General features: G+C 38.8%; 1 protein-coding gene across 5 annotated transcripts; it reads right to left on the bottom strand.

Annotated features, from left to right (window-relative positions):
* Window positions 1–12,120: 12,120 nt before the first annotated feature.
* LOC131257938 (phospholipid-transporting ATPase 2-like) lies at window positions 12,121–64,076 on the bottom strand. 5 transcript variants are annotated; one of them, XM_058258908.1, is made up of 26 exons: window positions 63,798–64,074; window positions 54,104–54,302; window positions 51,595–51,808; window positions 46,545–46,661; window positions 46,053–46,145; window positions 45,784–45,958; window positions 35,164–35,330; window positions 33,449–33,553; window positions 32,640–32,737; window positions 32,405–32,547; window positions 29,440–29,536; window positions 29,226–29,335; window positions 28,948–29,112; window positions 25,348–25,502; window positions 25,171–25,251; window positions 24,890–25,010; window positions 22,153–22,259; window positions 20,568–20,699; window positions 18,954–19,107; window positions 16,317–16,434; window positions 15,937–16,110; window positions 15,730–15,781; window positions 14,309–14,436; window positions 14,057–14,207; window positions 13,261–13,582; window positions 12,121–12,465 (listed from the first exon to the last, which is right to left on the bottom strand). In XM_058258908.1, exons 2-26 carry the CDS (start codon window positions 54,223–54,225, stop codon window positions 12,383–12,385), a joined length of 3,384 nt encoding a protein of 1,127 aa, XP_058114891.1. In that variant the 5' UTR covers window positions 54,226–54,302; window positions 63,798–64,074; the 3' UTR covers window positions 12,121–12,382. The 5 variants fall into 5 exon arrangements, 4 of the variants coding, with proteins under 4 accessions (XP_058114891.1, XP_058114893.1, XP_058114894.1 ...); XM_058258909.1 differs by lacking the exon at window positions 12,121–12,465 and adding an exon at window positions 12,484–12,612; XM_058258910.1 differs by lacking the exons at window positions 51,595–51,808; window positions 63,798–64,074 and having other exon boundaries at window positions 54,104–54,259.
* Between the last annotated feature and the right edge of the window lie 8,013 nt (window positions 64,077–72,089).

Raw genomic sequence — 72,089 nt, 5'->3', positions numbered from 1 at the left:
CATGGCTGCCAAGTGTACGGTGGATGGGTTGTGGCACCGGGAGCGGATGAGGTGCGGCTCGGCCTCACCGAATACGGTGCTACTCTTACGTACCGGGGGGCCCACCTTGATGTAAATTTTCTATCCACGCCCGTCCATCCGTTTTGGTAGACCATTTTAGGGCATCAGCCCAAAAATGAAAAGATCCAAATCTCAGGCGGGTTGGAAAGAGGGATATGCGTGTGAGATCGGAGCTGCTCATTGAGTGACCCCCACTGCTACTTCTAGATGTCTTGCCTCAAGAATACTCAGATGACCCACTGGACATGTGTAGGGCTATATATATATATATTCCTCCTAACCAGAAAACTTTGATTTCTGGTAAGGAGCCGGTGGAGTTTTAAAAGCTACGTCAGTTGATTACTGGTCGGCATGGTCTATGATCTCAACATTTATTCCTAATTAATGAAAATAGTCTTGGCATGTTGACCAGGGTCGACGGATGTTGTTTTTAGGTATTTTTGCTGGAACTTAATGAAATTGATGGAAGGGCATTATTGGTGTGGAGCTGCGGTTTAATTTGACTCATAGGGAAACCCATCATGCGGGAAATAGTATTATAAGGTAGACTTCATGGGAAGTTTTCATGAGGTCAAGTTGTGTGTGGGCCCCACCATGATGTGTGTCGAACATCAACCCTGTGAGCATTTGATGGGTTCCCTTTTAAGTTATGAGATATAAAAAAAAATCAGCTGTATATAGAACTCAGGTGAGCCATACCATCTAAAATGATGTGAAAACATGCTTAAAACATATAAAAGTACTTGGTGGGGCCTACTTGAGTTTTGTATGTGACTGAAACTTAGTCTGACCCCTCATCTAAGTGGGACAACACAATGGATGTACTGAATGTGTGAACCACATTTCAGTGGCCCAATAAATAATTATGAATGTTTTAATGGGAGGGTAACCCCTCTCAACTATTGTATGTGGTGTGGATATATATATATGGGAAAAGGTACTATGCGGTCGTGCTTGTGGGAACTTTCCATGAGGTCAAGTTGTGTGGGCCCCACCATAATGCTTGTCGACCATCAACATCGTGCATTTGATTTGTCCCCTTTAAATTATGAGATATTCCAAAAAATCAACCATATACAGAACTCAGGTGGGCCATACCATTTAAAAGCATGTGAAGACATGCCTAAAACATATAAAAGCACTTGGTGGGGCCCACTGAAATTTGGATGCGTCTGAAACTTGGTCTTAACCCTCATCCAAGTGGGACACACATAATGGATGGGCTGGATTTGCAAACCACATCTCGGTGGGCCCAACAAATGATTATGATTTTTTTAATGGAGGGTAGCCCCTCTCAACTTCTGTATGTCGTGTGGCCCACACAAGTCACGGATTGACTTGATTTTTGAAACCTAGGCCGACCATGGAATGGTGCATCTGACTGATGGGGTAGATGTTCGACAAGCATCACGGTGGGGCCCACACAACTCGACCTCATGGGAAGTTCCCATGAGCTCGACCGCATAGTACCTTTTCCCTATATATATATAAACTCATGAGAACTTCAGAAGTCATCACACATGATGTGGGCCCAAAATCTGAACCGTTTATGTGATGCAGCAACACCTGGGGCCTGACTTTCACTTTAATCCAAAACTTTGGTGGGCTAGGGAAAAGGGAAATACTTTTCTCCCTTGAATATTATCTCTCTTTTGCCCTGGCCCACCAAAGTTTTGAATAAGGGTAAAAGTTGGGCTCCGAGGTTTCATGGGGTGATGCATCACATGAACAATTAAGATTTTTGGCCCACATCACATGCAATGAGTTCTGAAAAAGTTCTCACCAGTTCTAGTTCTCGTGCGAGGTGAGAATTCCTATATATATAGCTAAATGCTTAGCTGCCAACCAATTCTCAACAATTGTCGTGAGAACTTCTCGAGAAATCATCATACCTTATTTGAGTCCAAAATCTGAATAGTCCACAACTTTTACTTTAATCCAAAACTTTGATGGACCATGGAAAAGGAAAACAGTTTCCTCCCTTGATTTGCATCTCTCTTTGCTATGGTCCACCAGAGTTTTAGATCAGGGTGAAAATTGGTCTCTAGGAGTTTCATGCGATGCTGCATCACATGGATCATTCGGATTAGAGGCCCGTGACACGTGTGAAAAGGTTCACAGGTGAGCATGCCTCTCTCTCTCTCTCTCTCTCTCTCTCTCTCTCTCTCTCTCTCTCTCCATATGTCTCAAAAGGTGCGTAGGTGCAAAGGTGCTCACCTACACACCTTTGCACACGTGTCATGGGCACGAAATTTGAACGGACCACGTGATGTGGGTCCCCTTATACTCTATGGGCCCAATTTCTAACTTGATTCAAAACTCTAGTGGGCCATAGCAAAGAGAAATGAAAATCAAAGGAGGAAACTATTTCCTTTGGCCATGGCCTACCAGAGTTTTGTATTGGGTTAAAAGTTTGTCTTGTAAGGTTTCAAGGAGTGCCGCATCACATGGACTGTTCAGATTCCATACCCATGACACTTGTGCAAAGGTGCTCACAGGTGCTCACACACACACACAGTCATGCTCCCCTGCGCACCTACGCACGTGCGCACCTTTGCACATGTGTCATGGGTGTCTAATTTGAACGGTCCATGTCATGCGGAATCCCATGAAACCCCTTGTGACAAATTTTCACCCTGATCTAAAATTCTGGTGTGCCATAGCAAAGAGAAATGCAAATCAAGGGAGGAAACTGTTTTCATTTTTCATGGCCCATAAAAGTTTTAGATCAAAGTGAAACTTGGTCCTGGGGGGTTTCACGAGGTGCTGCTTCACATGAACGGTTCAGATTTTGGATCCACATCTTATATGATGGGTTCTCAAAAAAGTTCTTATGCAGTACGTATGAACTGGTTTGCAAGTGAGCATTTCCGTGTGTGTGTGTGTGTGCGCGTAGTCAAATAGTCATCTGTGAACCAGTTCGATCGAAACTCGTGAGAAGTTTTTTATTAAACTCATCATACGTGATGTGATTCCAAAATCTAAACAGTCCATGTGAAGCAGCACCTCATGAAACCCCCCAGGCCCAATATTTGATTTGATCCAAAATTTGGTGGGCCATGTAAATGAAACCAGTTTCCTCCCTTGATTTGTATTTCTCTTTTCTATGGCCCATTAGAATTTTGGATCAGGGTGAAAATTTGTCCCATAAGGTATCATGGGATTCCGCATCACATGGACCGTTCGGATTAGACGCCCATGACACGTGTGCAAAGGTGCGCACATGCATAGGTGCGTAGGTGAGCGTGACTCTCTCTCTCTCTCTCTCTATATATATATATATATATATATATATATATATATATATATATATATATATATATATATATATATATATATATATATAGGCATGCTCACCTATGCACCTACGCATGTGCGCAACAGATGTGTCATGGGTGTCGAATCTGAACGGTCCATAAGATGCGAAATCCCATGAAACCTTAGAGGGTGAATTTTCACGCTGATCTAAGATTCTGGTGGACCATAGCAAAGAGAAATTCAAATCAAGGGAAGAAACTGTTTGCATTTTTCATGGCCTACCGAAGTTTTGGTTCATAGTAAAAAATTTGTACCAAGGGGTTTCAAGAGGTTCTGCTTCATGTGGACCGTTCAGATTTTCGAGACTCATTAGATATGATGAGTTCTTAAAAAAGTTCGTATGTAGTCCGTGCGAATTTTTTTGCAGGTGAGCGTTCTGCTATATATATATATATAGAGATAGGAAATGGTACTATGAGGTCAACCTGATAGGAAGTTCCCATGAGGTCGAGCTGTGTGGGCCCCACCATGATGTGTGTCGAACATCTACCCCCACTCGGATGCACCATTCCAAGTGGACCATAGGCTTAAAAATTAAGTCAATCCATAACTTGAGTGGGCCACACCACATACAATAGTTGAGAGGGGTTACCCTCCCATTAAAACATTTATAATCATTTATTGGGCCAGCAAGATGTGGTTCACAATTCCAACCCATCTATTGTGTGTGTCCTAGTTAGAAGAGGGGCCAGACCAAGTTTCAATGGCATCCAAACCTCAAGTGAGCCCTGCCAAATGCTTTGAATTATTTTAGGCATATCTTTACATGATTTTAGATGGTATGGCCCACCTGAGTTCCGTATAGGGCTGATTTTTTGGATATCCCATTAACTAAAGGGGACCCATCAAATACACAATGTTGATGTGGAAGAGGAGGATGAGGGAGGAAGAGAGAGTTTGGGATCAGGTCAGAGTTTTTTATTTTATATATATATATTTATATATATATATATATATATATATATATATATATATATAGAGAGAGAGAGAGAGAGAGAGAGAGAGAGAGAGAGAGAGAGAGAGAGAGGAATGCTCAAGAATTTTTTAAGAACTCATCACTCGTGATATGAGTGCAAAATCTAAACCGTCCATGTAATGCAGCACCCCATGAAATTCTTAGAGCCTAACTTTTACCCTAATTCAAAACTTTAGTGGGCCATTAAAAATGGAGGAAAATCAAGGGAGGAAACTATTTCATTTTTTCATGGCCCACCGAAGTTTTGAATCTAGGTAAAAGTTGGGCCTTGAGGGTTTTATGGATGCTGCATCACATGTACAGTTCAAATTTTGCACTCATATCTTATCATGGGTAATGAGTTCTCAAAAAGTTCTCACCAGTTGTGTTGCTAAGTGTCTGGGTGAGCATTCCTCTCTCTATATATAAAGGCACTATGCGGTCGTCCTCAAGCTGTTTGGGCCCCGCCGTAATGTGTATCAGACATCCACACCGCGTATTTAGCGGGTCCCCTTTAGATTCGGCCATCCCAAAAATCGGCCGAATCCAAAACTCTAGTGGGCTTGCAATCAGAAACAGTATAAAATCATGCCTAAAACATCTAAAAGCACTTTCTAAGGTTCACTCTAGTTTTCGATACAGCTGTAACTTAGCGCGAGCCCTCATCCAAGTGGGACACACACAATGGATGGGCTGAATTTCTAAACCACATCTCAGTGAGCCTTATAAATGATCATGAAAATTTCAATGAGTGGATATCTACTTTCAATTGTTATCTATGGTGTGGTCCAGCCAAGTCATGGATTGGCTTGATTTTTAGTCTTGTGGCCCACTATGAAAGGGTGCATCTGATTTATAGGGTGGATGTCTGATACACATCAAGGTGGGGCCCACGGAGCTCGACCTCATGGGAAGCTTCCCATTAGGTCGACCTCATTGTTAACTTTTTCCCATATATACATTTGAAAGGCAGCAGCTTTCTACCATGGCATCTACTTGCGGAGAATAGCTTTACGAGCACCTCCAATCTCATACACATGATTCTCATTTCCACGTATGTGGCTAGCTAGTGGACTTAGAACTACACTATGTAGCGTCCTCGGCCTGAGTCTGTTCAAGTGGGCCCGTGGTTCTTGAATCCAGGCCGTTCGTCTAACAATAGAGAATTTAATGTCTGATCCCTTCTTCTTAAATGTGGGAGCTCGTATTTTTTCGAGCTATCAGCGATCACTGATTGAAGGGTATGGGTTAGCCACGTCCATTGTAAAATGGGCCCATCAAATCATGTCCGGTCATTGATCTTTGGCCAAACTCTCAAAACCTGATTGAGTAGACATCCTAAAAGAATCTCATGGATTGGACGATACTACTTCGCCAACTTGATAGTGGTTAAGATCATCTTGTCACAAAGATTTCCAAGATGGACGGTCCTTACCTTATCAAGAGGAATTGGACCACGTGTTCAATTTCTGTGGGAGCTTGATTAGGTGGGCTAGATCTATGACCTCAGTATTGACAAATAAACATAATTGAATAGTGGGAACTTTGTAATTTGGGTTTTGATCCACCATACATCCACCATCCGAAAGTTGCAAATCTTCAAATGAAAAACGCATTATCTGGATTAATTGCATTGGAGTACTGCCCATTCAGAGGCATGCTCACGTGCCAAAATGGAACACGTATCAGAGATCTGAGCTTTCTATCTTATTTAAAACAATTTTTAGATCTTCTGCCTGGAAAAATTAGGCAGTTTCACTACTCAGGTGGGTCCGAATCTACAATGCAAAATTAACGGTTGAAACGATTTCTACTAGCTATCTTTTCGTATTATATCCTGTGGTCAACCTGTGTGAAATGGTCTGATTTCTTGGTTTAGAAGATCAAAATAAATAAACAAAAACTCAGATCTTGCACGTGTTCGGTATTGTTAAGTGTGCCTGCAGGTGGACGGGCTAGCGCTCACACGCGTGTGGAGTTGGCAAGCCTCTTATCCTAGAAGGATCCGATTTTGGAAGGGATGGCCCACAAACGTCAACAAGGCTCCTTAAAATGGTTTAAGTGTGGGCCCACCATGGATGAACAACGGCTGTAGTAAGACCCAACAACCCCACCCATAGACCATAATCGGACAAAGAAATTCGGTTAACGGTTCACTTTAAACGGGCAAAGTCAAATAACTGGATGGTCAGGATTGAGACATTTTCAACATGTAGGACATCGGAAGTGAGGCCCACGTCTATTGTTGATGTCTTATGTCTTAAATCTGTCGGCAACGGAGTCCGTGGACCTGGTATCAAGCTGAGTTCGGTACCATCGAACAGGTGCTCGATGTCATTAGAAAAATCTGAAAAATTTATATTTTCCTGCTGGAATGTTTTATTGTTTTCTTGATGCCATCGAAGCAGTTTGATGCCATCAAACTATCATCAAAGGTGTCATCGAGCCCACGCATAAAATTATATAAGTACAGAAGTTTACTTCTAATTTCGATTATGATTCTTATCAAAGCTATATATATATATATATATATATATATATATATATATATATATATATATATATATATATATATATATATATATATATATATATATATATATATATATATAGTGTAATTGAGATTATGGGGTATCTCAGATTTATTCTTACCATTTTCAAGTGTTTTCAAGAGCTTGTAGGGAGAGATTAGATGCTTGTTCAAATCTTCCACAAGAATTTTTACACATTAAATTCAAAGTGTTTGTGATTGGACTTGATTGTGCGATTAGAATATTTTGATTGATTCATCTCTGTATGCTTTCACCGTTCCCCAACAAGTGGTATCAGAGAATAATGTTAGGAAGTAAATTGAATTTGAAAGTATAGTATCAATGGCTTCTAATTCTAAGTTCGATGTTGAGAAATATTTTGAAAAAAAAAAAAAAAATTTAACTATGGAAGGTCAGGATGACCGGTCTCCTAGTTCAACAAGGGTTGAATGATGCACTACTTGAGAAGCGATCAAAATCAATGACAGATGATGAATGAAACAATATGGATAAGACGACGAGAACTTCTATCCAATTGTGCTTAATGGATGAGGTCTTCTGTAATGTCATGAGAGAGAAAACTACCACAAAAATATGGGCAAAATTAGAGGATATCTATGTGAAGAAATCTCTTAAAAAACACTTGTACTTGAAGCTTCAGTTATTCAATCTGAAGATGAAATATGAGGCTAATGTTGAGGTCCATATTAATAACTTTAGTAAGATAATTTATAAATTGCTAGATGTGGAGGAAATGATGAAATACGAAGATCAGGCATGCAACCTGTTGAACTCTCTCCAACTTCGTATGAGTCATTTAAGATCTCATTGTGCACAAATAGATCGATCATTAATGTCAATACTGTTATCTCAGCCCTTTATGGAAAGGTGATGAGAAAGAAACCGGTGACATTGAAGCCTCTACTGATGCATGGTTATGAGGGGATAAAATTCTGAGCGGGACAATGAGTTTTCTCGATCGAGGTCCAAATCCAATGGCAATGGCAAAGGAAAGTTGAAGTGTTGGAATTGTGGAATGTCTGAGCACATAAAGAAAGATTGCCAGAATCCTAAGGCAAGAAAAGATAACACAAAGGCTTCTTTTAGGGAGGCCAACATTGCAAAATCTGATGAAGGTATGAGTAGTTATGATGTGTTGTCAGTATCCACGGTCGAACACCATTACGATGATCGTAAGGATGAATAGATTTTAGATAATTGGGTATCATATCACATGACTCTTCATCGGAGTTGTTTCACTAGTTACAAAGAGTGTGATGGTGGCGAAGTATATATGTGCAATGATAATGCTTATAATGTGGTGAGTGTTGGATCGGTGCGCATGAAAATGTTTGATGGCATGGAGTGTTCCTTAACCGCGGTGAAACACATTCTTGATATGAGGAGGATCTTGATATCTCTTGGAGCACTTGAGGTGCTTGGGTGTAAATTCACCGGTGTTGATCGTGTCCTTAAAATTTCAAAGAGGGCACTCGTGGTCATGAAGGCATAAAGGAACAGGAACCTTTACAAGTTTGATAGGGAGTACTTCATCTAGTGGAGCTGCGGTGTTTGTAGCTGATTCCACGTCTGCACGTATGTGGTATGCACACTCCGGCCACATGAGTGAGCAAGGTATGAAGGTACTTGTTGACCGTTGTTTAATTCCAGCTTTTAAAAATTTTGATTTAAGTATGTCTGAGCATTATATATATGGTAAACATTCAAGATTTTAAATATGAAAAACATGTATGTAAGGGTGTTCTTGATTATGTGCATTCTGATGTATGAGAGCCATCGCCCGTCGTTTCTGGTGGATGGTTGTCATGGTCGTCACATTCCTTGACGACTAATCCAGGAAGGTATGTGTTTATTTTATGAAAAATAAATTCGATGTTTTCACCAACTTCAGGAAGTGTAAGACAATAGTGGAAAAACAATTAGGATGAAAAGTGAGGTACTAAAGACAGATAACAGTGAAAAATTTACTTCGGGAGAATTCAATCAATATTGCAAAGATGAAGGGATCGTAAGGCACAATAAATTGCATCACACACTATAGTAGAATGGTGTGGCTGAGCGGATGAATCAAACTCTCTTGGAGAGGGTCTAATGCAAGATCAGTAGTGTTGGGTTGGGCAAGGACATGTGGACTGAGGCCGCTAACACGGCTTGTTACTTGGAGAATTGGTCCCATTTTACGTCCATTGGATATAAAATTACAGAGGAAGTGTGGAGTGGTCAACATGTAGATTACTCGAGACTACGTTCATTGAATGTAAAATTCCAAATATTTGCACCTATGATGAAACAAGTATTTATCAAATTCGTATTGGTACTGGTTGCCTAATATGATATCGAGTTGAAACAGGTGGATGTGAAGACTGCCTTTCTGCCTAGGGAATTGAAAGAACAAATCCACATGAAGTAACCAGAAGGTTTCAAAATAAAAGGGGCAGAGAACAAGATTTGCAGGTTAAAGAGGTCGTTGTACGGCCTGAAACAGTCGTCTAGGCAGTGTTATAAAAAGTTTGATTCTTTTATGGTAAATTAGAGGTTTACCAGGAGTGAATATGATCATTGTGTCTATTACAAGATACTGAGTAATGGGAAGTTCATTATACTGGTGTTGTATGTTTATGACACGCTGATCACTAGTTATAGCATGTCTAAGATCAATTTACTGAAGACTCAACTATTAAGAACATTCGAGATAAAAGATCCCGGGGGTGCAAAGAGGGTTCTCACGATTGATATACACAGAGATAGAAAAATGAGCAGGCTATAGTTATCTCAGGCTGAATACCTTGAGAAGGTATTGATGAAGTATGGGATAGACAAGGCAAAGCCGATTAGCATTCCCCACTCGGCTCGCTTCAAGCTATCTTAAAAACAGTATCCTAAAATAGATGAAGAAAAGCAGGATATGTCTCGTGTGCCTTATTCGAGAGCAGTTGACAGCTTGATGTATGTCATGGTCTATACTAGACCAGATATTTCACATACAGTGGGTGTTATTAATAGATGCATTTCTAACCCCGGTAAGCAACACTGAGAAGCAGTTAAATCGATACTTTGATACATTTAAGATATGCAGGACTACATCTTATCATATGAGAAATCAAGGGACAAGCTAGTAGAATATGTGGATTCCGATTACATGGGTAATGTGAATATTAGAAGGTTAACTTCTGGTTACTTGTTTGCATTAGCCGGTGGAGCGATCAGTTGGATGTCGAAGCTTCAGTATATGATGACTCGTTTCACAATCGAAGTTGAGTATATGGCGATGACAGGAGTGTTTAAGGAAAGTGTTTGGTTGAGGATGATGATAAATCAACTAGGGCTTCAACAGGAGGCCCTGCAACGAAAGCACGATCAATTTGGCTAAAAATTCTATTTATCACTCACATACTAAACATATTAATGTGCGTCATCATTTTATCAAACAGGTACACGAGGAAGGAGGCGTGACTTTAGAGAAGATTCACACGAGCGTGAATCCAGCTGATATGCTTACTAAGGTGGTTCCTATAAAGGAGTTCAAGTTCTGTACAACTTCTTTGGGCTTGGCGAATGCGCAAATGGAAGATGAAGTGTGCATGAGAAGCGATAGTGGAGATATGATGCAAGGCGAAATTAGAGATAATGGTAAAAAAAAACTATGAAGAATGAAGATTGAAGACATTATTGAGATGGTTGTTGGTGTCTTAAATTTGTGAGCAACAGTCTGTCGATGCCATCGACAGACTGCTTGATGCCATCAAACATGTGCTCCATGCCATTGGAAAAATCCGAAAAATCCATGTTTTCTTGTTGGAATGTTTTAGTGTTTTCTCGATGCCATCGATAGACTGCCGATGCATCATAGGTGTCATCGAGCACGTGCACAGAATTGCACAAGTACAAGATTTTGTTTCTGATTTCGATTGTGATTCTCATAAAGGCTATATATATGAGTATAATCAGGATTTGGGGATATAAAGAGGTGTTCTAGGTTTTCTAAATTCGTTCCTAAGGGTATCAAAGGGCATAAATTGGGGAGATTCGAAGCTTGTTCGAATTAGGTAATCTCTATTTCTTGTAATTTTTTTTACTCTCATAGTGCATTAATATCACTTAGTGCCGTGGTTTTTTCCCGCAAGATTTTTACCATGTTAAATTTGGAGTGTTTATAATTGCACTTAATTATGCTATTGGAATACTTTGCTTGATTCATGTATGCGTGCTTCCGCAGTTCCCCAACGTGGTCTTGATTGGTCTCGATCACTCTCCACAAGACGGGTAGGAATGAGACGGGACTGGAACCCAAATTCGTTTGGTCCCGTAGCCAACGGTCCTAGTTGCAGAGGAATTCCGGAGTCCTGATGCATGAGAATATTAATGTCCTAATCCACTTGTCAGTACAAATGGAACCACGATCTGGTGATCCAGACCGTTAATCTTATGATCTTTACTTTGGATTTGATATTCCTTAAATTTATACTTAGATTAGATGGTCCACACCTTTATATTGTTGTCCTACAGATAAACGGTTAGGAAAGCAATATTGCTACGGTCCATGACATGGTCGACAGCTGATCCATTACGTTTGCATTTTAAACCTATGAATAATGTACTTTTTCCTTTTTTTCGGAGGGGTTTGTTTTAGACGTTTGTGTGGGGCTATCAATAGGCCGGATTGGGCCTCCCAGCCGAGATCAAATTTTTGAATAGGTCCAGCCCAATGGCCCAGCCCGAAACAGTTCAATATCTGGGCCAAGGCCAATCCCACGCCCAGCCCATTGACAGCCCTACATGTATGGATGAAGAAAAAACTGTTTTTTGTAATGGAGTTTTGAAGATGCAGAGAAAAATCAGTTCATGATGGTGGAGGAGGTTTCGAAGATAGTATCCATGCGAGAAAGTGATAGGAGAGTTTCGAAGATATTCTGTTGAGAACCTAACCAATACGCCAAAAACCCAGGACTGATGGAGCATGTAAAGTTAGGCTGTTAAACCCTTAGGATCGTAACATTCCACCATGCTCTACGGCTGACGTCCACTACGGCCCACATTCCACCATGATCTACAGCTGACGTCCACTACAGCCCACTCTTCGGTGGCACTCACTCTGGCCTCTATTCTAGGTAACCCTTTTCAGGGCATGGCAGCTACACTCTGGTTATCCAGGTAGCCCTTTACATGCCGTGGTCACTTTCACTCTGGTCAAGTTGCCTTTTCCACTAGTCGCCCCATCCGTGACTCAAACACATGATAGTGGTGTTGGCTCTGATATCAATTGTTAAGAACCTAAATAATATGCCAAAAACCCCAGCGCTGATGGAACGTGTAAAGTTAAGCTATTAAACCCTTGGGATCGTAACATACAGATAGAATATAGTGCAGGATGGTAGCATGGAGGAAGAGAAAAAGACATGACCAACGCTCTTCATAATTTCGCTGGTGCTCCTCGTCCGCAGCTGCGGAGAGTGCCATGCATCTCTTGATCTAGGCTCTAAAATGTCGACAGTCACAGCTACAGTATTTCATTTTGAGACTGTAGCTTGTCCATCGCAACAGAGACTTCATCTGCCTCCATTGTCTCCATTTTATCTGAACCTGAAGATAATAATGATGAACAATCACTACAAAAGGGCAAAAAGAAAGAAAGAAGAAGAAGATTGCACTTGTAACCACAAACTCAGCTGCAACTTGAGAGGTTTGCCATGTCTGCGCACACATCTACACATAGCCGCACATGCCAACCTAGCACATAGGTAGGAGATCAGAGCAGTAATTCAAGTGGGCTTCAACACATTGATGACTTGGTCTAAAGATCGTGTCAGTCAACTCATCAAGCAAAACATTTAGGAAAACAACTGATACATATCCTTGAAATAGCAATTAGAAAGCAAGTCGCCGACTGTCCATTTTTCAGTGGCCCATCTGGCAAGTGAACAGGCCTGATCTTCTCTCTTCAGGTCATCCTCATGGCAGGACACTTCAGACCTAATGCACCGCACATGCTAGGGTGGCACATGCAGCCGTGTGTAGAGGTGCATGTTTGGACCCAAAACTCAAGGATAGAGAGAAATGCTAACACAACTACTCAAATCCTCAAATGGATAGCATTTTTACAGAATATATTTGTAACAAATGTACTGATTTGAGAATGCTGTCGTGACCTATTACAATTTTGTTAAAAAATAAATAAATCCCAATAGCATGATGATATTCCCCAATCCTACCGTCTGTAAAAATGGTGGATTGACTGGGCACCAGCCCGTAGCAGTATATTTCATGCAGTAATCAAGAGACTACAAAATATGCTGGAGAACCTTGACAACATGGCTAATATTGTACATGGGTTAGTTTACAAAGGCACATGAGCTTACTGGACTCAGTTATCCTTACAATTTCTTGAATAAGTTGAAGAGAGTCTTGACTGAGTGGGAAAGAAATCAAATGGTGTTGCTGGCCCCAAAGATCTTCTGCTTGAAGTTAGAGAATCAGACAGTAATGGTTCGTACACTGGGTTTCTGCTATTTGGCTGTGATATAGACAGCAAAGCAACGTCCTTCTCCATGGACTTTAACTGTGGCTCAACGTTGCCCAGAGACACAATGGGCCCACCCAAACGTTCTGCCTGCTGAAGTTTGTTGATGGCACTTGATCTGTACGTGTAACGGAAGTACTTTACAGCGACGACAGGCCCCATCCCTGCAGCAACTATGAGCTGAAATACGGATACGGGTTCATCAGTTTTGTGCTGCTCAACTAAATTCAAGAGCATAAAACAAGGGAAGTGCCAAGTTGATTTCCATGAGAGAATGAAGAGGTGCTCATGGCATGCTAACATGGCAGACAAGTGCAAGATCCAGGCCATTCCTCAGGTGGAGCCCACCCAGAACATGCCTGGCCTGAAAATCAGACTGGTTCAGTCATCAATGGACAGTTAGGTCATGTTTGTACATGGAAACCATGCGGACTGACAAGACAATTGGGGCTGTTTGGATACCTGGATTCCACACGGAAATTATTACTCCTATCGACAGTCAAGATTCTCCAACACAATAAACAAGGTGATTATTGTCCAATGTTTGAAGATTCCAATTGCTATCCAAACAGGTATCGTGTCTACAATCTCTCATGCAAATCACTGCAGCATTCTCTAACCATAATGAAAGAGAAGTCAAGTTGAATTACTCACAAACATCGTTATCCAATAAGACGGTTGTCTGCAAAGACGGAACATTATAGTGTACATTCCGGCCGATGGCAGGGTGCTAATGATGCAGTTGATGACGTAGAAGGCAGCCAAATTCCCCCATATTGCGAGGTGTTGCAATACCGTGAAGGAACTGCACATGGGATGACAATCAAGTTAGGCAGTAGAACCTATTTCTTTCTGCAAATTTCCTTACATCATATGATATAAACAATCAGAACCATGGATGCTTACTTTGTCTCCACTACCATGACAAAAGCTTGCAACCAAATACATCCAGAGAGGGCAACCATTGAAAGCTCTTCCTTTTCACTTCTCTCATCGTTATACACATTGATGCTGATTAGGAATACAATGAGAGCCTGCAAATGATGTTATTGTCAATAAGACTAACCCAGCACTTGAAAGAGAAGAATGGTTGCATCATCATCGATCCATATTCCATGCATGGTTTAAAATACTGATTTTGGAATATGACTCGTCCAGAAACAGTAACTAGTATGCCTTGCCCCAACACATTCGGACTCAGTATTGTCTCTGTGTGTAACTTACCTGTGAGACTTGTTTCATTCTACACTTACACCGAATCAACTCAGGTAAGTCAACCTGGTATCAGGGATCAACTGCCCATTTGGTGTGGGTGTGGGTGTGTGTAAAAAGAAAAGACAAAAAAAAAAACCAGGTATCAGATGATATTAGAAGCATGCATCCATCTAGATTCTTGTTGCAGAAAAGCTAAAGATAATTTCATAGTCCAGGTGAAGTAAAGTAGAAAATATCACAACCAATTTGACAAGGCATGCTTGACGTTCATTTTCTTTGTTACTGCTCACTTCTACTGATGAGAATCGAGAACTAAAATTTGGATAACCTCTAGTACAGTCCTAAAGCAACTCCAGCAAGGACAGGCTGAAGAGGTGAGTCGCGGCATACTTTGTGCAAGACCTAGGCAGTTCATCAGGTGACAAAATGCCCTATTCCAAACATCCTTATTCCAAACATCAGAGGATCTTCTCATCAGATGGGGTGAAAATTGGTTCTTTGGATCTAGGTTTAAAGCTGGGTTCAGGACAAATAAGAGCCTTTAAATGGCTGGGCCCACCACTTTGACATGCACATTGTGTCTAACCGGGCTCCCTTACATGTACGTGACTAGGAAGCCTCATTTCTATTGCTAGAATAATCAATGTATATTAAATATATATGATTTTAAAACTAACTGAACCTGACCCGATCGAATTCAGCGAGGTCCATCAAATGGACCCGACCTGATCGAATTCAACCAGGTCCATCAAATGGACCCGACTTGAACCCGGCTAGACCCGATTTTTAACCAGGTCTACAAGATGAGACCCAAACCTGACCTGGTTTCTTAATGGGTACAATAAATGGGACCCTGAGTCCTTGACCCATCAAAATCGGGTTGGGTCCATCAGGTGACAGCCTTACACGTGACCCATCTCATGAGTAGAAGGGCAAGATCTTGGGGTCAGGAGATATTTATAATGATTAACCTTCTCAATGAGAATTGCCTGAGCATTTCTCTGAGACATGACTTGCTACCTTAGGCTAGCATGGATTAGTGATAACAAGTACAATGGCAAGCATGAGATGAAATATGTTTTCAGTAAAAAGAAAAAAGAAACTGCACTCACATGGAATAAAGACCGCCCAAACCATCCAGCAAATGTGCTCGGGTTCAAAAGCCTGGTTTCAGGAGTGACTATTGGCTTAGTTCAAAACACAATGGCAGTCCTATGGACCTGATATAGCAAGTTATCTAGTACCATAGTCCAACAACTGCAATACTTCTGATCGAAAGAAAACAATAGAAAAAGATAAGTGTATAAAACTTTCCTGACCTTCCGGTTTGGCAATAAAATAGTATTTGTGGGTGTTGCATAACAGTTCTTTCGCTAAGATCTTTGTCAAGGATGCTCACTAGAACAGGGACACTTGTGTAGAAAACGTTATAAGCCATCAGACTGACGGAGTTGAACAGGCTTGTACCAGAGACACCTGAAATAAAAGAGAAACTAAATACATTCCAATATCAGCACCAGAGCCATAAGTAACCACAAAAGGCCATGGAGAATGAAAAAGAAAAATAAAATCTATGGAACACAATATATTTCAAGAAATTAAGTCATCCTGCAAAAGGAACACTAATATGAGTAACAGAAAGCAGAATACAGGCAAAAGCAGGCAAATTGTGGGGTTGGTTAATGCAATGGGAACTTACAAGATCTGTATAAAGCATATCAATAACGACTTGTAGAAGGAATACTGGGACAGGAATGCTGTACGGTTGTATGAATACCGTCCATGAACGAGTATCAATCTCTTCAGAAATTTAAACTCTGCAGAACCATGTAAAACAGTTTTAGATATTAAAGGAAGCCACAACTATTGTCAAGGTCAATATTGTTAAAATCTTTAGAAAAGTGAGTGAAAATATTTAAAAGACCCCACAATAAACATTTATAGATCCTTAATCAGACAGCAGTGCATTAGTCGAACTTTCACAGTGTCAACTATTGGGAAGACCAGATCTTTAAAAATCTTAGGGTCAATGGTTACAGCAAGTGTCAGAGATCAGAGCCATCCATTAGGTAGTGCTAACTGTAAATATGGCGAGTACCAAAAATCAGGATGGTGCACTCATCAAGTTTGACCAGCCTGTAAACAACCTTTGTTGTTAGATTTTCTTTTCTAGCCACCCATTTTTCTCATACAAGTTTGACCAGCCTGATCAGTGGACCAACATTATTTTTGGTCCAAGGCATGTCCACAGTGTACCCAACCAGATGAATTGCCCAGATCTGTGACACGTGTGTCATACACACAGATTACTAACATGTATTCCACCCCTCGCATTAGGGGCTACTCACTGAGTCATGACCCAAAATCTTACCATATATATATGAAGGATAACGGAAAAATCTTAGCATAGAAAACTGGGTAACAAAATATCCCAGTATGAACATTTAACGATCATCAATGGCACATCAACAGCTGTCCAACTTTCTAGTGATCCTAATCATAAATATCATATTTATACATTACTGACACATGTATGGTGCTATTGTTCACTCATCAGTCATCAGTCAAACCACATTGTTAAACATGCAAAGTTTGCATGGTGAAGAAAATAAGAAATAATTTGCATCAACAAGGTTCATAGAAACAAAAGAAGTACAGCTTCAAGATTAAAAGATTCTGAACATTGGCAAGATATTCATCCCTGAAAGGATTGGTGATGCAGGACCGATGCATGAATTAACATGTAAGATTAAATAGCCGAATTAAGATATTTAACAAAAAAAAAAAAACACAAACATCGCTATGTTCATCACAGATATTATGAAAATAAAAAGAAAGACATGCGCAGTCTTGGCCTAAGCTACCAACATTGTAACATAAAATCATTAAATAAAATGAAGCTAGAATCTAATGGATGTATGGACATCCAATTAGCATAGGGTATAGTCTATTTTAAAATAGGAAACCTACTACAACCTAGGGTGAAAATTAGGGTTTGGGTAATTTGGAGAAAGTTAGGGATTTAAGATTTAGGGTTAAGGGTTTTGGGGATGGAAGAAATGGGTTTTGATATAATGACGGTGAGAAGCTAAAAGGGGCAAGTGAGATTCACAAGTGTGGCCGTATGGTCACACGTGTGGCGTGGGAGGATTGGTTTAGGTCGGTTAGGGTTTGGATTGTGGATGGGTATGGGAAAGTAGGGTTTGGGAGAAGACGGAGATCTGTGATGGGGAGAATGAAGAATCTGAAGAGAATATCTGGATGGGGAAGAAGAGAGAAGATGGTGGGGATAAATGGAGATTTCGCACCAATCTTCCTTCCAAATCGCATGGAAGTATCTTCAAATCGCATGAAGATGGGAGAAGAAAGCAAGAGTTTTAACCACGAAATTCAATGAGAGAGAGGCCACACTCCCTCCTCTTTTTATAGATTCGAGAAGTTTCAAAAATTACAAAAATCCTCGTCTTGTGAACTTTAACGAAAATAGACCTAGTCTAAATAAAATCAACTAAAACACTAATAATGTGTCCAAATATAAAATAATAAAAAACTAAATCCTAAAATATGATAAAGTCTAAAACTGATGTGGATGATCAACGATCAATGGCTCGATTGTCGCGTCCCTCCAATCCAACAGTCTGGATCACTCCATAAAGCAGCCCATGTGCATCTTCCCAGTGTGGGGTCTTCCAGATGCTTGCACATGCGCATGGGGTCTTTAGCACGATCACAGGTACTCGCCTAGCCACTGAGAAAGTGGTGCGGCCCGCCTCCTCTAATACGTACGTAAGAGTGTACATGGCGTGATGTCCTCATCAATTGGCCATGTAGTTTAATTGAGTTGTGAAAATGGACCGACAAAATGTTGGCAATGTCAACTCCCAAAGGAGAAAAGACGAACAGATACTAAAAGTGTATGTCTAACTAACAACAACAAAGGTTGGCAATGTCAACTCCTGAAGAAGCAAGAGAGGATTTGATAGTAGATGTAGGTGTAACTAACAACAATAAAGGCTGGAAGGTTTCTTAGTGTCAATATTTAGATAAGAGAGCTTTTCTTTGTCTTAATTTGTATTGATCCTCCGCATTGAAGGTCAATTAAAATAGCGTGCGCTGTTTCTGAAACAATATCTAAAAAGATTGTTCTACGAAGATTGCATGAAGAGATTTTCAGTTTTTCACTAGTTAACCTTGCTCTTACATAGTATATGCCATAGGTAAAGAGAATTTCAAAAGAGAACCAAGATACTCCACCCACATGCAAAGAACAGCAATACATCTACTAACAAAACTAATGATATAATATAATTCACAAATAGTAATTGGAATAACTTACTCCCTATGCTATAATCAGCTGCCCTTGCCGCCTGCAGTCCTTCTCTCCCACTGATGCCCACCCCTATGTCAGCCTGTTGTATCATCCTCACATCATTTCCACCATCGCCGATTGCCAATGTCCTGTACTCACGTGACTTCAAGAGTTCCACGAGCTACACATGCAGAAAACGAACATGAATTCTGGGTTCATGTTACAGATACTAAAGAAGAGGGAAGGGGAAAAGAGCAGTTTTTTTTTTCCCAGATAGCATCCCTTTGTCATACTTTAGAAGAATAGTTTGCAAAAAGTTTAACAAATACCTAGCCATTCTCTCTCGAAAAAAAATAAAATCCAAAAAACCTGTATCAGCCCCGTAATGGACCGTTACGGGGCCTTTAGGGGGGGGCATAATGAACTGTTACAGGGGTTGTAACAGCTTTTATGGGTCATTTTTTCCCGTAACAGCCATTACACCCCTTACGACTCTATAACATGTAACAGTTGCCACCGTTACCTTTATGTAACAGCCTTTATGGTCCCATAACAGCCTTTATGGCACACCATGCATCCAAGTACACATCCATGGTATACTTGATATCATATATAGTGCTCTTTGCCAAAACCTTAGAACAATCAAGTGTTAAAGTGGTCGTAACTGTAGACGAAAAAACCTAGATACAACAGGTCCTAACTCCTAGGAGCCAGCATATTCCCATTGAAGCACCTTGCCATGGTAAGATCGGTAGTTCGTTCTACATATGCCAAAAACCCAGCACATAATGCTACAAACAAACATATGAATTGATTAACAGTCATCAACATCATCATAATCTAATCCTTATCCCCAACTAATTGGGGTCAGCTACCTGAATCCTTTTCCGCCATTCCAATCCATCCAGGGCCATAACTATAGACGAGGAAAAAAAAAGAGGCCTTGTCCACATCTCATTAATGAACTGGTTGTGGCATTCCAACTGAACAACACTGTGAATGCAACCAGACTATTCTCTAGGCCATGCTCTCAAAAGACAAATATCAAACTCGGTATTCTTCAAAAAAAATTATTTTATCCTTTTATGGTATATTATTTATTGATGTATTGGATAAGGGTATTCTGTCTCCATCTTGTAACATGTGTTTCTCTAGAAGGATGGGTTCTGTTATTGCTCTAGTAATCAAAAGCATACACTACTCGCGTAATCAACATGATTTTCAGAAATTAATACACTAAGGCCAGCCTTACCTTTAATCTTTCAACTTAAAAGACCCAAAACACAAATCACTGTAGAGAGGCTGGTCATCATTTTCATTCACTCAATAGCCAAGGCAGATAAATAACTACCTAGAGTCATCAAGGAACCCGTAATAGCCAATAATAAACTCTATGCCAAATTTCACATAAGTAAATGTAATATTAAATTGTTTGAGCAAAGTATATCATGATTTTGATACTAATATGATTATTATGCAGAAGCAGCCCTATAGGTTTATACTACAAGGGCAACAAACATCACTGTTCTTTGAAAGTTTACGATCTCCTGAGCATTAGGCATAATGTCAAATGCTGATATAAAATATACAAGGATTTCAGTGAGTGGACGAAAATTAAACTAAAGAGATGAAAAAGAGTACTTGAGCTTTTTGGGATGGCGTGACACGGCAACAGATAGCTGTCCTTGACAATGTTGCTAATTCTGTAAATTTTTTCTGATGATGTTTAAGTGCAATTTCAAGTGCCCAACCATCGATGACAAATGCTACATCCTGTTAACAAACAAAAGCAGTGATAAAGTACACTTATCTCCAAGGACTAATACTGCCATGGTAAAATCTGAAATAAGCACCACATAATGTTGAATATGTTTTAAAATAAAAGAGAATAATCAACATAAAGAAACAAATATCACATGAAACCCGAAAAAAAAAAAAAAACATAAGAATGCTGATTTTGTGAAAACAGGAGAAATATCTAACTATACATCTCTAAGATGTTTTTTTTTTTGAAAGATTCTCAAAGAAAATAATAATGTAATGTCATGTGTATACTATACACTAACATACCTGAGCAGCAATTACCATACATCCATTCAAAAGCATCTGGTATTTCCAGGACAGAAATATGTATGGCGGTTAATGCGATTCTATTTACCACATTTATCTGGATATGAAGGAAAATGATGAAAGAGAACTAGCCAACCTTTTCCCCACTCTTTCAACCACTGGATGCTAGAAAGAGGAAGCCCCCAGAGTAAGGCTTCTATAAGAAATCAGTAATATTGCTCTCCTACAACCCATCCACTGCCATCTAATGGGCCTCATAGCCACTAAGAGCTACCTAGCAAATCCACTATAGAGCTTTTAGAATGTTAACTATCAGCCAGGAGACCACCCAAAAATCTGAAGCATGCCTTTCAAAATCTTTATTTGATCAGAGGATGCATGATCTTAGTTTTTCCTTCCCTTTAGATTTCCCCCTTTTGGATTCACCCTATCCAAACAGACAGTATAGGGAATGGTAATAAAGTTACCTGAATCATCAGTAACATGAGTGGTTGCTCCAGTCTCAGTAACACAAGGAATTAGAGGGCCTGAGAATAAGCATTTGGTCATGGTGTGGTCATTGGCTACCTATAAACTTGTCTAAAAAGAACCTACTTCAAGGAGCTTGTGCCAGAGAAAGTCACTAGGCCACACCTTGATTAAACTCATGTATAAATCATGGGAAAGGCCGTGAATGATCCGAACAATGATGTATTCAAAATCGTTTAACAAACTTATAGAAAATCTGTTAAAGGGAGACAATAAAAAAATATCAACCTCGATCTTTTGATGCCAGCGAGAGTTGGTTTAAGTAAAAGAAACACTACTGGTAAAATTATATTTTGTACAATTGATGTGAGTCATTTCAGACATTCCAAACTTCCAAACTTGATATTACCTGCTGTTGAAGGAAGAGAGAGGAAGAATCACAGATTCCACCAAATAAAAATAAAAATTCTTGATTATACCTTCCATTCTAAAGTATTATTTCCCATATTTGCTGTTTAGAGTTCAATGATTTTAGTAATATCAATACTAACAATATCATGTTAACACCAGGTTGGCTACAGCCCAATGGATCACTTCAAATATTCCACAGTGCTGCAGTGGAGAGAGAGGAGAAGATTTCTCTGTCCTTAAATTTACGTGAGTACCAGTGGGTATTTTAGAGGTGTACCTTAGGTTCTGAAGAAGTTATCCTCATTGTGCATAAGACTCTCTCCAAGCTTCTAGAAACTTCATCTTCATTTTTCCCATTGATCAACAGAAGTTGGCCTTTTGGTTCTATCAACAAGGTCAAAAAATGATATTTGGAATAAAACTAATTTAAAAGTGGATCATGACTTATTAAAAGCCAAGAAGGAAGGTTTTTGACAGCCAGAATCCAACATTCACAAGAAACAGAAAAATGATTCCCTTCATGGAGTTTGAAGTATTGGTACTATTACTACACTGCAACTTGATGTTATGAAGAATATATATATATAAACAATTCGATATACCAGCTTGACCTAATTTAAATCAGAACATGCACATGATCAGTTATAGAGAAGCAGGTGTTATAAGCCTAAGGATGAAATTTAAAGCTACTCTTAGCATCTTCAATTCCCATATTTCATAAAGGTGGCAGTAGCCATGTGGAAGGATAACAAATCTCAGAAACTAAACTCAAAGAAACGAGAAGGGGTAGAGAAGAAAAGTGCAAGAGCTTTATTTTTAATCTTCTGTTGAACAACATTTTTTAATTAAAGGCCTAACATGAAAATGTCTTGGAAAGTTTCTTTTTCATTCTTCGTTTTCACAGTTTTTTTTTTCTTTTAGAAAGATAACTAGAATTTTATTAAAAACAGAACCAAAAACAAACTACAAACAAGCCACACCAAGCTGCCGAGATAGTGGCCCAGCTACATCCCAAGAAAAAGAAGATTACAACCCTTAAGTTTATCAATAGTGGAGGCGCACTCGATAATTAACAGCCTCGCCCTTTGGGAAATAGCCTCCGCCAACTAGCTCTCATTACAAAAACATCTACCATTTCTTTCTTCCCACATGGACCACCATACAACGAGTAAGGACATTCTTTTTTGCAGTTAACCTGGCACTATCTGGAAAGATTCTGCCTATTCTGGCTAATTCGATGATTTATCCTCTAACCACGACATTGAATGAGAGAACCTTCAGCTACAGGCTTGACCTAACTATAGGCAGTTGTTGTATTGTTAAATTCATCATCATCATCAGCTCCATGAATCCTATTTCGCCATTCCACGAATTGTTAGCATTGGACTTCATAATTACTTAACACAAATTTTAGGTGGAAATATTCCAAACCTTCAGCATATTCCACCTGCTAGTAGTTAATTCCCATGATGTTTATGCTTTGTCTAGGAACCCTTCTTATCTTTTCTTCTTTTACAAAATAACATGGGACTGACATGTTGCATTATCCCTTTGATGGGGACATCACGCGCACTCACGCCACCCCCCCTACGCACGTACGCCAGAAGGAGGGCCCCACCGTCGATCTGGATCGATGACGACGTCCAAGGAGGGCCTCTTACCTATAAGACGAAGTTTTAATTCAAAAGAGTTGGCCCGTTAGTCAAGAAAAGCCCATCATGGGATCTCATGATCATGACCCACTAGTCAGATTGATTTCATATTTTAGGTTTTGCTTATTAATGTTATTTAGAATATCATGGACGCTTCAGATTTCTTTGATTAGTTTTTATTTTGGTTTACAACATGGCCAAGTAATAGGTTGCGCACATGGCGCGAGTTTTGGGGTATAGGGTTTTCTTATAAATAGGCACCCCTTGTAGCTTTTTTTTAATGGGTTGAAGTTAATAAAAATTTTGCATTTTCCTACTCTCAAGTTGTGAAGCTTAATTGGGTGCGAAGCCCTCCCTTCATCGAAAGGTTAACTACCGTGGTGCGAAGCCACATCTATCCCGATTTGCTCCCAACCATCACCATCTCTACTACCCATATTCTACCATCCCTTCTTCTTATCTCATCCCATCATCTAAACTTCGAATCAATCATCTATTGCAGCAATTCTCCTCCCCACATCAGAATTTCAGAATCTAGCCCTATAGGGGGGCTGAAACTTCGACGGAGCACCACGCACAAACCGTACATCGGATCGAGCTGAGATTTGGGAGTTTTGGAGCCCATCCCTGGTAGACCAGGGCCAAGGTGGCCTTTTTTTTGAATAGTGGGCCCCACACATGTGCGGCCAAGATCACACGCATGTGCGTTTGGGCCATTGTTGTTGTCCATGCATGCAATACTTCTCTGGTTCGTCTCTCTCCTCTCTTTCACTCCGTTTTCACCCAAAATCCCTAAACCTAACCCTAAATTATTTAAATCTCCAATTTTCTGCCCCTTTTCTTACCCTAGGGTTCCTTGATTTGAAATTGGTGAATCCCTTAGATTAGAGACTGATTAATATGCATGTGTGGATGATTATTTCTTATCTTTGAGTATCATTTGGTTCATAATTTTTATTGATCCAACCCTACCATGTGTAGGCCTGGACCCGCATAGATTCTCCTTAATTAAATGTTTGGACTTTCATGTGGGATATGGAATTTGCGTAAATGTTTCTGAACTAACGTGATCTTAAGCCTGAAATCTCGCATATCATATTTAATTTTCATGTCCTGCATCACCCTTTTTTTTCTTTTTTTTTTTTTGCATAAATTAGTTGCATGAATGCTCTTCAAATAAGAGCATGCTAGTAATGGTTTTATAGTTTTTTCGAAGGAAAACAAATGCATGTCATGGGCAGAAATTCATTGTTAGCCTCACCTAATTGTGTCTACCTCTTTGCATTAAAGGAATGTTATCTGGTTCTTTGTAGTGCAATTGCTTTTCAGCAGAAAAAAAAATGATGACTGTCTAAAACCTACCTGGAGAAATGAAGTTGCATGAAAGTGCGATTTGAATGGCTGTATTTTGTTTATCACCAGTCAGCATCCAAAAATTGATCCCTGCCTTTCTAAGTGTCTCAATAGTTTCTGGAACTCCATCCTGAAAGACAAATTACAGTGGAATATCAACAAATGTTTAGTATTAAACACCAGGGTCTGGTGAGAAATTTTCATGTAAAGAGCCTTTTATTGAGATTTCTGTACATATAACATCTAAATTCGGCTGGATAGTATTGATGCCACTGCTGAAAAAAGTTTACCTGCAGACGATCCTCAATTGCAGTGATCCCAAGGATTTCAAGGTCATTCTCCAACCTTTGACAGACCTCAGCTAGCTTCCACTGAAAGGGTGAGTTAATGGCATTTACATGCAACTCGTACTAACTTGTCACACAATAACATAAAACATAAGATTTTCAGGATGCAGTATCATTTACCTCCCTATCAACCAATGTACTGTTTGCCTCTTTAAACAACAAAGACCATTCTCTATATTCATCTTCATTCAATTCACGCCAAGCCAAACAGAGTGTCCGCAATCCCAATTGAGAATACTGTTCCACAGCTTCAACATAAGTCCTAATTTGTTGTCCTGAAAATAGAATTTTACATATTAGCTAATGGTCATGGATTTATAAAAATAAACATGACAATGGAGAAGTCAAACTTTCCTAAGCCACAAAGAGTACTTAAAAGATTTGCAAATAAAGGGCTGAACCAAGATGGTCAATAGGCCAAAGAAGGTACAACAAGTGTTTGAATTGTCGACGAGAAATCGATAATATCGGCGATATTATTGGTGTCGCTGAACCGGCGATACCGAAACCCCAAGTTTTCATTTCTCTTCCAAATATCGACGAAATATCGGCGATATTTTCGATTTTATCGAAAAAATAGCTATCGTTCTCCTTATTATTGAAAAAAAATTGAAATAAATACAAAAAATATATACAAAAAAGATCTCTTACCTTCTTTTTCTCCCGATCTACCCGCGGAAGTGGATTTCGGCTAGATTTAGTGGCAAATCGCTGTTGATAGCTCTGAATTATCCGAGATAAGAAAACCCTTTTAAAAAACCCTTTTCTTTTCTTCAAAGAAAGAGATTTGAAAGCGAACTTGATTTCACCGAGATTTACGGAGATTTCGATTCGGATTTGAAAAAGAAAAAGATAAATTTCTGGAAAGTTTTTTACGAAAGATGAGATTAATTGCGATTTTCCGGAGAAGAGGAGAGAAATTTCGTAACCGGGAGGGGATTAGCTACTGACGGGTTGACTATACTCACAGGTTGAGTCGCGAGACTAGCTACGGAAGTGACGTCGGCAAGTTCCATGGGCCCCAGCATGATGTATGTTTTGCATCCACACCTTCCATCCATTTGGAGAGATCATTTTAGGGCAATATCCAAAGAACGAGTTGAATCCAAAGATCCAGTGGACCCCAGCACAGAAAACAGTGGGTCAGTGACACCTACCGTTAAAAACTTCTAAAGGCCACAAAAGTTTTAGATCAAGTTGATATTTGTGTTTTCCCTTATTTAATGTCTTTTTTAACTTTTAAACAGGTTGGATTTCAAATAAACATTATAATGGGCCTTAGAATAGTTTCAACGGTGGGAATCACTCTCCCCGTTGTTTTCTTTGGTGGGGTCCACAACAGATTTTTATTTGATTCATTCTTTGGTTAATACCCTAAAATGATATCTAAAAATGGATGGACGGTGTGGATATAACATATACATCATAGTGGGGCCACATAACTTGGTGACATCACGTCAGTAGCAACTTGATAGTACCCATCTAATCTGCGTCCTCTCACACCCGCTGTATAGCTGCTGTATACGTAAGCAAGTTCTGTAGGTCTGATCACAGGGTATTTGTTAAATCAAAACCGTCCATCAAGTTGGCGAGCTCTCTTAAGGCTTGAGACGAAAAATAAAACAGATCTAACTATCAAGTGGACCACACTGCAAAAAGCGGTGGGAGATTGAACGTCTACCATTGAAACCCTTTTTGGGGTCACAAAAGTTTTAGATCAATATGAAATTTGTTTTTATTCTTCATTCAGGTCTTTGTGCCCTTATGAACAGATTGGATGGAAAATAAACGTTATGGTGGGCCCTACGTAATTTTAACGGTGAAAATCATTATCTCGCTACTATTTGTGGTGTGGTCCAAATGATCTTTGGACATGTTTCATTGTTTGGATAATGCTCTAAAATGATCTCTAAAAATAGATGAACGATGTAGATATAATAAATACATCACTGTGGGGCCCATGTAACTTTGATCTCCTTTGAACCGTTCGTACAACTTGGAGCTCGAGCAGCGTCAGTGCACGTCTTCGCACTACACGAACCTGCAGCAGCTATATAGCTGGTGTGTGGTACACCAGCCAATCTGCTTCCAATTTTAAGGGAATGGAATGTGCTTCCAATTTAATGGTGGGATTTAATAGCGGTTGTTCCCTTTGATGTGGTCCACTTGAGATTTGGAACTACCTCATTTTTTGGACCATGTACTAAAATGATATGCTGAAATGGATTAATGGAGTTGATTTCTCGCATATATCATGGTGGGCCCACGGAACACTCTCCAGTAGCCACCTCGTTATTCACAGCATCATAAAACACATGGGATACGGTGGGTACCACAAAGTCCTTACACCACCTAGAGGACTTGATTTGGCTAGTGACGTTGCCACTGTCAAGATGGCTAATGGTTGGTGCTATGTGGGCCTAATCATGATGTATTTATTTGATCCATGCTGTCCATCTATTTTTTCAGATCATTTTAGATCTTGATCCAAAACATCAGGCATGTATAACTCTCAAGTGGACCACACCACAGGAAATAGAAGCAATTGAATGTCCACCATTAAAAACCTCCCAGGGTTCAATGTAATGTGTATTTGACATCCAACTTGTTAATTAGGTTATACAAACTACTTTGATACAAAATTTGTGGCCCTTGAGAAGTATTTAATGGTGTGCATTCAATCAACACTATCCTGTGATGTGGTTCACTTAAGATTTGGATCTATCTATTTTTTGGGCTTATACCATAAAATGATCTGGAAAATTGAATGGATGCGTCAATATGTCAAACAAGTGCCATATCCAAGCCATCAATCACCAAGTACACCAATATATAGATTCCATGTCCCAAAAAAGGTGTACTTTTTTAGTTCATTAACTTTTACATGTCCTAATTATTATATGTTAACTGCATTTGTATTATATGAACTCATTTTGATTACAATTGGAGCGATTTCTTATGGCAGCATATGCTTTTTGGGTCCCATTAAATGAAAACTTATTATTTAATGTATTTTTTTGTAATTTTTTTATTCCTAAATATGCAAATATGTGTATTTAGGCATGCCCTGAAGTTTTACTAAAAAATTCCATCATTTTCCCCATTATTCGTCATTTTTTTTTCGCATTTCCGGTTATCGGCGATATTATCGGCGATAACGATAATATATCTTTATCTCTACTTAGCGAAACTTGTAGCGATACCGACAACTCGAACACTGAGGTACAACAACCAACAAGACAGTGGAAAACATAAACTTCAAGCAGTAAAGAACTAAGAAATAAGATACGAGTTAGGGATAGATGAGACATGCCATGACATCATCATTTTTTGCTTAATTCAGAGGCGGACTGTCATCCTGAGGGTGCAGTTATTGCCTCTATTGTCATTTGTAGGAAATAGATTGTGAGTAACCTGCTGCAGTGATTGTTGTATTTCCTTTTTTAATAAATTTTATGAGCTACCCAAAAAAATCATATTTTGCCCGAGGTCAGATTACCATAGGTAATATAAGAGAACTACATCTCTAGCAACTTTATAATGGAAAAAGAGGACATAGGTTCATTACAGAAAAGAATAGGTTATGAGGTACACATTCATATATGCATGCACACATGAATGTCCAAAGATGTTTGTTCTCTTTTCAAAAGAACATTTTGCATATTTACTTTCAATATTGATCATCTAGTGATTCAATCACAACAAAAAAGATATGAATACCAGATGATGCGTTAGGAAGAATTGCTTCATCTGCTCCTTTTGTCAAAAGGATGATGCTTTGATTCTGGCAATCTCTGACAACCACTGACATCCTTTTTCGATCAGAAGTGAACTCTAAAGTATCCAGTATCTCATATTGAAGAACTGAAGCATTGAAATTGACTTCTGCAAAATAAAGAGAGCAGAAATTAGCTCATCCTGTCCACAGTTACAGTTCCACCTCATAGAATTGAAAGAGAGATCCTGAAATGAAATGGTTGCCGAGGAATGGATCATACCAAGAGTATTCCCATTTTTATTGAAGAGAACCATGTGCAAGTGAGCAGCAGCATGAACAAGAGCATCCTCATCCTGGGATTGTGCCTTGTAACAGATTGTTCCATTTTGGCTACATATTATCGAAAGGCAAATGAGATCAAAACATCCATAGAAACTATGACATAAGGACCAACTGCAAATACAGAAAAAGTACAATAAAGGTATTATACTTGCCTTCTAAGAGGTATAACTGTATTGCATACTGCCATAACAGTAAGGAATCTAATAACATCAGGTCTTTTGCTACCGATAGCATTGAGCAGTTCCATATCTGGCTAGAAGAAAGAATTTTTGTCAGATCTGGCAGCGCATGTCATATTGTTTTGAAGTCTAAGGCTTGCATTTGGATGCACAAGTGTATTTGAGTTGCAAACATTTAGTGGAAATGGCTAAAGTTAATAACTTTCCTAGTATTTATAATCAGGATTAGGCCCCAAATTGCAGGGTTTTTTTTTTTTTTTTCCCCCCGATTCCTACTTGAAAGTAATGCATTTGCAATTTGGAGCCCAGACCCTCAATATGAATGCTAAGCAAGGAAAATACAATTTGGTTATTCCTATGCTATTAGACTAATAATTGCGATTCAACTTGATAGTGCATACAAATGTAGCCTGAAATAAAAAGGAGAGCTCGTCAGTTTAATTCATTGGTACTAAGAATAAATTCTCAAGAACATAAAAAGCAGTCATGCAAATGATTAGCCTCAAATCGATACAATAAACATGTGATCGACAATAATAAATAAATAAATAAATAAAATAAACGTTTTGGTGCAAGTTCAAGCAACATACAAATACAGATCCCACATCATATGAAATGACTCTATATGTAGGATGAAAATTCATAGAGTATCACAGTATAGAGCAGTACTAAATTCTTTGATCAAGCATTTGAAGTCACATATTAAAGCCAACAACAAACAACCAATGAACCATACGTCTTTGCACGAAGAAGGGAAATATACTATAAAATATGAATGACAAAGAAATTGTACACATTTTGTAGATGACTACAGCAATGTTGTGAAAATCCTGGGATTTAGGATTAACGATTTGGGTCGAATCTTAAGCAAAACGATTTGAATCCCACCTTGAATCCCTTTTTAGATGAATCCTACGATTCTATGTTTTGAATCCTACGATTTATGATTCAAATCGTACTTGTTCTCTTCCGTTTTAAGCTTTACTTGTCTTTCATTTTATGTTTTAAAATTTGTTGGGGCTTTAAAAATCATTCAGAAGAGGTCAATTATTTTATTATGTTCTTTATAAGAGATTGCATGATGGACATTCTCTTCAATGTTAAATTGTTTTGCATTTTCTTATGATTTCTTACTTCTAAATTAAGTCAAAACACCAAATTGATGTATGACTTATCTAGAATGTTGTTATAGATGGTTGTGATCATGTTAACCTTTATATATTGTGGTAATGATGGTTAAAAATCAAATTATCTTTTTTTCTAATCTACAAAACGATATGTCGCTTTTCCACTGTGATTCTACACTCAAGAAAGGTAAAAAGAACATAAATTATTAAATGATTCTTATACATTTTTAAGGTAAATTTCTTGTATGACAAAAGATAAAGGATCATCTAACACTATCATGATATGGAGGTATAATGGTGCATATTGATGGGAAATGGATGACTGATGACGTTTTTTTTTTTCCTGATTTAATTATATTTTGTGGATTTTCTTCAATTTTTTAAGAAAATCATAAAACATCTTACTATGTACGATATGATTTGCAATTCGATACAATTCAACCATTGTTACAATTTGCGATACAATAACGATTTTGTCAACATTGGACTGCAGATAGTTCCAGCTAGAGTTCACATGATGTATAAGCCTTCATGTAGATACAAAAACTGGCTTCTCATCACTAAGAAATAAACCAGAAGAGACTTGTACTAAATACACGAAATAAACCAGAAGAGACTTGTACTAAATACACACATGCCTGAACAGTGATTTGTTGATTTTTTACATTGATGTTGTGTATCCCTCCACAACACTCCTACGGAATAAAGGCAACGCGGTTCCTAGTAGTCAAATCACTATAAAATGTCCCTTGTATACAGTGTTTGTAGTATCGGTATCATTACATGTATTCCTTACTAGGAATACAAAAACATATATCGGCATCGTCGATACCCAAAAATGTATCGCTGACTGAGGGAAACATTGGGGAAACATGGGGAAAATGGTAGAATTTTTCAATGATACTTTAGGAGATGCTAAAATACACATATTTGCATATTTAGGAATCAAATAATAAAGGGGGTATGGGTTATTTGCATATTTAGGAATCAAATAGTAAGTTTCCCTTTAATGGAGGCCTAAATGCATGTGTCATTGGCAGAGAGAAACATTGGGGAAACATAGGGAAAATGGTGGAGCCATCCATCCATCTATCCATGCATGCATATAGATACACATACAAACACATGCATGATCCATCCATCTATCCAACCATTCATGGATGCATACATACATACACACATGCATGATCCATTCATCCACACACGCACACACATGCGCGCGCGCACACACATGCACACAACCAACCATTCACCCATCCATCCACACGTGCATACATACGTACGTATGTACATCCATGATCCATCCATCCATCCATGCATGCATACATATACACACATACAAACATGTATTTCATTGTACAACCATGGACCCATAAAAAATATTGAAATGAAAACTTTCTTTAATAAATAGATTTTTGGCGATATCGATACAATCGTGATATTATCAAAATATCACCGATATATTGGCCAATACAAGAGACACTAGGAATTTACACAATAAAAAATATTGGCAATATCGATGCACTGGTGATACAAGCGACACCTAGAATTTATGATACTACTAGTGTTATCGGTATTGCCGAGCTAGAGATAACCAATAATATTGGGGATATTATCGATAATATTGGGGATACTCGGAACAATGCTCGTATACAGCATAGTTTCCGCCAGCAGTGCAATTAATTTAAAATTTTACATGCATATGAGGTTTTCAAGAATTCAAGTACAACAATGATAAGAAAATTAGCTAATGAAGTACATTGATAACAGAACCACAGAAAATATGATGAAGCGAGCATAGGAAAACAAACCTTTCAGAGCATCTCCACTTTCATTTCCATAGAAAGTACCATTGATGCAACATCGCCGGAAGATCATTCTATTCTCCGTTAGGGTCCCAGTTTTATCAGTCAAGATGTACTCAACTTGTCCTAAATCCTCACTGATTGCTGTGCTGTGAGGGGAAAACAAAAATCTTAACTTCAAGAATATGAAAGAAAACGTGTGCTATTAGCATCTGCAAATGCACAGGCTTCACTTTCTTACTTTGCTGCATGGGAAGGTGTATTGGTGTCATGATCGTACATCTCATCATCCCAATCAATGAACTTTGCATATAAACTCTTCACGAGATCTAGAGATACCTGCCACAGATATGGACTGCTCTTTAAAACCAAGGGAAGCTGACAAAGTGAAAATGGAATGCATACAAACCTTTCAAACAACACATGGCCTGATGATTAGAAGATTTTTTTAAAAAATAGTCATAGAATCTTATTTTTCTCATAGACTATGCATAAGGGATCAAAATATGTCAGTATTGTACTATCATGTGCAAGTTCAAAGGTCACAGATTACATCCACATGGCATGATGATCCATCCTGATATCTGCAATCGTGACCACTGACCGGAGCAACATAACCATAAATACAATTACAAACAACCTGACCATTCAAGTGATCAGGTACGAAATGTTACACGAGCATGGCACCAATGATTTCACTATTTTTCCCTTTTTTGTATGCAGATGGTATATCTAACACTGGCATCATTAGCCCCTCCACTTACAAATACAATGGTACCTTTGACCGAGTCTTCGATATGGCTGATTCTGATTTTTTTTTTTTTTTGGTGGGGGAGATATATATATATGTCTCTCCATATCAAACATTTCAACAAATGACCCTGATATATATGTGCTGCAACATGTTATTTGCATACTACTTTAGTATCTAAATTTGGTCAAGAATTTAGATACATTTCTAAATAAAGATGCAAACTATGACATGATTTAACAGTAGAGACAAAATAAGCAACAAACAGAGAAGAAATGGTACTTTATATAGCTGCATACCTTTATAGATATCGGGATCATGATTGAACATAAAAGCTCAAACCGTAGAGGGATGACCAACAGTTCATACCATGGTCCTTCCTTTGGGTAAAGAACATACCATAGCTACAAGGAACCAAAAAGTGAGCATCAGTTTCTAAATATCAAAAGTGACGGGTGGAAGAGCAATGTGAGCTTAATTAATAGCTCAAGAAAAATTACAGCTCAAGATCACTAATGGCGGAACAAATCCTCGACAAGGATCTGAACATCATGTCTCCATGATTAAATACTTAATAGCTAAAACCATTTTCTGAGGAAATAAACAATTTTCTAATGTCAAAATTATGTGGATATTACTAAAAGTTAACATCATATGATGGACTTGAGAACTGTAATAAGAACCAAAATACAAAAACTTATAATCTAAAACAAGAGTGTAATAGGGACAAACCAGTGAAATTACACATGTTGCTATTATGCAAAAATAGATAGTCCACTACTGAGTTCCTCCAAGAAATGGTGGAATCACCATGCAGAGCAACTCATAATGATGAAATAAGAAACTACTTCAAATATGAATTAGAAAACAAGATTACAAAAGGATTGAACAGTACATTAACTGGAACATTGTTACATGCTAAAAACTAAGTTCAGGCTTTCTACATTTTCATATTATTTTATATGAAACTTCTTTACCTGCATTCATGAATCCCCATCAGTTGGAATCAAGTTTCTGTGCAACTACATCTTGGAAATGAAGTCATTGCTTAACAACCAACAGATTACAGTTATTATAATGATTATCTTGCTTGTTCTTATCAACTAGACGATGAAGGATCTTCAAGAAGATCTGAAATGAGAAATTATAGGATACAAACTGAGGCTCTGTATGTTATGGATGGTCAGTTCTGACAGAAAGGGCCCTAGTTCGGCAGTCCAGACTACCGTTCTGCTGCGTCCCACCATGGATGGACCATGGCCAAAAAATCTCCTCGATGGGACAAAACTTCTCAACTTGTGACCTAAAAATGGATGGTTAAGAACAAAAATGCACCAATTGTCCACATTCAACTGGAAGAAGTTCAAAGATTGGCTAACGGGATCTACAATCTGAGAGAATTCTGAGGCCTGGTCCATTCATGGTGGGAAGCAACAGCCAAATGGTCAAGATTACTGAACCATATGCGCCACTTGTTAGAATTGAAAACACATGTATCAGATCACGTATCCTGTAACTTCACCTGCAAAAATTTGGGAAGAAAGCTTGTATGCTCAAAAATTAATAGTCTTTATTAAGGTTTGATAGTTGATATGCAAGCTATGTAGAGGCTCGAAACCATAAGGTGTGTGCACAATGGCAAGTGGAAATGCAGGAAGCAAATTGGTCATGGAGGACATAACAAACTTCAACAAGTTCATCATCATCTTATCTGCCAGAAGTTGGTGTGCACATTTATCATTTTACTACATAAGAATCCAGCCTGCAGTAACCCTTAAACAATAAATTTTGAACATGAATTGTTTACAAAGAATATTATCATTTACATCAGCAGGAAAGGCAAGATGGCTTAAGCAGAAATGGCCAAACAAACAATTGAGAAACCAATTTATAAAATCCATCACAATTAGTACCTAATACTCTAGAACATCCACATTTATGTGCAGGAAATAGATATAAATCAATATGCCCATACATTCCACTAATGAGTAAGAAACACTAAAATGTGTCTAACCTTTTGAGCTTCAGTATCTTTCCAGACATTACCCGCTATTCCGAGAACAATAACAACAACTATTTGAAATAGAAAGATTGCTCCAGTTAACTTGTCAATCATTGCATCCACCGCAGTAAGTTTTGGCTCTGGTATACCTCTGGTCATACCTAACTTAGTTTCATTTCCTGAAAAATAAGATAAAACAAATTGTTAACAATGTGAGACCCACCAACTGAATCTCAAAAGCATTTGAATCTGTTCAGTACATGATGAAATTACTAGTATGTCCCCAACTGATGTATTCACAGGAATCTCATCATTTATAGAAAGGTGCACCATCAGTGGCCCCATGTATTCCATTTAAATGAATAGAAACAGAGATAAGGCTCAATCTTGTTTGACAGGAGGCTCAATCCTATCATACAGACAGGATCTTCCAATCAGAGGTACTTTTGGCACATGCACTATCCATGGCGACGCCCATAATGTGAAGGGTTTGAATCATTGAAATGTGGACCCCACTTGAGCAAACAAAAACCCAACCAATAATACTGTAGATTTTTATTTTTATTTTTAGTTTTTTTATTTTTATTTTATTTTTTTGTGTGGAAGCAAGGAAATTTTATTGAAAAGAAAAGGAAAGAGAAAAAACATCAAGGAAGATGTAATCACTTGCCACCACATAAAGAAGACCAAAAGAGTCCACCTTTTGCCAGTTCATTGACAAATATATGTCTCCCTTTCCACATGAAGAAACAAAATGTTTAGCCTGGAGACAAGATGATGAATTTCTTTAAACATGAAAGAAGATCCCACCTCCAACCACATCCAATGAATCACATTCCACGTTCCCCAGACCAGTACAATTTTTAGTAGCAATACTTTACAATCTTTCAACTAGAACATTTTATAATGCCTCTAAGATGATTTCCGTAGCTGGGAACTAGGGAATGCAATTAGATTTATAGAGGTATATTGGTAATGACTTGTGGATCCATATATTTGTGGATTGGCACTCATCGGTGTCACATATGCATACAGAGCATCAGACATGGCTTTTAAAACTTAAATTCACAGACACATCCATACAAATATTTATTTATCCTTGTGAGATAGATTAGAGAATCTAGGTCCTCTCTTCTTGCAGTTCTTTTTCCTCCAAATTCTTTCTTCAAACCATTTGTGTGGGAAACCCTCACACATCCCTCGATCAAGGCTTTTTGTGGGCAGCCACAGAAAACAAAGCCCTCAGTCTTCTTGAGAACCTTCAGAAAAGTAACTGGTTGCTGGCCAAGATGTGTATGTGTCTAAAAGGTTTAAAATCTTTGGATCATCTTTTAACACATTGCGATACAGCTTGGAGGATTTGGTCATATTTGGTCCTTTGGTATTGAGTGGATTATGTATGCTAAGGTTGCTGGAGTGTTGATAAATGGGTGGAGCAGTGGTACTTTTAATCCTAGAAGCAAAATCCTCTAGAGATGTAGTAATCTCATGGGAGGTTTGGAAGAAAGGAATTGAAGAATTTTAAGGGAGATTTACTCTAGCCATGTATGTATCCTTGACGAAATCAAAAGAGTTTGGGAGTAGGGGGAGTGTGGCTAAGGAATTTATTGGTGAATCTGCGCGCGATATCCTCCGTAATGGGAGGGAAGTTATTAATGGCTTTAGAAGGTCACCATTAAATTAGATTGTTCATCTCATCCGCCCTCTGATTGGTGGAAAATGGAAGTCGTTGGTGGCTTAATCATTAGTCCTGTAGAGTCAGCTATTAAGGGAGTTCTTTGGGATGAGCATGGTTCTCTCAAGCTCTCATATTCAGGCATGGCACGAGTGGGCTCCTCAAAACAAGCAAAACTTTTGGCTGTTAAAGTTGGGGTGGAGATCTTCTCTAGTCAAGGGAAGAAGTGATTGTGGAAGGATATTCGCATAATGCAATCAGCTGGGCTCCCGGGTCTTGTCCCTCTCCTTGGAATCTGACCCCATTCCTCAATGAATTGAAAATGTTTTCTTGGTTGATGGAAATTGTACTAAGTAAATAGATCATGAATCGAATTCCATGGTCCATTCCCTGGCAAGGCAGTCTTTAGATCTTCCTTATATATAGGTGATTCTTATCCATTTCCATGGTGGATCGTTTCTTTCTTCCATGTTTCTCTAACAATTTCTTTTGTTGCGGCAACACATTAGGTAGGAGGGGGAAGGATGATGAGTCCTTCACGCACCGATGATTGTCGACAACCTATAAGAAAGACTTCCATGTACTAAGTAAATAGATCATGAATCGAATTCCATGGTCCATTCCCTGCCAAGGCAGTCTTTAGATCTTCCTTATATATAGGTGATTCTTATCCATTTCCATGGTGGATCGTTTCTTTCTTCCATGTTTCTCTAACAATTTCTTTTGTTGCAGCGACACATTAGGTAGGAGGGGGAAGGATGATGAGTCCTTCACGCACCGATGATTGTCGACAACCTATAAGAAAGACTTCCAAAAGAAAACATGCCAGGAGAAAATCACCATCTCCCTCAATTGCTTCTCCATCTCAAGGAAAAAAAAAACCAGGAAGAAGCAGATATCGAAGTACCTCCAGGAAATCCGATGCTTCTCTCGCACATCAACGCAAATCGAGATCAACTAGAAATCGCAATAAATCTTCACTCGCCAATAGTAGGTCATCCTATCCTGATAGCTTCCACAGTTTGGATGGAAATTTCATCCGAGATTACGAAACAATCAGATCGAAAGAATCTATCAGAAACTTGGATGGTTATCATCAATCAACAAAGGATCAATCAATCAACAATCCAACTGTCCAGGACTCCTTCAAGGACTGGATTCCTGTTCGTAAGAAGATCATTGCAGGTCATGGCCCAAAAAAACGTCTGACCACGATGAACCCCCTCCGCCAGCTACCGACTGTGTATGTCGACAATGTCTCGAAAGAATGGATGTAGATACATTTTGAAAGAGTTTTCGAAAATTTTGCGATGGTGAAAGAGGTAGTCATACCTAGGGAGAGAGGCTCCACCGCGATTGGGGGCTTTGCTTTTATTAGATACAATTTTGATGAGGAGGTTCGTAGAGCAGTGGAAGGGATGGGTGGTTAGAGGTTTTACGATAAGGAGATTCATGTTAACATAGCCCATTTCGGGCCAAATAGAGTGAATTCGAAGAGGAGAGTGGCAGTGGCTCCACCACGCCCCCCACCTCGAGTTCATTTTGCTTCCCAACTCCACCTTCTGCTAGGGGAGAAAGGTCACATCCCACTCCAACTCCTGATAGAACTTTCAAAGAGGTGTTGTTAGGGAAAGAAATGTCGACAGGTGATATCCAAGCTCACGACCATATGCCGCACCTTGGTCAGCCCTTGGAATGGTCCTTTTCGGGAACAGTCGATCTATGGGTTTCCTCCTCCGGTATACCACTTGAACTCTAGTTTCAAGATTTTTTTTCTTACTTTGGGAGCTCTTGTTGGTGATGTTTTGCAGGTTCATCATGCAACCTTAAATTGGGAGGATATCAATATAGCCAAGTTGCTTATCGGAATTAAGAAGGTGAGGGAGATTCTGAAATTTGTTAAAGTTCTAGTGGGGAAAGAAGCTATCCAGATCAATATGAGTTGTGACTTCGTAGGAGACAACAGGAACATCCTGGTCCGTTGTCCTCCAATGCAGTCGCAGATCGCCCTGGTGGCCTACCGAATAGGGGCGACAACTCATGTACCTTTCCTGCACGAGTGAGTGAGATTTCCCAGCTGTCATCGAAGGTGGAAAGTCAACACGTGGAAGGAGCCTCTCGAGACTCTGCACTCGATTTATTGCAAATATCTCGTCCTAACGAAAATCTCGTCTTTCCATCTATGTTGCATAAGGAGCTGCCCATTGTAGACAAATTATCGGGGATTTTCCCATGCCCGAGATCTTCTATTAAGGATCATTATGAAGTAGATTTTTCTCAATATCTCCTAGCCGCGTCCAACGCCTTTCGACAAACGAGCTTCGAAAGATTTACAAAGACTTTCAAATGGGGGGAGACACGTGTCCTAATCACACCGTTCTATATCAAATAGACTCGATCGAAGAAAGGACATGTCATAATGAGAAACAACGCATACAATGGTCTTCAGAAATTTCAATCTACAAAGATGTAAATGAGAGTGGCATGTGTCAATCAATGGAGGTGAGGATGGAAGATCGGCCCGATCAAGATGAGATATGATCGGTTGCCTCTATCAATAGGCAGATCTCGCAGGAAGGATATTCCTTACTACAGAAGATTTCCTACCCCCGTTGTTCACTATTCATGGATTCTAACACAAAATGTGATCGATTGCTACGAACTTCACACGAAGAGGCAGCACAAGGAGATGGGCATGCAATGGAGAAGAATTAGAAACAGTGGAAAATGGTACATACCCCATACATCCTTCGGTACTTCCTCACGATCAGAAACTGATACAACCTAGCTTGCTTGATGCTCCCTCTTCAGGGTCTATGATAATCTGCTCCCGTCAGTACTTCGCTTTGGATGATCCTCTTCTTCCCCCCTCTTATCAGGTCGTCCCTGATCATTTTTTCTTAGAAAGTTTTGGTTAGGATGTAGGACCAGGTCCTCTTGCTTTGATCCCCATTGTGTAGGACCCGCCTCCTCATCTCAGATTTTAATGCTATATGGCTATCAAATCTAGACGAAGCCTTGGAGATTTCTCCCCTATGTACATCGGCGGGATGAAATACCGGTGAGGTGGAACAGGAGGTGTCACCATCTCCCCTAATCCTGACGGAAATCCTCGAGGGTTTGGTGGCAATAAAAAAGAAATGTTGGGTAAGGCAAGTGATCGGGCATGTCAAGAGGCTGCTAGGAGTGGATTTTGGTAATCGGGATGAGGACTATATTGCCCTGTTCAAACTAGTGGAGGAAAGGGGATTAAGGATGGGAATTACACAACTTGGGTTTGCCTCAATCTAGCCCTGCGCAAGCTATACCTCGAAAGAAGAGGAAGGGAAGAGGGACAACTAAAGTGGCCCAATGAAGATCCAACTTAGAACGTAAGGGGGTTGGGTTGTCCCCACAAACGATCCCAGGTAAAGTATATGTGCAAATTTTCAAAGGATGACATTATTGTTTTGCAGGAAACCAAAATGCAATCAATAGATAAAGGTATAGTCAACTCCCTGTGGCATAGGAAAGGAAAGGAATGGCTTATCCTTAATTCTATTGGATCTATTGGTGGTATTTTAATTATGTGGGACCCTTCCGCGAGAAGATTGAAGGATTCTTGGGGGGGTTCTTTCTCCATTAATATTTTGTTTCAAGAATCAACCTTTGGTTTTAAATGGATTTTTTCTGGAGTTTATGGCCCATCCAGACCCTCTTTCTGATCTTCTTTTTAGGAGGAACTTTCTTATGTTTTCGACAATTGGTAGTTGCCTTGGGTAGTCAGAGGAGGTTTTAATGTGACATGCTTTTCCTTTGAAGAGTCTAGTGGACCAAGATTCTCCCCAGTGATGAGGGATTTTGCAGAGTGGGTTAATAAGTATGGCTTGATTGACATGCCTATGGGGGGAATCATGTTTTCTTGGTCAAATGGTCAAACCACCCTATCATATCCCTCATTGATAGATTTTTGGTTACTCACGACTGGATTTAGAAATTTCTATTTGCTTACTAGAGAGATTTGCCACGCCCTATTTATGACCACCGCCCGGTTCTGTTAGAAACAAAAGAATTAAACTAGGGTCCCAAACCTTTTAGATTTGAGCTGGCCTGGATAGAGGTTGAAGACTTTTCATATCTCATATCGGGATGGTGGGCTTCCTTCCAGGTGGAGGGGCGCCCGGGTTTTTCTTTATTTGAAAAGTTCCAGATGCTAACGTTGAAATTGAAATTGTGGCATCAGGAGCTATTTGGATTAAGGGAAAAAGAAATGGCTACTGTGCTCCAAGCTATCCAAGATCAGGATTTGAAGGAGGAGGTTGGTTTATTATCAGAGGAGGACACTACTGCTAGAGCTAATCTATCTCACGAATATGGTTTAAGACTCAAAGAGGAGGAGATTAAATGGGGTCAGCAATCTCGGGCCCTTTGGCTAAAGGAGGGAGATCGCAAACAAAATTCTTCCCTAGTATTGCTATTGCTCGATCGTAAACAAATTTAATATCCCTTATGATTGATAATGTCCTTGTATCTGATAAGAATTCCATCTCTGACTCGATTATTGACTTTTATTCAAAGTTGTTATCCATTGATGATGTTGACAGACCTAAAATCGATGATCTCAATTTCAATTCCATCTCAGAAGATCAAGCTTTGCAGCTGGAAAGACCCATCGATTTAGATGAAATTAAGAATGTTGTTTGGGGCCTTGGTAGGGATAAAGCCTCAGTCCTGGATGGGTTTCCAATTGCTTTCTTTCAGCACTTTTGGGAAACTATTCAGGTAGATATTCATGCTTTTATTCTTGAATTCTTTAATGAGAATCGTTTGTCCAAAGAAATGCGAAGTACTTTTCTGGCTCTAATCCCCAAAATTGAAGGTGCCCAATCGGTCAAAGACTTCCACCCTTTAAGCCTCCTTGGAGGGCCTTATAAAATCATTGCTAAAATCTTAACAGAAAGGCTTCGGCTAGTGATTCCTAAGATTGTGTCCCCTTTTCAATTTGCTTTTGTTGAAGATAGGCAGATCCTGGATTGTGTGTTAATAGCGAATGAATGCCTGGATTCTCGTATAAGGGATAAAGAACAGGCGATCATGTGTAAGCTGGATTTAGAAATAGTTTACGACAATGTGGATTGGAACTTTCTCGAATATATGTTGAAAAGAATGGGTTTTGGTTCCAAATGGAGAGCCTGGATAAGAGTGTATATCTCATCCCCAAAATTTTCGATTTTGATTAACGGCTCTCCTTTCGGTTTCTTTAGGTCTTCCAGAGGTCTAAAGCAGGGTGACCCTTTGTCACCCTTCCTTTTCGTTATTGTGACGAAAGCGCTCAGTAGAATGCTAGTAAGGCGCAGGAGGTCAGGCTTTATAATGGAATATCGATGAAGAACTCCCCCATTCCCATAAATCATCTTCGATTTGCTGACAACACATTACTCTTTTGTGAAGCTGATGAGACCATGGTAACTTTCTTGAGTATGACTATTTGCTGGTTTGAGGTAATTTCATGTATGAAAGTCAACCTGTCAAAAAGTGAATTTTTTTGTGTCAACATGCAGACAGAGCTAAGTAACTTTCTTGCGGTTATGTTTGGCTGTAAGGTATGTTGTCTCCCGACTATTTACCTGGGTTTGCCCTTATGTGTTGGAAAACCTCCTATTTTTCTATGGGACAAAATCACAGAAAGAATGGAAAGAAAGCTGTCAAATTGGAAACTGAATATTTTATCCCTCAGAGGACGTCTCAATCTGATTAAGACATCTCTTTCGAATATGCTCATTTACTATCTCTCACTATTCCAATGCCCAAAATCCATCATTATCAAGATTGATAAGCTGCGCGGGAATTTCTTATGGCAAGGAAGCACTGAGTCTGGCAAATTTCCTCTCCTCAATTGGAAGGAGGTTTACACCCAATTCAAGGAAGTGGGGGCTGATGCTAGAAATCTGGAGCTTGTTAATAAAGCTCTGCTTGGCAAGTGGGTATGGAGATTTGGCACAAAGATAGTTTATGGCGTCAAATTATCACTGCAAAGTATGGAACTGACGTCTTCAGATGGAGAACTAAATAGTCTTCTTTGTATAGAGCGTCCTTCATTTGGAAAACATGGCGAAATTGGCCGCTGAGATCTTTGATAAGATATCCTTCTCTTTAGGGAATGGGAACAGGATCAGATTCTGGCTTGACAACTGGTGTGGGTCCCCCACATTGGCTGAAAGCTATCCTAATCTTTCTCTGTCACCCTTAACCCTAATGTGTCTGTGAGAGACAATTTTGAAAGTAATGAGAATGGAGGAATCTGGTTACCTTTGTTTAGAAGAAATCTTTTGGATATTGAAATTGAAGATCTTACGTGTCTCTCATCTCGTTTGCAAGAGTATATCCCAGCCATTCTTGAGGAGGACTCTTATGATGGTCCTTATCTGCCTCCGGCTTCTTCTCAGTAAAGTCTTACTATCAATACTTGGCAACTCCCGCTGCTCAAGCTCGTTGCTGCCACACGGGAGCTCTCTGGACATATGGTGTCCCTCCTAAAGTAGCAGCTTTTGGATGGCGTCTAAGAAGGAACCAAATCCTCACTATCGACAATTTGACGAGAAGAGGAATGATACTCCCCAACGTCTGCCTCCTTTGCTTCAATAACAAGGAGACTGCATACCATCTCTTCATCCATTGCCAGTTTGCTATTGATATTTGGTGGAGTGTCCTAAGATCGGTGGGAATCTTGTGGGTGATGCACAATTTTGTCAACCATCTTTTCTGCTCGTGGCATGGGGATTCTGGAGGAGTCGTTGGAAAGAGAAAATGGAGAGCCATTTTGCTAGCTGTGGTCTGGGCTATATGGGCTGAGAGAAACAACTGATGTTTTAGGAATACAAGCATTTCTTCGGCAGGCATCTTTTCTAGAGTCCTGATTCTACTGAGGGATTGGGCTCCATAAAGTTCTCTTCTTTTGGATTCTCTAAGGGTTTCAGGTTGGGGGCAGCTCCAGACTTGGGTCTGGTTGTTGTTTCGCTCTCTCTTTCTGTATTTATCTTCTAAGTCTGTTTATAGGTGAGTTTTTCTGTTTTTTTTTTTTTTTCAAGTCTGTTGTATAGGTTCTGTTAGGTTTGTTTTTTCTTTCTTCCTTTTTGTCTTGTTCTCTGTTTTTTTTTTTTTTTTTTTTTTTTTAGTTACAATAAAGCTTCTCCTCTTTCAAAAAAAAAAAAACAATTTCTTTTGTTGCCAATAAAAAAAATATGGTTAAAGTTCTTAAATTAATATATTTTAATATTATATTGCAATTATGCATATGTAAAAAAACCAAAAAGTACAAATAATGAGAACAAACCAGGATAACAATTATTTATTGTATAATTGCATCCAAGAATATAATAATAACTAAAAACATTACATATTACACAAGTTGCATCCAGGGGTATTGACATGCTTGTCCATGTTGACACTTGTCAGCATAGCACAATTTCTACATGTGCCATGTCCTTGATACACAGTTTTGGAGTAGACTGTGGTGTGTCCCAGCTTTGCATTTGCAGCTTCTCTTATTAGTCACTTAGGTCAATGGAATGATCACTGATAAATTTACCGAGAGCACAGAATACTCATATGATTTCCTTTCCTGATCTTCTATGGGGGGAATCATTATAGGTGGTTCATGAAGATCATGAGTGAATATGAAGAACCTTCAAAAGAAAGCTAATTTATGGTCACAAAATGGTCAAGGTCTTAGAGTGAATACCGTTTAAAAACACAGTTCTTAGAGTGAATGGGAAGTTCGAGTGAATCCTTCTAAACGGGTAGGTCAAGAAGAGCAACAAATTGTGCTGATCTTAACAGCTGGCCTAGACTGGAGCAACTGATATTTATAATGCAAGCAGTGTTTTAAATAGCAGTAGCATGTTGCGTAGAGTTCGGCCCTTTGTAACATGTTGCATAAGTAGCGCAGCGTGTAGCTTAAGCTACATGATACTTCTATTTTATTTTATTTTATTTTAAATTTAAAATTAGGAAAGATAATATCAATAGTAAGGGAAAAACAATATATATATATATATATATATATATATATATATATATATATATATATATATATATATATATATATGCTAAAAGATTATTCATTTTTTCAAGTATAAGCATGTTTGAACAAGTTATTAATTATAAATTATCAAAAGCCAATCCACATAAACCGAATCAAATCATTATCACACCAACAACTTTCTAAGCAAACCACTTTAATTCATAATGTCTAATTGAAACCACAAGTCACAAGTATGAAAAGAAATTAAAATCCCACAAATTGAGCATATCAAGTACAAAATACAAAATACAATTATCATTTATAAAAAAGACAGCATACGCTACATACATTACGCATACGCTATGACGCTACACATACGCTACATACGCTACGACCCTTGTAGCATACGCTACAGGCAATTTATGCTATTTGCTAATGCTACATAGTGTCATAGCTACGCCACGCTACGCTATGGACGCTATTCAAAACACTGGGTTGCAAGATGAGATGCCAAGAAGAGACAACACCAAGGGCATGTTTATATGCTTCAAACTGGTAAGCTCAATGCAAACTATTTTTCTTCGTGTTTCATCACCCACAGAGTATGAGGCCACCTGTTACAATGCTTGATATCAAATCATTATTTCACACACAACAAAGACGTTGGCCAAAAGAGAACAAAATACAGCCAAAACTCCAAGAGCTCCCCAGTAACTTAAAAGAAAAATCAGCTATCTCACAATTGAAGAACCATTTTAACATTTAACTGTTCAAGTACATGGTAATATTAGATACTAATCCCCAATACGATATTTAAAAGAGCATTCATACACATGATGTAAGTACTGAAGTGAATAAAAATAACAAGATAGTGATAAGAAAAGGCTACAATAAGATAAAGAAAAGATGAAGTGAGATGTAGAGCAGTGATTGTTCCCAAGATCATAAAACTTGCCTGTATAGACAGCTACTCCACATGCCCATTCTGTATTCCGCAGGTAGCATGACTGAAGTAATGTATTATTGATGGTTAAGGGGCATAAATCATTATCAATGAAGGGAGGAAACAACCTCAAATTTGCATCAAATCTTCTAATATCCTTGTCTGGATTTGGACATTCAATGGCACCCTGCAAGTGAGATAAAATTGAAATTTGACTCCCTTGGCAATCAAAATATAGATATCAACAGTGCTACAGCCATGCAAGCAAAACAAAAACTTGCCTTGATTTTGTGAAGAAGTTCAGGACTGAGCCCCATGCAGGCAGATGCTATAACCCTCGTCTTCAGATCAGTTTCACCATCTAGGGCTGCAGTCTACAAGTGTATAGGGATCATGCCTCTTGGATGTTCTATGTCTCATGGAATATCAATAGTACATTATGAGGAACATATATATATATATACACTAATAAAAATACAGGCAAACATACATAAGCAGAATCAGCATAGATATCTAACTGTCGTAATTGCTCAATGAACTCATAGGAATAGGAAATCATTATGGAAAGTATCTGAGCAGTGATTTAGAACTCTTTAAATGCAGGATAAAATGAGAGAACTTGAGAAAATGTTTGATACTTGTACTTGGCAAAGTAAAAAATTCACATGGCATACGGCTAACCCTTTCAAACAATGATAATGATATGCATAGATTATCATAACAGAAAATTACAAAGATGAAAAGAAAAAAGAATGCATGCTTTCTATAGTCACCTCAACATAACAGATGCCTTGGGGGTCGGAAGTACCAACTAAAACAAGATCACAAGGAACTTCATCGTTCTCCCGGAGCCAGACTATGTTGCCAACACAGATGTCTTGTGCTTGAATCTAAAACAGGAGAACATCAATTTAGGAAAGGGAGGCTTCAATAAATCAATTGAAGAATCTAGTCAGTGAAAAAAAAAGCATGGGAAAGAAGAAGACCCAACAACAGAATCAAGAGCAGAGAGATGACTTAAATAATAATTGTTGTGAGATGCAATCCTTGGCATCAAAATCTGAAAAAACAGAAAATAATACATATCAAGCATGCCTTAACCATCGAAAACTATGCCATCACGAAAAGAGATCCATCTGAATGCATCCTTTCCTCTTTATTTTTTTGGATAGTCTCTTCATATATCCATAGAAAGAGTATCCACAATCAAATTGGCCTCTTAGTTAGGGTTAGCAAGGTTGACACCTGAAACTGATACAAGACGTAAAAAATATCAACAAAGTTCCATGTAATATTCCATGGTGGGAGTGGAATTCCTCAACCATAGGATTTGAAGGTCCATAGTCTATAGGGCATACAATTGCCAATTTTCCATAGGAGAACATAGATTGGAAACAACCGAAAGAAGCTACAGCATTAGCCATTGGAGCGAGTCCGAAGACATTTACAGGATGGAACAAGAAAAGACAGGTACTATTTGAGACAGACAAAGGGCACAGCAGATGATTTTGCCCCAACAAAATTGATAATAGGCATCAGATCGAGTTGTTCTAGTGATGGATTTGGACCAGGTACTTCAAGGTTGCACCTCCCAGTGCCCACAAGGAGCAAAAGGAAGAGAGGAAATGAAAAGGCATGAAGAGGGATCACATCATTCTTTAGTGCATTCTTAATTTCTTTTGGACCTGCCTGGATGACACTTAAAAATAAGCTCATCTTGTTTTAATTAAATATCAATTGCATATTAGAGATCATAGTTATAAGTTGTTGGTTTTATTTTTAATCCCTACCAAAAGAATTGATCTCTAATACATAATTAAAATTGAATAAGATCTCTAATACATAATCACGATTGAATAAAATGAGATAAACACATCTTTAAGTGGCAACCAAACAGGCCCTTAGAATCTGGAATGCAAAGTTCAAGAAAATGTATAAAGCCATGGATAAAGTCAGGCCAGATGCTCCTACCTGTTAAAAAATGAGAGAAGCCAATCAAGAACACCTTGAGGAATTTAATATGAAACTGGTTTGATCTTAATTGGATCTCAGTTTTTTATTGGAAATCATAATTTTATTAAAAGGAAAAAAAAAAAAAAAAAAGGGATACAAAATACAATCCCAGCTCAACAGCAAGGGCCTACATTACACTGGAAAAATCACTACTTGCGCAAACCAAAGAGACAAAAATATAGCAAAAAGAGTAGCAGAAATTAATTGGACCTAGATTTGCACTTCTACATACAAAAAGGTGTGAGTATGTAATGCAGGGGCATTTTCACACTGGGCTCGAGTGGGGTCGCCTATTGGATGCAGGGGCACACTTGGGGTGGGTGACCCATGCGATTTGGGGCCCACAGGGGAGGTCTCGTGTTCGAGACTCCTTACCAGGGGTGAGTAATGCGCATTTCACACCGGGCTCGAGTGGGGTAGCCTGTGGGATGCGGGGACACACTCGGGGTGGGCAGCCCATGTGATTTGAGGCCCACGAAGGGGGTTCGGCCGAGGTCCTAACCCATGAGATGTGGGGCCTGGGCTATCAGATAAAGGGATTAATTCGCCATACTCTAACAGTTCGAGCTTTTAGAGCAAGTGGTTAATTGTCCTGCATCAGTATGAATTTTGATACTAAGGTATCCTATTTGAAGATTATCTTAAAATTTTAGATTTAGATGAACCATGTTAAAACATACATGTTAACAATCTCGATGAGGCACATGGTGATAAACACATGTTAACAAGTCCTGTGCTTCATGCTCAAACAAAACACATGAAATTGAATAACATTTTGTTCAAGAGAATTGTTCAGCAGGTCCTACAGGATCATCATTTTTATTGGCTTCCTAGTAAGTTGACCATTGACTTGCCAAACTTGGGTGGGGACTGGGGAGTATTAAAAATTAAGAAATGCATTCATTATATTTGGTATGCATTACCATTCGAAAAAATATTCAGTATGCATTTTTTTCCATTGTTTAACTCTTGTTTTCTTTATTGTCAAAGCAAAGGACATCTCTGTAAATTCATAATTGTAATCCACCATATATGTTAGTAAGATCACCTATGCACTACATCCTTTGAGGACGACCAGCACAATTATTATCAATTTGGTAAATTTTAGCATCATCAGTTTGATGTTAGCATGTTTGAACATAACTCCCTATGTCTAATCCCCCAGTGAAATGCAGTAGATAACAGTATCCCAACATTAATAGGCTATGCCATAATATTAACCTAATTTGATATGCTCATGAATTTCTAAGCTTGACAATTTGTCTGTGAGAATACAGACATAAACTCTAGACTTGTATGATTAATGCAATTTCCATATCTCATCTGAAAGTAAAGTTCACCATATTAAACAAATTGAAGACATATCATCATGAAATGTGAACATATGTGTTCCTCCTAACATGTCTAATAGTCAGTTGGCTTATCGAAGTATCATGCCTGGAGATATTCCAATTTACAGAAGACACATCATTATCAGAAAAAATTTGCCCAGATATGTTCCAATTGACAGAAATCACACTCGGAATTGTCATGGGGGAATGGACATTCATATATGCAGATAGAAAGTGGAATATATAAAATAGGTGAAACCAATAACTATATGGCAAAGATATGGAAATGGAAGGGTAAAGAACAACTATAAATGGGTTCCTGAAGGGATGATTCTACACATGAACTTAGAAGCAAAACTTTTGCATAGAACAACCTATTGTACACAGCGATTTTTTATTTTTATTTGGAAAAAGGTGGGAGCACGCCACCTATAACTTTGTTAATGAGAATGAATAAGCTGTACAATGACAGGAGAGGGCACCAACAAAAAACTGGGCCTCAGCTCAGATAAATCCGACAGCTCTGAAGCTCTACAAAGATCATCAAAGGGCCCTCCCAAAGGGACCCAGAGTCTGACTACCACCAAAACAAAACAGACCCCTAAAACCCTAAAAACAGTGATGAAGATCCTAACCAGCTCCCAATAAACATTCCCTACAACCAGTGTTTTAATCCAGAAAAGCTGGTGGCCAATTGTAGGACATAGGATCTGAAGCTGGGACTGATCAGAGAAAACAGACCTGCTGCAACCTCCAAAACTCACGATCAACACAGCCAATTCAAATGGACAGCAAGCTGCAACCACCTGCAGCCAAACTGACCGCCAAAACAGAAAAAGCAGAGCAGAAACCCGGAGGCAAGATAACAATACTGGCTGTGACCGCAGGAATCAGAACAGCAGCGCAGCCAGCCCTCTCTCTCTCTCTCTCTCTCTAAACATATTTGAGCTGATAACCAGACAATTGGTGCTCAATGTTCTAAAAGTTGAGTCACATCCTAGAATTATGATAGGGGCAGATTGAGTCAAACCATAATATGGGACCATTGATCATCATGTTCTTTGAAGTTGAAGTTCTACAAAAAATAAAATAAAATAAAATATTAAAGATTTTATCAAAACATAGAAAAGATAAGATGGGGGCATCAATAATATTTCTAAAATTCAACATGAAATCTTAGTCAAGCTATAACAATTCATTCTAATGAAGTAAAGACCATACAAATTAATCTTTTGCATCTATAAAAACCAGCCTTAATCATTTCATCTCACTTCAATCCCTAAGATTGGATCAGCTCTAAAAACCAGTTTAAACCACTATCCACACGAATCCATTTTCTAGTGAAATCTTACAATTCATGCGTGATTTTACTGTAGAGGATTCAAGCTGTTTCGTGGATTGTTCCTATGAACATTAAATCAAATACTATGAGTTGAACTAAACATCATAGGACTTTCAACAACCTAACATCTGTGAATAAACAAATTTGACCGTCTGGCTGCCCTATTCTGCACCTTCTTCTTTCTTCTTTTTTCCCTGTGAATGTTATAGATTTAGAAGGAATAATGATGGTGGGGCCTGGGCTCCCCCTTTGATAAGGAATCTTATTGACATTCAAATAACTGATCTCACTCTTCTTCTCATCCATTTACAGACCTTCTCCCTTGGCCCTAAAAGTGAGGACGATAGTCGATGGTCGTTGGTTGGGTCGGGTCTCTTTTCTGTGCGCTCCTTCTACAGATCCATCTTGGCTCCCGTGGTGACTAGTCTATCCTCTCACACAGCTCCATTATGGTTTTACGGTGTGCCTCCTAAGGTGGCAGCTTTTGGTTGGCTGGTGGGGCGGAATAGAGTATTAACAATAGACAATTTATGCGAGCGAGGAATGCTTCTCCCAAAGGCTTGTCTTCTTTGTCTTCAAGCGGAGGAATTTGTTTATCCATTGCCCTTTCGCCATTGACATCTAGTGGAAAGTTTTGCATTTGTCTGGAGTAGCTTGGGCTATGCCTAGATCTATGGAAGCCCTCTTTAGCAATTGCAACGGGGAATCACGAGGTGTGATCAGCAAAAGAAAATGGCGCGTTATTCTTCTTGCAGTGCTGTGGGCTTTATGGGCTGAAAGAAACATTCGTTGTTTTAGGAACATTGTTATTTCTAAGGTGGGGGTTTTCTCAAGGGTCCCAATTTTCTTTAGAGACTGCGGCCCTAGATTAGTCTTGTTCTTTTTTCTTGGAGGCTGGGGTTGGGGTAGGGTTGCCTGGGTTAGGCATTGTATTTTGTTTGCTTTTTTATTTTTTATTTTTTATTTTAATGGGGGGGGGTGGTTTCTTTCCTGTGTTTGCTTTGTCTTCTGGTTTCTTTAATAATATTCTTACCTTTAAAAGAGAGAGAGAGAGAGAGAGAGAGAGAGAGAGAGAGAGAGAGAGAGATAGAGAGAGAGGTGCGCCACTAGCAAAGAAGAATGAAAGAATAACCACACCTGCTTTTTTATGCCTTGCTTTACAACCCATACTTCTTTCTCATTTGCTTGCTTGTCAGAGAGATATCTGTTATAGTCATCCCACGCCTCTTTTGTAGCTGAGACTGCAAATATGAAGATAAGAGGACCCCATGTACTTGCAGGATTTACAGGAGTAATAAGCGACCATAGCTGGAGGCATGCAATAAGCAAAAAATACTGGTTCATGAACCGACTGTAAAGGAAACATAAACAAATTCATTAGAAACAAGTCATTAGCTGGAATATATTGGAAAAAGAAGATAGAGAGAGGGAGAGAACCAATCATCATCATCATCATCTTAAGCCCTATCCCGACTAATTGGGATCAGCTATACAAATCCTGTTATGCCATTCCACTCTGTCACGGCCCATATCTTCAATTAAAACCATAGGTCCTCAAGTTGTTTTCTTACTTTGTCTACCCATGTCCTTTTAGGCCTTCCCCTTGCCCTTTTAGAGGATGAGGTGGGCAAACCCTACGATGAGGGTGGAGCCAGTATAAGAGACTCGGAGTTGATGAACCTGGCGCTTTTGAGTAAATGGTGGTGGCAGTTTGGCTGGGAAGAGGGGGCTCTAGGCAGGAGGCTGTTGCAAGCAAGTATGCATGTCTTGAGGGCAGGTGGTGGACTAGAGATTCCACTATATGAAAAGGATATCTAGTGTGAAAGCTAAATTTAAAGAAGGGACAGGTTTCTCTTTAGGGTACAGGGAAAAGATTAGCTTTTGGGAGGATGTTTGGAGGGGTGACTTACCCTTATAAGTCAGATTCCTGAAAATGGTCCACCTTGCCCCAGATCGCATATAATAGTTGCTAGATGCTATTCTTTACGTGGAGAGTTTGTCATTTGGTCTCCACCGTGTCGCCAAAACCTCTACGACGATGAAGTGAATGAATTAGTGTCTCTTCTAAAATGGTTGTACCTTTGCTGCCCGGCAAGCAAAGATCACAACAGAATGGTGTGGATGAAAGACAAGTTAGGTCACTTTTCAGTCTTGCCCTTCTACTTCATGCTAGAGAATAAGGGAGAGAAAGTTGGGCAGAAAAGTCACGTGTCGAATTGCAGAGCTCCTCCAAAGATTGTGCGGCTTTTGAGTGGCTTGTGGGAAGAAAAAGAGCATTGACTATTAATAATCTTCATATGTGATCAGGTGATCTTATGTACATGTGTAACACCGAATCAATCAACCATTTATTCATCCATTGCCCTTTTGCGAGCCAAGTATGGAATGTATTTGTGAAAAGAATCAATTTAGCTTGGTCTATGCCCCTCTCTATCAAAGATCTTTTCTCGGCATGGCATGGTGTGGTTTTTCTTAAGAAAGTAAAGGTTTTATGGAGACTTTGCTTATTGGACAGCTTATGGGTGATTGGGGGAGAAAGAAATGGAAGGTGCTTCTGAAATGAACGCAATCGGGAGGAGTGGGCGATACGTAGGGTAATTTTTCTTGTAGTTGAATAGGCTGTTGATCTCGGTTGCTTTGCAAAGATGTAAGTTTTTCTGTTTTGTGCTACTTGGGTCGTAGCTAGCACCGTCTCGGTGTTACTTCTTTTCCTTTCAATAGAAGTTATTGTTACCTTTCCAATATATATATATATATTGAACCAACTTGCTCCTAACTAGTGCAGTTCTTGGCCTCCATTGCACATGACCAAACCATGAAGTCTACTTTCCCTCATCTTTTTACCTATTGGTGCTACTCTTGAGTCCCTCAAATGCATTCGTTCCTAATTTTATCAATCCTTGTCTTGCCACACGCCCATCTCATTCTCAACATCCTCATTTCCACAATGCTCATCCTGTTCACATGTTGTTCCTTCGACTGCCCAACATTGTCCCATAAAGCATGGCTGGTTTTAAATATCCTACAAAATTTCTCCTTCAATTTCATTCATATGCAGCGATTGCATAAAACTCCATAGGCACATCTCCACTTCATCCATCAGCTGTAATTCGATAGCAACATCCTTCTCAATCTCTCTAGTCTCCTCAACTATTGACCCAAGATATTGAAAAAGGTTATTTTGGATACCTAGCAATCTTAACTAATTCCTCATTTTCACTCCTAGTGTTACTAAAATTGCATTTCATATACACTATTCCTGTCCAAGTAATTTTAAAAACCTTTAGATTCTAAAGCATCCCTCCATAGTTCTAGCGTTGCATTTACCCGCTCTCTCATTTCATCAATCAAAACTATGTCATCTACAAACAATATACACCATGGATTCTCTTCCTGAACTTTTGGAAGAAGTATTTTGCATATTCATCTAATTTGTGCAAGTTTTAAGACCAAAAATCCATTGTGGATTCCTTAAGAATCAATTCATCATCATCAACTAAACCTTATCCCAACTAATTGGGGTTGGTCCTTACGAATCAATTGATTAAAAAAAATTAAAAGGTATTCTGCATGAGAATATTTTCTCAACTCTTATCTACATAAAACTAGAAGAATGAATAGGGAATAAGATCTGAGCGAGGATCACCTGAACTGCTCCCATAGATTTTTTGGGAGAAAATTTAATATTGTATATTTCCTATTCGATATGCGGTTGTCACAATAAAGATCTTCTTGATCATTGTCATTGATGTTTACATAGCGCTTCATTGTGGACTACGAAGCATATGATCACGTCATCTATGTCCCATGAAAATTAAGGATTGATTCTAGAAAATCATCACATCCTGCAAAAAAAATTACAATGACCCATAAGATTATTCCAATAATAAAAAGAAGAAAAATTTTCACACAAAAAGATGCAAACAATTCATGTATGGTTTACGAACATAGATATACACATGTATATGTTCTATTGTCTTCTGATTGTCAAAGTAGAACTGGCATGGAAACTCAATACAAGAATCTATGCATGGAATCAGTGTTCACAGTATCGTTATTGTTACATGTATTGCTGGCAGGGATACAGAAACATGTATCGATATCGTTGATATGATCGCCGATACCTGGAAATGTATCCCTAACTGACGGAAACATTGGGGAAACATGGGGGAAATGGTGGAATTGCTCAATGAAACTTCAGGAGAGGCTAAAATACACATATTTGCATATTTAGGAATCAAATAATTGTAAAAGATGCATACATAATCAGTTTCCCTTTGATGGAGGCCTAAAAGCATGTAATGTTGACTTGGGGAAACATTGGGAAAATGATGGAATTTTTTAATGACGCTTCAAGAGATGCTAAAATACATATTTGCATTTTTAAGAATTAAATAATAGCAAAAAAGATGCATATTTGCATATTTAGGAATCAAATAATAAGTTACACTTTAATAGGAGCCTAAAATTATGCATCATTGACTCGGGGAAATATTAGGGAAACATGGGGAAATTGTGGATCCATCCAACCATGCACATACATATATACAAACAAACATGCATAATTCATCCATCCAACCATCCATCCATGCATGCATACACATACATACAATGGCACATACATATATACAAACACGCATGATCCATCCATGCATACATATACGAAGTTACAAACATACAAACATGCATTTGATCATACAACCATGCACCCATAATAAATAAAATAATCATTTTTAAAAAAAAAGTTGAAATGAATTTTTCTTTTTAATAACCATATTTTTGCCAATATCGATACATTGGCGATTTTATCGAAATATCGCTGATACACTGGCAGTACAACCGACACCTGGAATTTACACAGTAAAAAACATTCGATATATCAGGAATATACAGTCGATACCTTGAATTTTTGATACTACTAGTGTTATCTGTCTCACCGAGCTGGTGATACTGATAATATTGGCGATATTATCAATAATACTACCAATACTCGGAACAGTGAATGGAATTGCAACACACTATAGGGAAGATTTGCATTTCATCTTGGTTTCATTTTACAGTAGTTAATTTGCTCAACCCTCCATTGAACTAAAAACTAATTCGATCAAAAGAGTAAGAAGAAGATGGTGACGATAATGATGATCAATCACTGTCCACCAACCATTGTTAAACTTGCTGACTTGCCGTATATTCTTAGATTTTACCATCCATTGCTGCAAAAACCACATTAAACACCAGATCATGAGAGTCACGGGCAGTGTATGTACCTAGGGCTATTAATGAGTACCGGAACTGTAGGTACCCGTTGGACCTGACCTAATTTAACGGGTCCAAGTCCAATTTTTGGACCTAATAAGAAACTAGGTGACTTCAGTGTCTAAATTGTCGGTGATATTATCGAAATATCGCCGATAATATCAGTGTCACTGCACTGGTGACACCGAAACCCCAATTTTTTGTTTCTCTACGGAATATCGACGAAATATCGGCAAAATTTTCATTATTGTCGATAATTTGGATTCTCGCCGAGAATATCGACTGTATCCAGTGTTCGAGTTGTCGGTATCGCTACAAGTTTCGCTGGCCGGAGATAAAGATATAATATCGTTATCGCCGATAATATCGCTGATAACCGGAAATGTAGAGAAAAGGGGGGAAACATGGAGAAAATGGTGGAATTTTTTAGTGAAACTTTAGGACATGCCTAAATACACATATTTACATATCCAGGAATGAAAAATTTACAAAATAATGCATTAAATAATAAGTTTCCATTTAATGGGGGCCAAAAGGCATACGTTGTTGTAAGAAATCATTCAAATAGTAATCAAAATGAGTTTATATAATACAAATGCAAACTTACAAGAATAATTAGATAAATTTAAAGTTCAAGTGGACCCACTACAAAAAACTGTGGGATCAGTCAACCCATCGTTGAAACATTTATAAGGCCCACCATGATGTATTTTTTAGATCCAGCCTATTTAGTTGAAACATTTATAGGGCTCACCATGATGTGTTTTTTAGATCCAGCCTATTCACAAGTTAACATAGAGATAGATGAAGCGAAAAGAAAAATATAAGCTTGATTGGAAACTTCTGTGGCCCCTTAAGAAGTTTTGAACGATGGATGTCACTGTCTCCACTGTTTTCTATAGTGGGATCCACTTAAGCTTTATATCTGCCTTATTATTTTTCTCATGTGTTAAAATAATCTCTCCAAATGGATGGATGGTATGGATACAACACATGTATCATGGTTGTACGGAGGTGCGCAAAGCGGAAGCGGATTGGCTGGTGTACCACACACCAACTATATAGCTGTTGTTGGTATGTGTCATGCGAAGACGAGCACTGACGCTCCTCTTGTACGGACGGTTCAAAGTAGATCAAAGTTACATGGGCCTACAGTGATGTATTTATTATATGTATACCATTCATCTATTTTTATAGATTATTTTAGAGCATTATCCAAAAAATGAATCATATCCAAAGATCATCTGGTCCACACCACAAATAGCAGCAAAGATAATGATTTTCACCGTTAAACAATTCATAGGGCCTGCCATAACATTTATTTTCCATCTAATCTGTCCATAAGATCACAAAGGACAGAATGAAGAGGAAAAACAAATTTCATATTGATCCAAAACTTCTGTGACCCCAAAAACGGGTTTCAATGGTAGACGTTTAATCTCCCACTGCTTTTTTTTTTTCCCAGTGTGGTCTACTTGATAGTTAGATCTATCTTATTTTTTGTCTCAAGCCTTAAGACGAGCACGCCAAATAGATGGATGGTTTGGATATAACACATACCTTGTGATCAGATCCAAAAAACTTGTTGACGTCAATGCGCCAGATAGATAGCTGGTGTGAGGTACACCAGTAGCGGAACCGGATTGCTTACTGAGTTATTCAATAACCTTTGGTCACTGAGTAAATACTGTGGGGTCCACCATTATTTATTTATTTATTTTATCCGCTTTGTTCATCCATTTTAATACATAATTTTATGGCTTAACCACAAAACGAAAGAATATAAAACGCTCAAGTGGATCACATCACAGGAAACAATGTGATTGAACCTCTACCATTGAAAAATTCGTGGACGCCACAAAAGCTTTTCCTCAAATTGATATTCGTGTTTTCGCTTCATCAAGGTCCGTTCAACCTTATGAACAGGTTAGATGACAAATAAACATAATCGTGGGCCCTAACAAGGTTTCAACGGTGGAACTCATTATTCCACACTGTTTCCCATGGTATGGTCCATTTGAGCTTTGGATTTACTTAAATTTTGGGATCAACCACTAAAATTAGCAGAAAAAATGAATAGAAGGTGTGGATAAATCACATGCATTAACAGTGGGCCCAAATGTACGCAATCCTACCATAAAAGCGTATTGAGTAGCTCAGTACGCAGTCCGATTTAAAGCCTCGCCACTGGTCCATGCTCTGTGGTCCCACCATGATGCATATGTTTAATCCATTCCATTGGTCCATTTTTCTAGATCATTTTATGATACCCATCCAAAAATGAGATGGATCAAAATCTCAAGTGGACCACACAATGTTGATTGAACGTATTCGGTCTACAATTAAAAACTTCTTGCGGGCTACGAAAGTTTTGGATTAAGCTGATATTTCTTTTTTCCCTTCACCCAGGTATTTAAGACCTAATCAACAACTTGGATATCAAATAAACATTACAGTGGGCCCCAGGAGGTTTTAAATGGTGGACATTTAATGACTACTGTTTTCCCGTGGTGTGGTCCACCTGAGTTTTAGATCTACCTATTTTTTTGTGTCAAGCTCTAAAATTATATTTAAAAATTAATGGACAGAATGGATACAACAAATGCATCATGGTGGGGCCCACGGAGCACCGACCTGCACCGTCAAAACCCAAACCCCCGATTTAAAATGAAATCCCATCCCATCCCCAATTTCCGTAAAAACCCTGAAAATCCTCTCCTTCCCACCAAAATCTCTGGATTTTCAACACGAAAATCCCTCTCCCTCATCCCAAATTTTAAAAAAAAAACCCTTTATTTTCCAACAAAATCTTGAGATTTTCACAGCCCGTAAGCCGATTTTTTCTTGGGAAGCTGCCGGAGGATTTTTCAATGGAAAAGCCGATTTTTTTGGGTTAAATCTTACTGGAAAGTTGCCGATCCGCACTCAACAGCCGTGAAGCTCTTGAAATTCGTGTTTTCAACCAGATCCGGCGAAAAACAGGTATTTTCTTGCGATTTTTGTTTTTGATTTCGACGATTTTATCGCCGAAAACATCTCTCGTTGGCTACAGTTCCCACCCTTCGAAAATATCGGCGATATTTCGAAAATATCGGCGATATCTGGCAGCGATTCGAATAAATGGGTTTTCGGTATCGGCAAAATTTTCATTATTGTCGATAATTTGGATTCTCGCCGAGAATATCGACTGTATCCTTGCGTAAATACATAAAAATTGGAAAAAAGTTAACAAAAAAATTCTTTGATTTTTGTAATACTTGGTTATCATAACTCGGAAGAAGAGAATCTGACAGTGATTGATAGCTCCCTGTTTGATAGAGGTAAGAACCTTTTCTTCTTTCAATTGGAAGACTTTTACAAGATGGATGATTTCGGCGAAAAATCTGGGATTTTGGGGATTTCTTCCCGATTTGGGTTGGATTTAGGGTTTTGAATCCCTCAATCGAAAATTCCCCTTTCTGAAATGGGAGAGTTTTCAGTGCAAATGAAATCCCCCTTTCTTCGGCAAAATTCCCTCCCCTGTAAATGATTTTTTAAAGCTTCGAAGGGTGGAAGCCGATTGCGTACTGATATACTTGGTACGCTTTATCATACCGAGTAAACTCTCTCGGGCCCACCTTGAATGTATGTGGTTTATCCATGTCGTCCGTCCTTTTTTCCAACTCATTTTAAGGCCTAAACCCAAAATTGAAGCATATCCAAAGCTCCAGTGGACCACACCATAGGAAACAATGAGAATAATGATTTCCATCGTTGAAACCTTCCTATGGCCCACAGTGATGTTTATTTGTCATCAAACCTTTTCATAAGGATACAAAGGCAATGATGAATGGATAACACAAATATCAGCTTGATTCAAAATTTATGTGGCCTCAAAGAAGTTTCAATGGTAGGTGTTCAATTCACACTGTTTCCTGTGGTGTGGTCCACCTAAGCTTTTGATATGCTTAATTCTTGGCGTGTTTCCATAAAATTTCCTTCTAAAAAGGATGGACGGATTGGATAAGACATCTAAATCATGATGGCCCCCGCAAAATTTACAAAGTACACTCACATATGCTCAATACGCAATCCGTTTATTAATGGAAGTGGATTAGGTGTTACGCGGGTAATACTTTAGTGGGTGTTACCCTTAATGTGCGGGGCCCACCTTGATGCATTTTTTGTATATCCACACTCTACATCAGTTTTTACTGATAATTTTATGAATTGATGCAAAATCTTAAGTAGATCCAAATCTGAAAGCCCTTAAGAAGTTTACAATGGTAGACGTTCAGTCCTCACTACTTTTTGTGGTATGGTCCACTTGAGATTTGAATCTGGCTCATTTTTTTGCCAATGCCCTAAAATGATCTTGTGAAATGAATGGACGGTGTGGATAGAACACATGCATCATAGTGGGGCCAACAGAACTTGGTGACATCAACACACCAAGGACGTCGGTGGTGTGCCCACACGCAATCTGCCTCCGATTTTGGAGCAAGATTTGGGTGAGACCCGAAACCAGCGATTTGGGTGGGACCCTAACCGTGGGGCCCACTGTCATGCATGTGTCTTATATCCACTCTGTCTATTTGTTTTGAAAACTCATTTTAGGGCATGCTCCAAAAAAACAAGCAAATCTTAATCGTAGGTGGACCATAATATGGGAAACAGTGGTAATCGACCAATAAAATTTCTCATGGGCCATGAAAGTTTTGGATTATGCTGATATTTGTGTGGTCTCTTCATCTATGTCTTTGTGACCATATCAATAGATTGGATGGCAAATAACCATTCCGGTGGACCCCATGAAGTTTTCAGTGGTGGTGATTTAATCACAACGGTTTGTTTCATGTGGTATGGTCCACTTAAGATTTTGATCTTGTTCATTTTTCTGATCATGCCTTAAAAAGAGCTGTCATATTTGATGGAAGGTGTGGATATAAGGCACATACATCACAGTGGACCCTACATTGATTATTCTAGCTATGGAACATGGTTTCCTATGCCACATGTAGTGAATCCAAAGATCAAAGTCAGAATCCCTTGGCTTGCGTAAACACCAACGATCGAACCCTTCGATTGTTGGAACATGATAGATAACCCGGAATAAAAGTTAACAATTTGAACTTTCATAGTCAGCTGCATGTTGACGACTTTATCAATTGGCTAAGCAAGAGGGATATGGTGTTTGACTACAACGAAATCATTGATAATCGGAAGGTAGAGTTAGTAGCTATGAAGTTTTAATCAGAAGGTGGAGCTAATAGCTATGAAGTTTTCCGATCATGCGTTAGCATGGTAAGATGATCTCCAAGCCAAATGAATCCGTCAAAGGAGAATAAATTATTAAGAAAAGATGACAAGAAGTTTTTTTTTTTTTTTAAAAATTCCTAGTTGCGACTTATGTCTGTGACCTCTATCAAAGATATTACTATCTACGTCAAGGGAACAAGTTGGTACATGAATATACCAAATAGTTCCATACATTGACATCACGTGCATGATTTCGTGAGTGTGAAGACCAACAAAAAAATTTCAAGATATCTTAATGGTCTTAAACTATATATATATATATATATATATATATATATATATATATATATATATATAGAAAAAAAAAGAATTGACTTTCAAAGATGTACCCTTGTGGAGAAAGAGGGGGAAATAGACATGGGGGTAGATGGGTTTTCCTATAGGAGCAATGGAGAGGGTAGGGATGATGGAGGAGAAACATCTAGGATTTGCAGGTTATGAGGGAGAGAGAGGAGAAGGAAAACAACTAAAAGAAGGTTCAAATGAGCCTCATAAAAGGGACACTATGCAGGATTTGATGGCTAAGTCATCTTAAACGGAAGCTTGCAATGGACTCCTCACCTTCTGTTTTTGACTTCCCTACTTTCGGGTAGGTGGGCTTTCTGACTTCCCTACTTTTGGATACGTGGGCTTTCACTAGGTAAAGAGTTCCACAGATTGGAAGTAATCCAAACATGGGAAGTCAAGTAAGTTTGCAGAACCCAACTTAACGTGAAGTCAAGTTCCAAGCATCCTAACATGGTGTTAAGTTTTATTATAGTCATGAATTTTTTGGAGAGTGATTCTTGCTCTACTAGAGATACTACAAGGGTGTTGGGTTCTCCCAGTACAAACTTGGACCTAAATAAACATTTTGGTGTTATTTGTCAATTTCGTGGCATCAATTGGAGGAATTAATCTTCCCAACTGGTACAAATGTTCAGCCTTTCTATTAAGTTCAACTCTTCATTTGAGCTACATCAGTTAGTTCTCTCAGAACAGGTCTAGAGGACGGTCCATGGACAGCTTGTCTCAAAGCAAATTTTCTTTCCTCCACCAAAATGAAAGCCGAGAAGTTTGTAGACTTCTTATTGGAGTTTTCCATGCAAGAATGCATTTTTTTAGCAGCCTAGGGCATGGTGAGAAGTTCTTTTCAGCACCAATCACAGAGAAAGATTGGAAACAACATACTTAGGGAGCTAAGCTAACCAGCCCTAGTGATGAAGCCCACTAAGTGTTTTTTTACGTTTGGAATTCTGAATACAACATGAATAAACCCAACAATTTTAAATCAAACTACATCTAGAAATTATGAAAGAATCAACAAAATAGCTCAGCATTTAGAAAACATTAAGGATGTTTGTGGATGGTCAATTGAACTAAATTGAAATTCATTCAGCTTGTCGTAGAGGAAATGCCAAAGTGGGGGAGGTAACAATTAACTCATAATGACAGCCAAATCTTAACTGTATTTCATCCATTCCACTTGAAACGATACTAATTGCAATTTGGAGGCCCGTCCCTCATCAGAAACATAGTGGGGCTGGCCCTAATTTGGTCGTTTACTCTATATTGAATTAAAACATTGCAATTCAATTCAATCAAGCATTCAAACGCAGTATAAACAAATAAAATGCTTCTTAAGTATATGGTATAACAAGATGCTAACAAGTAATTCAATCAATTGTTCAGTTTATCACCACCCTCAAATCAAACATCACAATTCCATATTACATACGGTGTTTGGATGCACAAGTGAATGGAATTGCAAACATTCAGTTAAATCAATAGAAAGGTTCTATCAAGTCCAGCTTGAAATTAATATAAGAGCTATATGATGCTCAGGCTGCACATGACACTGGATACACAGGAACTCAGAATCTGTACATTTGGCATCTATAAACTCAAATAAAGCTGACCAGAGTGTGCAGCACACTGTAGCCAAGTCACAATCCCAAGATCAGATTGGTTGAACAATCCTAACCTTTGATTTGTGGACACTTGGTTGTGGAAATAGGACTATTGGATTTTCTTCATTTTTAACAGTCCAATAAATACCCACCAGTCCGATAGTCAGGTAATCAAATAAGCTTAATGTTTGGTTCATGATACATCTACACTGGGTATCATAATTTGGACAATTTAGTTTGACCACATTGTGCAACGTCTGCAATTTCTGAGTAATTTCTAAGTGCCAGCATATCATCCATTGCACTCTGCCAGAGTATTAAAGTTTTTCTCTAAATATAACTGCAATTCAGAGCCTTAAGGAAGCTACAATTCGGTTGTTTAGCTTTCATTAAACTAAGCCTGTTAGGGCACGCCCGTTTATCATCTTTTAATCATTTCAGCCCATCCAACTGTCAAAGCCTGAAAATTTTCTCCTTGATATTTCCCACAGAAATGAGTTCTTGAGAGGGTGCCACGTGCCAATGCATTCCACATGTGTGGCATCCGTACCATCCAATAGTCGTGCCATCAACTGACCATCAACGCATTCAAAAATTGTGCCCATCCCCTGATCTTGTGGGCAATAATCCGATCCATTCGAACAGTTTTCAAGCATCACCCAAATAGGCCTTAATTATTACAATTCAATCCAACTATGCAGCCAAACGCACCGATGCAAAAATGGACTGAATTGTAAAAAATCAAGAGGCGAATCGATTTCAATTGGGAGCCGGATTCCTCAATGAATACTTCTGCGGGTTATAATTACAATTTTTCCATTTCAATTCAGTTCGATAAAAGACAAAGCGCAATGATTTGACAGTATCGATCTGATATAATATCGTTTGGACACTCACCGATTACGATCCATGGGCCGGGATTGCAGAAACGCAGGGTCGAATCGATGGCCGGAGCTCTATGCTTTTCAGCCGATGACGAAAATGCCGTTAGTCACGAGTTCTCCCTTCTGGTATTAGCGTGTGACGAAATTGATTATTCTTGGTGTAGAGAAATAGGGGGCGTTTGGAGAGATGGAAGGGAGTCAGAGGGCAGAATTGGAATTCTCAGATTTTGTGTCGGTGGGAATGAAATCATAACGCCTGGGGAGTGGAGAAGAAGAGACGGGGCTGAGGAATGCGGGGGAAGACAGGCCAGGGAGAGGATGAAGAGTCAATGTCCGGAAAGGTTTGGGGCACGTGCCACGAGTTGCACGTGTGAGAGATCCAGGCCATTGCCGCTTGAAAACAAACCGGCAGGGATGTCAACGGCCGAGTTAGGGCTGGGACCTGGCCCGAACCAACACTGCCCAAGTCTGCCCGAGTCCATGACTGGCCAAAATAGTCCAGCCAAGGGAAACGGATTGGCTACTCCCCTGCCACCAGCCAATGGCTGGTAGTCAGTGACTTATGGGCGCACCATGAATTATGTGTTTCATCCATTCCGTCCATCTATTTTTCTAGATCATTTTATGATATTAGACAAAAAATGAAGTACATAACACTCTCAATTGGACTACATTACAGGAAACAGTGTTGAAAGAATGTCGATCATTAAAAACTTTTTAGGGGGCCATAAAAGTTTTGGATCAAGCTGATCTTTGTTTTTTCCCTTAATCTGGGTCTGTATGACCTAATCAACAGATTGGATGTAAAATAAATAGTAAATTGGGCCTTCGGAGGATTTTAATGGTGGATATCCAATCACTATTGTTTTATTATGGTGTGCTCCACCTGAGATTTATAACCCTCTCATTTTTGTATCAAAGCCAAAAAATGATCTTTAAAATTGAATGAACCGGATGGATGAAACACATACATCATGGTGGGGCCCACAGAGCACCGACCACCAGCCACCGGGCTGGTGGCAGGGGGAGTAGCCAAAGATGTTCATGCCAAGCTCTGCCCGAGCTCGGGTGTTTTTCAGGGTAAGAGCCACAAGGCCATGTCGGTTGGTCAAAGAGGACGCGGATTTCCTGTCGAAAGCCTCCTGAAGTTCCTGTGCAAGGATGCTGGGTGGGGCCCACTTAGATGTTTTTGAGAAATCCACCCCGTCCATACGTTTTGTGGTGTATCCAACATTCAAGTGGGCCACACAAGAGGAAAAAGTGGGCATTCAATGATCACCGTTGAAGGATTCTTATGGCCAAAAACTTTCGTATCAGGCTAACTTTTTTGTGATTTCACTTCATCCCATTGGGAATGACCTTATAAACGGTTTGGATAGCATATAAACATCAAGGTGGAGCCCAGGAAGGTTTCAACGGTAGGAATTTCTTTTCCCAATTTTATCTTTCGTGTGACCCACTAGAGTTTTGTATTCACCTCAGTTTTGAACATACCTCCTAAAATTAGCTAGCAAAACGGATGAACGGAATGGATTTCTATAATACATCGTAGTGGGCCCCACTCAAGAACTTCCTGCAAGAGGCCGTGTGTTGTTCCAGTTGTTCGAAATGTATATGGTGAGAATGGCATCACTTTCGAGGCATATGCCAATGAAAGTTGGATAGTTCGGATGCAAGCAATTCACGGCGGAGCTGGTAAGATGAGGGGACAGTTTAGAGGGTGAGCATTGTTCTTTATAGTGTTTGTAATCATGTGGTGGACCGAATGACGCGTAGTGATATTTGCGCCTTGTGGCTAAAATGGGTGCGAAGCAGGCAGTGATTAATATAGATTTCACGTAAACATTACAGTAGAGCCCACCTTAGCTGACAATCACTCATCTTCTGTAAATTTGTAATTTTTTTCTTCAAATTCCTTTGTGATTGCATCTTTAATGGGGTGGGTTGGGCCAAACTTGGGCTAAGTTAAGTCACAGCCAGAGCTCAGCCCAATTAAGAAGGATTGAATTTTGAGTTAAAGACTGGCCCTTGGGCCTCATACTTTAGCCCAAGTTCAGCGTAAGTTAGGCTAAGTCTGAAAGCCCAATGGGCTAGGCCAGCCCGTTAACAGCCTTAAGCCTATGGTCACAGGTAGGGGTGTACACGAACTGAGCTAGCTCAGTTAGCTCGCTCGAGTCAACTCGGTTTGACGCTGAGTTTGAGCCGAGTCGAGCTGATTTTTTGAGCTTGAAAATGAGTTCGAGCCGAGTTCAAGCAGGCCCCAGCTCGACTCGACTCGGAGTGAATCCAGCTTGAATCGAACTTGGATCGAACCAGTTCGGCGACTTGGTTACTTTGTCATTGATGTTGCATGCCAACTGTTTGATAAAATGACTCAACGAAATGTGACTGGTGGCAATGAAGGTATGTACATGAAATAAATTGCTTTTTTTCTCTTTTTCTTTTTTCTTTTTTTTGGTTTTTATGTTACTTAAAAGGTGTTTGATAAAATACCTGTAAAACCATTGCCTCTGTTTGTAAAACACTGGGATTTTGAAGTTACAGTTTAAGTGTTTGTAGAAATTTCTCAATGGCGAACTCAGCTCGATCTTGGCTCGAACTTGGCCCGAGCTGGCCTGAACTGCTAACTGAACCGAGCTGAGTTCGAGCTGGGGTCAGCTAGTGTTCGAGCCGAGTCGAGCTAAGGCTAGCTCAACTCGGTTCGACTCAATGTACACCCCTAGTCATGGGACTTTGTAACCCCGGGCTCTTTGACACTATAGTAATGTTTTTGTTACAACCACGATTTGTCCAGCCATTTCAAAATCTCATCTTAGAACATGTCCCAAACATGTAGATCCTAAATTCAAGTGGGTCGCACCTAAGAAATATAGGAAATAGGAAGATAGAAATGCCTACCTTGAAACCTTAACGAGGCTCACTATAAATAGTGGATGTGGATTACCGCATGACCCGATCACTAGAGATACCATGGTTTCACAACTCAGTTGGGCCATCACCATGTTTTTATTTTATCCACCCAAGTCAAGCAAAAAAATAAAGTACATCTAAAGCAAGAGTGAACCGCAGTAAGAAATACTGAAATAGTGAGGATAATGATTCTATACTTGGAAACTTACTAGAACCCACTATAATATTTGCTTGCCATCTAATACGTTCATATTGTCACACAAACTTGGATGAAAGTATAAACATCAGCTTGATACAAGACTTTTGGCCCAAAAAGTTTTGGACTATGGATTCTTAATCCCATTGCTTCCTATGGTGTGGTCCAAATTGAGCTTTTGTTTCTGTTTTATATTCATGTTCATGTTAGAGCTGGCAAAAGTGTTATGTCCCAATTTAACATACTTAGACCTTAATAAATATGCGAGTGTTAATTTAGTTATTATGTTTAGCTTAGAATTAATAGTTTAGAATAATTAAAGTTGAATCACCATTTATGCTAATTACAAAAGGGTCACACCGTAAACTTAGTTAATTCAAACTCTGTGTATCACGCATAAGAAATCACGCTACCCAATTCATTTCAAAAATATTACGATTGACTAAATAAGCTTTAAACTATTCATTAGTGGACCACTAAAATCGAAGTTATAGAAAGACATTCATTTTAGCGGGCTTAACATCTCTCATGAAACATTACATTCAGACCGCGCACCGAATCATTTAAAGTGGAGCCACAAGGTAGCACCTGTGATTTGTAAAATTGGCCAAATATCACCAAGAAGTTAAGTTAATTATGCACATTTGAACTTATTTGATGTTGTGGCTTTCGAGCCATTAGTTCACAATTAAATTGAGGGCACTAACCTTAATTACAAGTCTATAAACATCCTTATAGCTGTGACCCTAATCGATGATTGGTAATCATATTCGTCGATTGTCATGTCTAAATTGCAAGACGATTATAGTCTTACATATATCATTACATGGGAAAACTATTCTATGACATAAATCGACCCATGCACTTTATAGTGGATTTCAAAAGCTAGAATCAACCTCCCATATAAGTTAACACTTAAACCCATGAATAACTTTACACCATCACCTTATCCTAATCTAGCACGTGCCTATGTCATGAGTGGGGTCCAACGTACAACTAAAACGTACACCAATGGCATACCTGATTAGAGGACCTGCATGATTGTTTAGCTGTGTCATCTTCATAGATGGATCCACATTATGAATTATTTGAATGGTCGTACACATGACAGGTTAACATGTTAAAAGTCAAGTAAACTTGATTTTTAAACTTTAGTACAACTAGGATTTAACATTAGTTGCCATTTGCTTTATATATATATATATATATATATATATAGATATATATATATATATATATATATATAAAGGTTTTTATCTTCGGTTCAAGTTGGTTTTTTATTTTTAAGAATGGAGAAATTTTTAAACTTTAGTACAACTAGGATTTAACATTAGTTGCCATTTGCTTTATATAGGAAAGTAACAAGTATTTTTTATTTTATTTTATTCCTTACTCCATCTCTTATATCTGTTTATTCCTTACTTCATCTCTTATATGTGCAGTGTATAAAGGCTATTCTATTAAAACTAGACATATCGCTCATTAATTCAATTTATTGTATCAATGGTAGAGGTGGGATTTTCATAGCCTACGTATGGTATCAGAGTTATGAAGGAGGTTTTTTTTGATGAAAAAGTCAATAGGTAGAAATAAGTGTTTTTCAATGATTTGAAATGTGTACCTGGTTGTTTTTGCACATGTGTGGGTGTAGGGAAATGTATGTGGGTGTAGGGAAATGGTACTATGAGGTCGACCTCATGGGAAGCTGTTAATCTCTATGGCACCACTGTGATGTATGATGGTCTTGTACATTGCTTAGCATGTTAAGGTGTATACAGAGAAACGTGTAGAGTTTAGTTTAAGTAGGCTTTGGGCCAGTGTTTTTGAATCTCATGAATAGAGAAGGCATTTTCATTAGTGAGATCTGATGAAAGCCTGTGTACAGATGAAGAGTGAGAAAGAGAAGCATGCCTTATAAGCTTGATTTTTCTTACCTTAATAAAGAAACTTCCCTATCCCTTGGATGTATGCATATTGTCCAACCATATAAAATTTCATGACTTGTCAATTGTTTCTTTCTAGCTTGTAAGTTTTGATTTAGCTTTTATACTTTCGTGAATTTGCATAGCTACATTGATTGTGTGGGGCTGTTTTTTACAAGCATGTTTTTTTTTTTTTTTTTGTTTTTGTATTTTTTTTTTTATATATATTTTTTTACAATTTTCTAGATCTAATTCTATGTTTGGTTTTCTTTTTCTTTCTAACCTTTTGAAAGAACAAGAACTAGAACAGAAAATGATTTTTTTCTTTCCTTTTTTCCTTTAGTAGAAAAGAAGAAGAAAAATGTTGTGTTTTTTATTAAAATCAAAATAAAAATAAAAATTGATATACCTAATCAAAGTCCTAATTGGAAAGCTATATTTACATGATAGCTTATGAAATGTGTGTTAGACCTACTTAAAAGTCTAGACCGATAGACTGTTGAAGTGCACCACTGCAACTCAGAGCACTGGAATTTATAGTGATCTAAAAGCACTGTAACATCTCTCCTAACAATCTATTTAACAAATTGAGGAATAAAATTACCATCAATGGACTGTGTTTGAGCCCACAAAATCAAATTTTTGAATAGGTCTGGCCCATCAGGCCCAGCTCAAACAATTCAAAACCCATGAAGAATTCAACCCCAAGCCCAGCCGGTTGACAACCCTAGCACCACGTTGAGTAGTCTTCCATCATTTTGCATAAAGCTTTTAGCCTAACTCCATAAGTCATATGCCAAAGTAAGTCACAGGCATGGGGGAGTCGTCACTGTATTGATGAGTGCGACATCAAGTTTGCTGATTGGATGGACCCCACTTGAGATTTCGAAAGTTAGCGATTTTGGTCCTTCTCAGAGAATAGATGCTTGAAAGGTGTGGGTCTCTTTATCCTTTCTTCACTAAAAGCCAATTTGCCGATTTCTTCCTCTTAAAAGAAATAAATGAATAAATAATAGTATGTAAAGATCTCGAGTTTGAATAATGGGCATGCATGAACCATATATTCCAATGGTCCTGTTTGAATATGTATAAAATAAATGAAAAGTCAGTACAATTTTTCAATGGTCCTGATTAAATATACCCAAGTAGCCAATCTGCATGAGAAGTGACATGGATAATTCACACTTGTGAATTCTATATTACTTGGGTAGTGAAAGATAATCATATTTATTAATGAGGTAGTTTTTAAAAAATCTTTTTGAAAAAGATACCAAACATACATATTAATTAGGTAGTTCTTTTTAAACTTCCCTTAAAAAATATGAAATGTTAACAACAGGCCGCCTGTTCCCCTGTCAACAGGAAATTCTTGCAGGCGGAAGCTAAGTGATCTTACGCAACATCAAATAATGGGCAGTGTATGCTAATTATTAAAACATTTTTGGGCCACTGAAGTTTTGGATCAGGCTAATATCTGTGTCTTCAGTTCATCCAAGTGAGATGGGTTTCATGGGTGCTACATCATATGAACGGTTCAGATCTTAGGCTTATACAATGACAGATGAGTTTCGAAAAGTTTTTATGAGTTCTCTTGAGAACTAGTGCACAGGTGAGCATTCCTCTCTATGTAAAGTCTAGTGATGTGTTTGATTGCACCAAATATCATAAAATTCATGACATTTGGTTTTGATTGCACCAAATATCATAAAATTCATGACATTTGGTGTGACCAAATACATCCTAATACATGATTAAAATTAAATAAAATGAGATAACTCATTTTTAAGGGCACAAGGCAATAACACCTAGAATAGCTCAACCGGCAGACTGAGTGGAGATACCTCGTTTCAACACTTTAGGTCTTGGTATCGATCAAAAAAACAAAAAAAGGGCACAAAGCAATACCCGCATCATCTTCCTGCATTATAATAGGTAGAAAAGAAGCCAAATGATAAATAGGTCCTGTTTGGCACGGCCCCACATCAAGAAATCCTCCATCATTTTATAGAAAGCTTCTGCCAAAGCTCGACAAATCCTTCCTAGAACATATGCTAAATGGGGAAACGGATTGGCTACTCCCCTTCCACCAGCCCCATGGCTGATCGTCAGTGCCATGTGGGCCCCACCATGGTGTATTTGTTTCATCCATTCCGTTCATCCACTTTTAAATATAATTTTAGTGGTTGATCTCAAAACAGAGATGGATATAAATCTCTGTTAGACCACACCACAGGAAAACAATAGTGATTGGATATCCACCATTAAAATCCTCCTAAAGCCCATTGTACTGTTTATTTAATATCCAATCTTTTGATTAGGTCATACAGGCCCAGATAAAGGGAAAAAACAAAGATCAGCTTGATCCAAAACTTTTATAGCCCCAAAAAGGTTTTTAATGGTCGACGCTCATTCAACACTGTTTCCTGTAATGTAGTCCACTTGAGATTTGGATATAACTAATTTTTGGTATGATGCCATGAAATGATTTGTAAAAATATATGAACAGAATGGATGAAACACATACATCATGGTGGGGCCCACAGAGCCTCCACCACCAGCCATTGGCTGGTGGCAGCAGTAGCAGCCAATCCGTTTCCCTAAATGGGGTGGTGCCCACGGACCCACCTGCCTCCCTATTCATGAGTGGGCTCCGGTTGCATCTGGGGCCCTAACATTTTTAGAGAGAGAGAGAGAGAGAGAGAGAGAGAGTTCATGTACAAGCGTGTGGACTTAGCAAAGATCATGGAGATGGATGCACAGGTCTGTCAGAATACATCTGGATGCATTATAATAGCATACGTCGGCACACCAGCCGTTGGATCTTGGTCATGTTTGGCAATATAAGCCAAATACATGATGGGTCGGATTGGGATACCAATAATAATAAAACTCTTAGATAAATTATTTTTTACGGGCCATTGATCGAACGTCTAGAATCTCCCAATGTCAAAGATTTTTCGAGGCATCCACCTTTATCCGTTGCAGTAGGCGCCGGCTGCGCTGTAATTTAGCAAACAAGAAAAGGAGAATACACTAAGTGTACAAACACACAAACGAGAAGGAGACACCAAGAGAATAGAAACAAGAACACACCCAAACAGAGCAGAAACAGCCAAACGCATGACTGAAGCATGCTTGCCAAACGCCCTTCTCTGCTTTTCTCTCAGGGAAGGGAGAGAGAGAGGTGTGTTTTAGTTGTTCGGAGGGCAGTGCACTGACGCCCTCCAAATCTTCATTTTTAATTGAGAAATTTACGACTGTGAACCCCACCTTTTAT

Source organism: Magnolia sinica, chromosome 10 (assembly GCF_029962835.1).
Source record: "Magnolia sinica isolate HGM2019 chromosome 10, MsV1, whole genome shotgun sequence".
Lineage (NCBI taxonomy): Eukaryota > Viridiplantae > Streptophyta > Magnoliopsida > Magnoliales > Magnoliaceae > Magnolia > Magnolia sinica.
This window is presented reverse-complemented; position numbering and strand designations above follow the sequence as displayed.

What these genes read in the sequence shown, in the direction of transcription:
- LOC131257938 (XM_058258908.1), bottom strand. Translation starts at nt 54,225, where the DNA reads ATGAAGCGCTATGTAAACATCAATGACAATGATCAAGAAGATCTTTAT. An exon ending in TAAAAATGGGAATACTCTTG is followed by an intron (nt 29,113 to 29,225) that starts GTATGATCCATT and finishes TTTATTTTGCAG; the next exon opens with AAGTCAATTTCAATGCTTCA. An exon ending in GTCATGGTAGTGGAGACAAA is followed by an intron (nt 14,208 to 14,308) that starts GTAAGCATCCAT and finishes TCCCATGTGCAG; the next exon opens with TTCCTTCACGGTATTGCAAC.